The sequence below is a fragment of the Convolutriloba macropyga genome, chromosome 11 (genome assembly GCF_964194025.1).
Source record: "Convolutriloba macropyga chromosome 11, txConMacr16.3, whole genome shotgun sequence".
In the NCBI taxonomy this organism is placed as follows: Eukaryota; Metazoa; Xenacoelomorpha; order Acoela; family Convolutidae; genus Convolutriloba; species Convolutriloba macropyga.
Window position 1 is genome coordinate 13,301,372 of NC_134478.1, and position 72,017 is coordinate 13,373,388.

The following is a 72,017-nucleotide window of genomic DNA, read 5'->3' on the forward strand; positions in this document are numbered from 1 at the left end:
AATTTCTGTTAAAATTTACTTTTGGTTGTAATTCGTCCACGATAGAAAAATAAAGTAGTTCTGTTTTATCAGCATTCAGAGTGAGTTGATTTTCCTTCAAGTAACCGTCCGTCGTTAATAAAAATTTTTCAATTTTTGTTGCAATTGTTTCTCTTTGTTCAAATCGAAAAAAAACTAGTATCGTCTGCAAGCTGAACAAGCTCAAAGTCACCTTTGATTTTTTCTGAAAAATCGTTAACGTATAAAAGAGAAATTAGGGGTCCCAATACTGTGCCTTGCTGTACTCCATTGTTAACAAAAAAGTATTCTGAGACCTCGGTGCCTATTTCGACGCATTGTGATCTTTCTTCGAAAAAAGATTTTAATAAATTAACTGCAGGCCTAGAGATGTTGAAGCACTCTTCTTTTCTCAGAAATATTTTGGGAGAAATTGAATTGACTGCTTTTGCAAGGTCTAAGAAACTTGCTCCAATGTTTACCCATTATCATGGTTTTCTATTACTGTCTCAGTGAAAAACAGTATTGCATCTGTTGAAGATTTTTTGTTTTGGAATCCAAATTGCTCTTTATTCAACAGATTGTTTTTATTAATGTGATCCATGATTTGGAAAAAGAGAATTTGTTCAAAAAACTTAGGAAACATTGGTGTGACCGAAAATGGTCGATAGTTGCACACTTGTGTTGTTGATACTTTTTTGTGAATTGGTGTGACATATGCATGTTTTAGGATAGTTGGAAAGACACTGTTTTGAAAACATTCATTAAAATTAAATTGCAGATGATTACCAACTGCGTATTTCGCCAAATTTAAAGACCACGCATGGACAAAACCTGGACCCGGTGATTTACTGTTTTCTAAACTGTCAATAGTTTTGTAGATTTCTTTTAAAGCATTTTTAGGTATCTAGTTCGATATAGGGTGACGCTATTCGTGACAAAGTTTGTTTCAAAGAATATAACCTTTGCCAAGAGGAATTCGAGCATTTTTTTGAGAGCGCGGTTTCAATTTCAAGTTTTCTGCAATCAAATTTTCGAAGACTTAATGTTCCGTTTTCAATGTTGAAGTTTTTGATTGAAGAGTTGCTCTGTTTGAATGACCTGCTGTTTTAACTGCAAGTAGATAATTTTTGTCCGCATTGAGTGACATTTTAGTTCCTCTGTGCCAATTTTCAATCAACTGTATATCATGTTGAAAATTTTGTAGATCTGCCGTTTTTAGCGTATAGTTTTTGGCATAAAAAGGATAGACTTATTTAGTTAATGATGTTAGATAATTTTTGAATATGAGGAAAAACAAATAACAATGGGCCTAGTAATGAACCCTGAGGCACATCAATGCTGATTTATTTTGTTGAAGAACTTTACTTATTGATTTTATATTTTGTTTCTTAGAGCTCAGGTAGCTAAGAATAAGTTTCAAAAAGTTTGCTCCATCTCCAATTCTTTTGGAAATTATTTTGTGTTGAAGAAAACTATCATTTTTTTAAATCGGGATATAAGACGAAGTGTTCAATTTCTTTCGAACAATCAAAATCTAAGTTTAAGTGTTCTAGTAAGAGTAGCAGTTGGGGGATGTTGAATGATCTTTTTTTACGGAAACCATGTTGAGCGCCATTTAGATGTTTGTGAACGAAGTCATACACCTCATAAAAATGAGTTTTTCTAAATTTCAGATTTGCATCAAAATAGGCTAATTGTCCGGTTTTTTTCATCATCGCAGTTGTCTTCGTCCTTCAGAATTGAAACTACAGGAACCATGTTGAGCATAGTTCAGATGTTTTTGAACAATGTCATACAGCCCATCAAATATGAGTTTCTCCTAAATTTCAACTACGCAGCAAAGAAGGCCAATTGGCTGGTTATTCTCAACCGCGCACTTTTCATCACCTTTTAAAACTTGAGCTACCTCACTAATCTATACCAGTAAATGATTTTCACATTTTAAAAAATTTTTTCATTTCACTTTTTGAAAAAGTGTCGGGAGCTAAAATCGAAACCTCGATCCTGATAGGAGGAAAAACTTTAAAACGTTTAAGAGTTGTAAGGCGAAAAAGAAAACTAATTCACTAATTCCTGAAAGTTTTCATTCTAATTTTTCATCTCGGAAGCCATTGAGCTTGCCCTGCAGTGTCACTAATCCAGAGACATCTCTTTGGATATTGAAAGATCAACAGTTAAGCTCCTATCCAAATAGGCAGACACAAATGATTGTTTTAAAAGTAATGGTTGCTGGTGCTGTCAAAAATGTTTGACAATTGCAATTTCTCTAGCAGTTATCTTGGCAAATATCTGAATGAAACTTTTACTGCGGAGGAGATGAGCTCTGAAGAAACGGAAACCGCGAAAAAGGTACCCTGAGTGTCATACGAAAGTGGTTTGGAATAGCAAGGCCGTTGAAAGTGAAAAAAGTAAAAACTCGTATCCCATAAATTGTCGAGATTTAATTAAGCAGCAATTTACAAAATTGGGGGATGTAGTTTGGAAGCTTTTCAACGTAAAAATATACTAACTGTAAACAACTAGCAAACGAAAACTCTTTTGATAATTTGTGGACGACATTGTTTCCACAGCGAAAGACGACCTCATAAGTTTGCTTCAACTAGAAAACAATTTGCATAAAAACTTGGAGGTCACAATTGAAAAACGAATGAAATCCTTGATTATTTTTCCTCGATGTGGCTGCCTACAATGACGAACAGTGAAAAATCTCGGGTAAATGGTACCAAAAGTCAACAAAAACCAGAACAATTCACAATTTCTGTAGCAGCGTACCCATCCAGCATCAAAAAAAATTGTAGATGGTTTTATTTATAGGCTTCTTTTGATCTACAAGCTGGCAATACTTTGATGAAACCCTTAAAGTCAACAAAAATATATGTTGGAAAAAGCAATACTGGGAAAAGTAGTAGTCAGGCATTGTAAATCAGAGGATGGGAAAAATTTTAAGTGACTTCCAAAAGGCCGCAAAAATTACAGTAAAAAGCGAGTCGAAACTTTTACTTAACCAGAAAGAAATGCAAACACTTTTTCTATAACCTTAAGCCAATTAAGCATTAGACCAAAAGAAAAGCAGCAAAAAAACTGATATTAGAACGATCTACACATCAAAGAAACTCAACACCTGCCTTCCAACAATAAATTGATCAGCATCTAAAACCGCACGTGATTTACGAATTAAATTGTCAGTGGATGCATTTCCATCTCTGACGGGCAAAGTTGCAGACATATATCCACGCGGATGCCAGAGATTAAAAAATACTTGCTTGTAGGGCAGCACATAAGGAACACTGGCAGCAATACATATTGCAAATAGAGCCATTGCTGATTACGCACTGAGTACCAAAGCCACGAGCATGCATTAGACAATGAAAAACAAGAGCATGAATTCAAAATAACCATCTAAATGAAAACAAGATTTCGGAAAAGTCACAAGCGTTGGTAATGTCAATGTCGAGTAGCAATTTTTCAATTCAATTTTGTGCAATAGTTTCTATAAATCTTCTTTGTCACCCTGAGCTTGTTTATTTAGGTACGCATAAGATCTGAGAAACTATTGTTTTTGCGTACTAATTTTAAGTATCCTTGCAGCTGATCTGACGTGATTTACTGACGGAAATGATTCAAATTTTTATCAATTTGCGATCAAATTTTTGAGGTCATGTTCTTTCAATTACTAACAAAACGATGGTTCATAATGAAACCCAATCGTTGGATGTCGAAGAATAAGTGTCCAATCTGCTGAACAAAAACTCGTCGTGTTATGTTTTATTTAATAACAAAAATGGGGGTTTTTTATGATAGACAGCCATGAATTTTTCTCAATGGTAGTCTTTGTGGCAATTTTATTTGAGAGGTTGCTCGCTTTACACTTGTACAGGTGTATTTCACTATTCCCTTCTCGTTTTCAAACTCTTTTCTTTGCCTTTCAATATTAAATATCGTTTCATCCGTATTATTGATAAATTTGGAAAACAATGCTTTATGTAGTCATGTATGTGGGAGGAACCCGGAGTAGACAATATTTGGAACAACCCGGCCCACTGTTGGGGATGGGTAATTTTGATTTTACTTTTTTAAAACATGTTCTGCATAAATATCACCACCCAGCTTAAATGGATGAATTACAGCTTTAATTATGGACTGATAGATTATAACTTAATATGGATAGAGACAAAACGTTAAGCAGGGTTTTGTTATGGTGTGTTTGCCATGCACCAATTGATAGTTACTTTTGCTTTGAATGGCAGCTGATTTTAAAGCAATTGTCTAGATTTATCTTATTCCTTGCCACTCATAAATTTCATTTTTTTAACTGCTAAATATATTTTAACGTTTTTCTCATTGAGTTGATTCCGTGTTTTTGGGGATGTTCTCTGTTTTGCCCCCTCCCCCACCATCCTATGTAACCAGTCTGCTTTCACTGCACCCCTACCCCCCAAATTTAAAGACCACGTAAGGACAAATCATGGACCCTTTTTATCGTCTTTAAAAACTATAACTACCTCTCTAATCTATACCAGTAAATCTTTTTCACATTTTAATAAATTTGTTCATTTCACTATTTAAAAAGGAGTCGGGAGCTAATATCGAAACCTCGATTCTGATAGCAGGAAAAACTTTTAAACCATTAAAAAGTCTTAAGGCGAAAGAGCAAGTTGTCTCACTAATTCTTGAAAGTTTTGATTCTAATGTTCCCATCTCGGAAGCCATTGAGGTTGCCCTGCAGTGTCTCTAATCCAGAGACACCTCTCTGGACATTGAAAGAACAACACTTAAGCTCCCATTCAAATAGGCAGACACAAATGCTTGTTTTAAAGGTAATGGTGGCTGGTGCTGTCAAAAATGTATGACAATGGCGGTTTCTCTAGCAGTTATCTTGGCAAATATTTGAATGAAACTTTTCCTGCGGAGGAGATGAGCTCAGAAGAAACGGAAACCGCAAAAAAGGTGCCTTGAGTGTCATAAGAAAATGGTTTGGAATAGCAAGGCCGTTGAAAGTGAATAAAATCTAAAACGGGTATCCCATAAATTGTCGAGATTTAATGAAACAGCAATATACAAAATTGGGGGATGTGGTTTGGAAGCTTTTCAACGTAAAAATATACCTACTGTAAACAACTAGCAAAAAAAAACTATTTTGATAATTTGTTGATGACATTGTTTCCACAGCGAAAGCCGACCTCATAAGTTTGCTTCAACTAGGAAACAATTTGCATTAAAACTTGGAGGTCACAATTGAAAAAACGAATGAAAAAATCTATTATTTTCCCTCGTTGTGGTTGTCTACAATGACGAACAGTGAAAAGTCTCGGGCAAATCGTACCAAAAGTCAACAGAAACCAGAACGATTCAGAATTTCTGTAGCAGCGTACCCCTCCAGCATCAAAAAAGTTTGTAGATGGTTTTATTTATAGTCTTTTTTGATCTACAAGCTGGCAATACTTTGATGAAACCCTTAAAGTCAACAAAAACATGTGGTGGAAAAAACAAAACTGGGAAAAGTGGTAGTCAGGAATTGTAAATCAGAGGATTGGAAAAACTTTAAGTGACTTCGAAAAAGCCGCAATAATTACAGAAGAAAGCGAGCCGAAATTTTAGCTTAACCGTAAAGAGATGCCAACACATTTTGTATAACCTTAAGCCAATTAAGCATTAGACCAAAAGAAAAGCAGCAAAAAGAAATAATATTAGAACGATCTGCACAACAAAGAAACTCAAAACCTGCCTTCCAACAGTAAATTGATCAGCACCTAAAGTCGCACGTGATTTACGAAATAACTTGTCAGTGGATGCATTTCCATCTCTGACGGGCAAAGTTGCAGACATATAGCCACGCGGATGCCAGAGAATAAAAAAGGCTTGCTTATATGGCAGCATATAAGGGACTCTGGTAGCAATTTATATTGCACAGAAGAAGCCATTGCTGAAAACGCGCTGAGTACTGAAGCCACGAGCTTGCATTAAAATATTAGCTGACAATTGTCATGTTGCTTTATTCTAAAAGTACATTTTATCGAAATAAGAAAACTGATTTGCTCTAAAAACTTATCGGAACGGTAGAAAGTCATAGAAAAAATTTTAAACAAGAAAAAACAAGATCATAAACTCAAAATAACCATCTAAATGAAAACGAGAATTCGGAAAAGCCACAAGCGTTGGTAATGTCAATGTCGAGTAGCAATTTTTCAATTCAATTTTGTGCAATAGTTTCTTTAAATCTTCTTTGTCACCCTGAGCTTGTTTATTTAGGTAAGCACAAGATCTGAGAAACTATTGTTTTTGCGTACTAATTTTAAGTATCCTTGCAGCTGATCTGACGTGATTTACTGCCGGAAATGATTCAAATTTTTATCAATTTGCGATCAAATTTTTGAAGTCATGTTCTTTCAATTACTAACAAAACGATGGTGCACAATGAAACCCAATCGTTGGATGTCGAAGAATAAGTGTCCAATCTGCTGAACAAAAACTCGTCGTGATATGTCTTATCTAATAACAAAAATCGGGTTTTTTCATGATAGACAGCCATGAATTTTTCCCAATTGTATTGGTCGTGGTAATTTTTTTGGGAGGTTGCTCGCTTTACTTTTGAACAAGTGTTTTTTATTATTCCCTTCTTATTTCCAACCTCTTTTCTTTGCATTTCAATATTTAGTATTCATTCATCCGTATTATTGATAAGTTTGGAAAACAATGCTTCATGTAGTCTAGTTTGAAAACCAACTTGAAAGACAAGTTAAGAAACGAAAATTTCAACCTTACAATTGAACAAAATCAAAGTAAGTTTGAAGCAGTATATGTAGGTTTTTTTAATAGAAAACATGTCGATATGCATCTGCTACATCAAATCGAAAATGTACTTGTTCTCAGATGTAAATATTTTGTAGATACGATTGTAGATATGTAAAAATTCGTTTTAAATTTCCTTGAATAAATTTTAGTGGTTTGCATTTAATTTTCTGGCTTTTAATTTTAGCATTTTGTATTGTTCATTACCTGACGATGAACTCAGAGTTCGAAAACGTTCGTAAGAAAATTTTAAATTAACAATCCTTTTTTAAATCTTGATCAAATCTGTCAACTCAACAAGCTGAAGCCCAGGAAGGGGCAAGTTGAGTTTTCTATGTCATTTTATCTATATCAACATGGAACAATTACAGATTGAAGAATGGTGCATATTCTGGCGACAAGTTCGCTTTTCCATGCATTAAAGCCTAAAAACAGCAATCATCCAAAACTCTTACTCCAGTCGGTGACCGCCATTTTGGGTCTTTCATTCAACTCAAATTCCAGAAACGCCAAAAAGAACATAAAAAACGCCTGGGACAAGGGTCACCTGAAAGACCGCAGTGATTTCGTGATTTGGCACGACACCTTGAACAACTCCATCACCCCTCACAAACGAACAAACGACTACAGGCCGTGTGATGTAGAGGAATTGGTTGCCTATTTACAAGGTCATTCGGATAGAATCAAGGCGATAGTTTACTGTCAAAAGTATGGCGCAAAAAAAATTTTTAAACAGCTGTTAAAACCGGGAATTTTAGTGATCCAGTCAACAAAGAATTTGGTGTCAAGACGGAAGCAAAAGAACACCAACATCATCAGCAGATACTTCCAACTACATCAGGACCCCGACATTGAGCTTAAATCACTGGGGTTAGTATTGAAATATCAATCTAATCTACAGAAACTGCTGAAAATGAACAGGGGAAAAAGAAAACTGTCCAAAAATCAACGGGAGACAAAGAAAAGGAGAATGCTCAGTTGTAAGTGATAGCATCTTGGTGTTCGCTCAGCGGAGGTCTTTCACAAACCTTCAGCTTTGCTTAAACTGGCAAGATGTTGGTTGAGAAAAATTTTGCAAAACAGAGACTGTTGGAAACCATTTTTGGACTATGAAAACAATGTATGTAAATATGAAAGTAGTAGATGAGAATAAATTTTCTTAAAAATTGCCTTAGCACAGATATAATACCGAATTTTTTGAAATTTCGTGTTCCGAAAACAGATGTTTTTTCGGATCCAGCGGTGCATAGTTTTAAACTAAAATCGCTAAGGTCGGAAATTTCCACAGCAGCTGCCATGCATCATAAATGTGGTCAAAAGCGAGCTGCTAGTCAAAAAGTTCTCCTTAAGAATTCAGTTAACCACCTATTGCCCTCCGTAATTTTTGTTTTGCGCAACCGAGTTCGCAACCATGCGGTTAATCCTCAACGAAGACTGCAGGGAAAGCTTGCCAAACTTTCTGAAAGGCAAAACAAGCCGTTTAGAGCATCTAATGAGAAGATTGTAACGGTTCTAGATAATATCATTTTGCCGGGATTCGTCAGGAACTTGCTCGCTTTTGGTCCAAAGCGTCCAATAAGGGACAAGTTTAAAGAGTTGCATTTCTTGGCGGATATAGACAGTTTGATAAGAAATCTAAGTGAAAACAATGTACCAGCTGAAAAATTGTTTGAAGTTGAAGCGTCGGCAAAATGGTACTCAAAAAACATCAGAGAAACACCCTTAGATAGAGCATTAGCAAAAGTGTAAAAATATCTGCGTGACAACGCCCTGATTGCTGTTACTTTTGATAAAGGTGTAGGGTTTTGTGTTATGAAAAAGAGCACGTACGCAGAAAAACTGGAAAGTTTGAGATTGCGAACAGTTCAGAAAACTTGAAAAGAGTCGGGATAAAATCGTAATGAAAAATGAAGAAGAACTAAACAAAAAACTTTTGGATATGAGAAAAAGGGGAAGATGCCGGTTAAGGTTTACGAAGGTTTAAGGTCCACTGGAGCACAACCGGCAAGGTTGTATGGATTAGCTAAAGTACCCAAAAAAGAAAGCCCTCTGGGACCTGTTCTCTCTATCCCGGGAAGTTGCTGCCGTAAACTTAACAAGTTTCTAACACCATTTTTTCAAAAAATTGAAGGAGCAAACATAGAAACTAACACCAATGACGCACGAAAGACTCGGGAGCAAATAAAACTTGAAAAAGTTGAAAAAATCCTATCATTAGATGTAAAAAGTTTATACACCAACGTTCCCGTAAAGGAAGCCATTAACATTGCCCTGCGATCGCTTTATGCCAGGGACGATAAATCAGATATACCTAGAACAACAATGAAACGTCTGCTTGAATTAGCCGTCACCAACGTCCATTTCAAGTGCAATGAAAGTTGGTACTGTCAGAAAGACGGGTTGGCAATGGTTGCGTCCTTGGCGGTGATTTTGGCAAACCTTTGGATGATATCGTAGGAGCCACAACTGAAATTAAAGACACCTAAATGTAAAACCAACACACAATCTAGCACTTGTCGCAATTGCGAACACCGTGTGACAGCACGTTCCAGGGGTGTTGAGTGTGATGTTTTTAATAGATGGTTCCACGCAAAATGTCAGCAAATCACTAACACAGAATATGATACCATGGAAAACCAGTTCTGGATGTGCTCATTCTGTCGTGATAATGATCAGACTGACATTAACCATTTGTCCGAAACTGAAGTTTCTCTAAAATATCTTGACGATATTGTGAGAACATTTAGAGGTGACACAGAAGAGCTGTTAGATGCGGTCAATAACCCCCATCCAAATCTCCAATTTACATTAGAAAAACAGATGATAAAAACACCTTGCCATTTCTGGACATGTCAATTAACGTACAACCGGAGGGGAACATTTCTTGCACATGGTATCAAAAACCATCAGATATTGGAATAATTGTGAACTATCGTTGCTGTGCACCCCTACAATATAAGAAAAGCATAATACAGGGAACAATACACCGCCTGTTCCAAGCCACCAGCAATTGGGAAGCGTTCCATGAAGCATCAACAAAAAATGAATAAATTTGGGAACGTAATCAGTATTCTAGGCATTGGGTAGGGAATATCGTCAAGGATACAATTAAACAGCTGCGAAGGAAAGAACAAAGAAAAGGACGTAGATATAACGCGGGTGTATTTGGAAAACAACAGGAAAATACTGAGAAACAACAATTTGTATTACAAAACAGAGGCAACATCTCTAATGAATTTGTAAAGAAATTGAACAAAATTCATCCTGTACAGACGATTTTCACCACTCGGAAACTTAAGAGCTGTTTACCTAGCCTCAGGTCTAGCTTTGATAAAGATCTCAAATTCCACGTGGTTTATGAACTCATTTGTAATGGTTGCAAATCCGTCTATGTAGGGCAGACATGCCGACATATTACCATAAGGGTTGCAGAGCATGCCATGGCGGACTCACCGATGGGAGTACATGTAATCGAGTGCAACTGTGATAAAACAGCTTTCCAGTGGAAGATATTAGACCAATGCAGCAACCAATCTAAGTTAATGACACTAGAGGCTCTCTGTATAAGTACATTGAAACCAGCCATCAACACGCGCGACGAATACCGAACACGAGAATTGACACTGAAAGCTTAGTCTGGAGATGATAATCCAACTTGATAGACACGTTAAGAAATGAAAATTTCAACTTTACAATTGAACAAAACCAAAGTAAATTTAAAGCAATATATGTAGGTTTTTTAATAAAAAACATGGCGATATGCATCTGCTACATCAAATCGAAAATGTATTTAACTAAGATGTAAATATTTTGTATATACGATTGTAGATATGTAAAAATTCGTTTTAAATTTCCTTGAATGATTGATTTTAGTGATTTGCATTTTATTTTCTGGCTTTTCGTTTAAGTATTTTGTATTGTTTATAACCTGACGATGAACTCAGAGTTCGAAAACGTTCGTAAGAAAGTTTTAAATTGACAATCCTTTTTAAATCTTTATGTAGTCATGTATGTGGGAGGAACCCGGACTAGCCAATATTTGAAACAACCCGGACCACTGTTGGGGGGGGGGGGGGTGGTGATAGTTTTGATTTTACTTTTTTTACATGTTCTGCATGTTCTAATGGATAGAAACAAAACGTTAAGCACGAAGCCAGTGGTTTTGTTATGGTGTGTTTGCCATGCACCAATTGATAGTTACTTTTGCTTTGAATGGCAGCTGATTTTAAAGCAATTGTCTAGATTTATCTTATTCCTTGCCACTCATAAATTTCATTATTTTAACTGCTAAATATATTTTAACGTTTTTCTCATTGAGTTGATTCCTTGTTTTTGGGGATGTTCTCTGTTTTGCCCCCTCCACCACCAGTCCTATGTAACAAGTCTGCTTTAACTTCACCCCCCCCCCCCCCCAATATGTACTTTTTGTCCTTAGAGATCGGTATTTTAGTCATAATAAATTGCTGACACCGTTAGAAGATTGCATGGATTTTTTGTTAGCGGTTTTCAAAAAAATAGTGCCATTAAGCCAATTCTATCAAAGCTAAGCGCAGAAGTATTAAAACACGCATTATTGCATTATATCTCATTCCATTATAAGCACATTTGAATTAGTGTAAATGTGTTAATTTCATGACTTCTCTGCATCAGTAAATTTTAAATGATTCTTGTGAATAATTGTACATGTAATAGTATGAAATACAAACAATATGCTATAACATGGGCTGCAAATGTAACGGGTGTACAAATGGACGTGGGTGGTAAAAACAGAGGAAACGATCCGTTTTTGGTTTGTTGTACAATTCTAGGCTCTGTCTCATTCCAGGCAACTAGCTTACTCTTACTGGTCATTTAATCTATACCCATATTACCGCAAAGATACGATTTGGGGAAATATTAATTTGGGTACTAGCTATGTCTATTCCTTGCCACTCGTAGATTTTATCAAATTGACTTTGCTCAAGATTTTTAACCGTTTCTCATCGAGTTAAATGCGTGTTTTGGTTTGATGTACAATTCTCATTATAACCGCCCAGTTTAAACTTACTTTTTCATTTAACCTATACCTCCATTGCCGTAAATATAACATAGGGGGGATATTATTGTGGGGGCTATAATAAAAAAGACCCCAATTCTGTCTTGATGAAAATTTTGTGATCGTTTCCATTAGGGACGATTTCATTGGTCACTAAAACTTCGAGGCAGCGAGCTTCGTTGAAAGATTAAACTTAGACTTAATGTTTGTCTTCGGGCGACTAAAATGTTCTGACATATATTTAGTGCCCCCAAACTCCTCTCCCATCTGAGTTGGTGCCTGCTATTTGCAACCCACAGACGCACTAGCATATTTTACGGAATGATTTACTATGTAGTGGAACGTGCTTGTAACGGGGGGGGGGTATAAGCGGTAAAATCCGAATTTTTCTAGAATGAATTTGCTATCAATTCTTCCAGGCCCCGTTCTTTCAATTTGTAACTACGATGGTGCCTATTGAAAACCTATTGGTATCTTTGAGTAATTAGAGGTTTAGGCGAAAGATCGAATGGTTGAAATGCTAGTCAATTTATGTAGCACACCCCCCAATTAAAGAATTGTATTATACAGTCATCTCTGTTGGCTTGAAATTAGTACAAAACGTGATTGCTTGCTCGTGCAAATAATGCCGGTTTTCTATGTCACGGTTATCTGACGGCAATGAGGTCAATTAGTAATAGGACCACTCGCTTAATTGTTTGATCAGGTAGGTTATGATTCAATACACACTTACCGATTGCTGCAGCTATTTTGGTATAGTTGTATAAAAGTTACTTTCATTGCTCATTTAACTTGCCTGTTCGGTTACCTATTTGGAAATTGCGTTAGTACTTATGTGAGGTAGTTAGTTCATAGATCAATTTAAAAGCATTTAAGCACTCATAGTCAATGGTTCTGGTGCACTTAGTGGATGTAAACGAACCGATGTACTTTGATCGCTGGCAAAATTAATTCCCAAAAAATTGTTCAAAATCTTATTTTATATGTGGACTGTATTGGATTCTTTGAGATTTTTCTTAGTAAGCAGTTAGCATGGGAGCTTGTTTCTGACATATCTATTTTTTCCGTACGCATCCTATAATAATAATAATAATAATAATAATAATAAAACAGAATTTAGGAAAAAGTCCAAGGGTTTTACATTAACCCCAGTTTGTTTCGTTCAGTTTATTAGATAACAAAATTCAGTTTTTTCACGTTCATGCAGTTGTTGCACCCACACATAATTCGCCAAGAGCACGTGTTGTTTTCATCGTAACGCAGTCTGAAGTAGACAAAATACAGATCGAGAAGTTTGGCTTTGTGGTTTTCATGAAATAGGATATCGTATTGGAAGAACTCATTAAAGGTGTTCGCAGGGTGGCAGGCTCTGCTATCGATGAAGTTCTGCTATTTTTCTAAAATTGATGCGCATTTTTCAGATTTTGATTGTTCTAATCAACGGTGCTGAAACAAATCAACTCTGCCTTTGTTTTATTGGACTTCTTCGTATCTCGTCACGTTTTTCTCTCCTAGTACTCCTTAGATATTTCCAAAAGTCACAACAATTAAGATGTCTGAAGCATTCAACAAGGCTGCTGAAGAGGTCAAGAACCTCACATCGAAACCAACCGACCAGGAGTTGCTGGCTTTGTATGGTTTGTTCAAACAGGCTACCGTTGGAGACGTCAATACCTCTAGGCCCGGCATGCTTGACCTGAAAGGTTGGTTGATACCGCTTAATCATTTCATAATTTAAGAAAAGGTAAAACACCTACGTGCACATTCTAAAATGTCGAAAGTCTGTAATACCAGAAAATAAAATGCCAGAAGTTCCTATATACTTATCCAGAAGTTGAATTCTATAAATTATTGCCATTTTAAAACGTGCACGTTTCGTGTTTTTAGCAAGGTTGCGTGACTCTGCAGAAGTCAAAGAAATTTTGGCTCCATATCTCGAATCGCAACTCAGTGACTTAAAACAGAGTCACGTAACATATACTTATAATATTTTTATATAGAGACCTTTCGTTGGGTAAAATCAACAAAGAATACATCTGCATAACATAAAGTAACATAACACCTATGCTAGAGCATATATGCGTTGTAAAGAAGTATGCGGAGTTTTTTAAACACACAAGAATACGAAGTTCAATGATAAGACAAAAAAAAACGAAATACTGTCATATGTCATTCTCGCAAATGAATCTGTCTCTATAATTAAATGGTTATAATTTTTTTCTAATTCCGATTCAAAATCACTACACATATTTTGATTGCTATTTATCTATTTTGAGTATAATTATGATGCTTGTCACTTCTCTATCTTTCGCTTCTGATGCTTTAATTTTTGACTGCTGTCAGGATTTATAAATACATAGGAGTTGACTTGCTACGCACGAGTTAACCGACTGCCTTTTTTGGGGAGGGGCTTTCTTTTAACTGACCTCTTTATGAAATGAATCTTAGTAGTTGCTCTAACATTTTATGCAATTATACGATTTTGGTTGTTTAATATTTATAAAAGCTGAAATACAGAAACCCGACGATCAAACTGAATGGATCTTTTTTGAGAACTGCATCGTAGAAAAACTTAATGTGACTAGAAAATAGCCTACCAAATTCTTCGTAGAGTAATATGAAAGTTTTGCTTGGTCAGTTTTTGGCCACACGTTTTGACTTTTTCACACTTGATATAGCGTAATATGAATTTTCCTCATTCAGAAGCTAAGCAGCTAATTTAATTTCGACAGTTTACTACTATAGGGCAGTCAATCCAAAGTGCGCCAAAATGGCTTTGTTTTAAATTTTAACGAAATTTGAAGCAATTATTGCTATCAAACGGAGTTCGAAGCACTTATTGTAAACCTGTGTTTGTTTTCGTTTGACTGTTCTGGTGCCTTTGTTCTAGAACATTCTCGGACTTCTTCAGCGATTTTTCACGCTTGTTCTTAATTTTTGAGCAATATAAGTTGCTCTTTCTGAAATAATGTTGCAATAGAGAAGCGATTGTGAGCCAATAAGAGTCAAAGCCATTGTAGCCTAGTGATTGAGATGTTCGACTGTATCCTGGAGGTTGGTTGTTCGAACCCCTGTGGGGTCAGAGGATTTTCCACCCAAAAACAATAAGTTAACTCCCTCTAGTTAAGTTGCCTCCGCCTGTCGTTCGAGAGCACTTCATCCGACGTTAGTTGGTTTATATTTGTAGTTGTTTTTCGGGCAAACTTTTGCTTGACCGCATTTAAATTTGACTTTTTAAATTCTGTGTGATCTACATTGCGCCCTCATCGGAAATTTTATCCGATTGAACTCATTTGGCGGTAGTTCAATACAGTTAAATGAAAAGTTTGTTTTCTCGTGTTTTATAAGAGACAACAAAACTCACTCCTACCATAACAACAAACCTCAATAATTATAGTAGGAGTGGTAGAGGGGGGTTATAGGAAATTTTGTTCTATTATGTGCTTGTGTGTGTGTATGGGGGAGAGGCTGTAAAGGAAAAACTGTCTCAAAATGACGTTTTTGCCTTGAATAATATGAGCGGCTACTAACTACCGTGCACTAGAAATAAACTGCTCGTTCTCTACATGTTGATACCCATCGTTCTAAAGCAGAATTGATCAATCTTTCAAGAGAAAGAAGTCAATGTTAAAGTTGCGAAGAAATGTTCTTCAATGAAAAGAACTTAAAGGAAACCATTACTCGTATTCCTGTCGTGAAACAGGCCAACGCGACTGATGTAATTCTACAAACTTTGATAAATTGAAATGACAATTAACTTGATTACCGAATCATAAGTATGGTTATCAACAGTTTAATGAATCACATAGCAGCATTCCATCTCATGATACACACTTTTTTTGCTACAAACTTGTTCGAGAGCTATTAAAAAACATTTGACTTTACTTACTATATAGATGTTTTCTTGCAGTGCCCCTAACGTTCTTTATCTCTTTTCGATACGTTTCAGTGACGGCTGCCGTTTTTACGCTAAATAATGGGTACTCTTTCCTCCCTCGCCACCTGAAAAGACTTATTTTCATTATCCTATGTAGAAGGTTTCAGGTCCAAAGGCTGTAAGGCTTCTTAGGGTCTTTCCCATAATACCCCCCCCCCCCCTCCACGAAATAAGGAATTATATGCCCCATTATGGTATAATTACCTTGATTGGGGCTATAGGTTATATGATATGACCACTAAACTCTGGGGGGGGGGGGGGGGGTCGATTGTTATTGTTTGTTGCTTTGTTTAGGTAAGGCTAAATGGGACGCATGGAATGCACTGAAGGGTAAAAGCAAGGAAGATGCGGAGACAGAGTACATTGCGAAGGTCGAAGAGATGAAGGGCAAATACAGCTAAAATTAACGACCATTATCATGGTCATGTATGCAGTGAACAAAGCTCTGACGATTGCTTATTTTCCTGAACTGATTAATTGCCCCTGTGTAACAAATGTGAATATTAAACCAATAAGCGATGGTGAAATCAGTGTTGTTGATTTAATATCAGTGGTATTTTCTGAAATTCGTGAATCAGTGGTAAATTTTATGTAACAATCTTTTTGCTCGCAAGATTGTTCTAAATGAAGTGGGAATTAATTTCTAAATGAAGTGGGAATTAATATGAAGTGTAAAGATTTAAAAATATGACCGATTTTTGTTGAAAATTGAGCCTGTTTAGTGGATTGATTAAGTGTATATTTCATCAGCTGCTTATTTGAATGTGTATCCCAAGTATCTCTTTTACACAATTAAACAATTAAATGTTCATACCGCCTCTTTTTTAACAGCGTATAGAAAATCTAATTGTCTTTATTAATTGTTCGCAAACGAAGTTTGTAGCAATTATAGTCCTGTAGACTTTTGACTTTTCGTCCTCAAAAACGGGATAAACAGGTAGCGCCCAGCGGGCATTAACTGCTCTTAGAGCCTTTCAGCTCTGTTTCAGCTCAAACTGTTTTGGAGACTTATACTTATGGTGTGAAGGGCGGTTCTTAGAGGTTGAAGACACCCCCACTGTTGATCACCGCCCCCACTATTGCCCCCACCCCTCCTCCCACCGCGCTGTTGCCCCCACCTCACTGTTGCCCACCCCCTCCTTCCCCATCAGTCCACCGATGCACCCCCCACCCCCCTGGCTACGTTCAAACAACCGATCGCTAAAAAGCAATTTTATACTAATTATCACAATTTTTTTTCAATCTTTTTGAAAATTTTTGTCATATATTGAGTTCCTTTAGCCCTAGGTGTCAAGGAACCTACTGTAGGGTTTATAATAGGTTACGAAGTAGTTTAGTTTTTTTGACAAAACGTGCAAATTTTTTCAATCTTCACGTCTTTTCAGACGCAGAGGCCAGAAAACATCCTTACGGGTTTGATGATAAGTTACTGAAAAAATTTATTTGGCCATGGCATAGCTTTCAATTTTTTAATATGACAAATTTTAGCAATTTTTTTTTTATAAAACCTGCATTTTTTCGTTTTGTGAAGATTTTTGTCGGTTTTTAGGTTTTTCCGGCCTCAAGAGCCGAGGAACCTCCTCTAGGAATTGGCAATAGGTTACTGTATTTTTTCTAATTGTAAAGGAATGTTTTTCAAGATTTCAACATCACGAATTTTAGCATTTTTTTTGACAAAACTTGCAATTTTTTAAATTTTTTGACATATATAGTCATTGTTCAGATTTTTTGATCCTCAGGGGTTAGAAGACCTCCGTTATGGTCTGATAATAAGTTACTGGCAATTTTTTTTGCCATGGATTAAATTTCAACTTTAAATATCACAAATTTTAGCAACTTTGTTTTTTCAAATTTTTTGAAAAATTTGGTCATTTTTTAGGTTTCTCCTGCCTCAAGAGGGACTTAACCTTATTTAGGGTTTGATTATAGGTTACTGCATAGCTTCTAGATGTAATGGAATGTTTCAAGATTTTAATATAAGCAATTTTCAAAAATATTTGCAGTTTTTATAATCTTTTTCAATATTTATCATTTTTTCCGGTACCAGGGTCCTAGGGACCTCCTCCAAGTTTTGATGATGAAATTTCGCATAATTTCTCAAGTTAGTGGAGTGATTATCAACATTTTAAGGACTCCAGTTTTAGCATTTTTTCGATAAAATTTAAATTAATCTTTTCATGTTCCAACTTTCATGTTCCAATTAAAATTTTCGATAATACTTAAATTAAAATTTTCATGTTCCAACTTTTTGGAACTTATTGATTGTGAAACTGTTTAAAGCTTGAAATAGGGATACTAGATAATTTCTTAAGACAATGAAATGATTTTTAAGATTTTAATATCTTGAATTTTAGCAAGATTTTTTTAAACTTTGCTACTGTTTTCACAGTTTTTGATTATTTTTTTCTGAATTTAACTATCATTACTGGCCAACGCAGCTTTTCAAGTCTTGCAGATGGGTTAATTGACATAACTCCAGAGACAAAAACAGTTTTCATCATTTTCACTGTGAAATCTGGTAGCTTTTTATTTAAATTTTGCAATATACTGCAAATTTTTAAAATATCAGCTTTTTATTTGATTTATTTACTAACAAGGCTAGAAAATTAAAAGTTGCAGAGTCGAATCAAGCTAAAGCTAGCCTCACTAAACTGTGACTAGCTACTGACGAAGCCAACCACCCGCCGGTCGTTTGAGTGCGATTCGCCCGACGTAGCCGGTTATAGCCGCGAAACTGTAAGCTGAGTGAAGCTATATTGCGGTGCTCTTGGTTATTTATTCAGTCGTCTGACGCTCTTTTTCGTTTTACCTTTGTTCCAGAACATTCTTTGGCTTGACGTTTTAATTGATTTTTGTTTTCGAGCTTCATCTGCTTTTTGCAGGAGCTAAATTGCACATTTTCAGTATCTATGTCTGTTGCTAAAACAAAATTGATTTTAAGATAAGCGTTGATAAAGACATGAAAGCCTAGAGGTAAATGCCTCAGATTCCTACGCCTGGGATAGAGGTTCGATCCTCTGTGTTGTCAAAATTTTGAGTGTGCTGGCTATGTTGCGCACTGTTGAGTAAAAAATTTGAATGAAACTTATTATAGTAAATTATAGTCAGAAGGGAGGGGGTGCGAGTTGCCAAATTAGTGAATTGTGGCCGAGAGGTACAAACACTGGAAATCTTGAGCGGATTGCGTTTGAGCTACCTCATTTTTGGAGAATAATTCTTGTGCGCAAAATTTGAATTTTTTGCAGACAATAGAAGTTTTCAATTATTTTTTTGTTGCAGTTTGAGGAATCAAAAGTTTGAATCTCGTCCCCAATTTCCTCTCTAATTCAGCAGCAATTTGAACTTCCCTTCTCATTCATTGAGTAGTTTAAACATTGCGGTTACTGAAAAGGAAACACTACTCTAAAGATCTCCCGTTTGCTGCACACTTATCAAAAATTCACCAAAAAAGAACCTATTTGGACTCTTTTAATTATGGACTTGTAATTAAATCTGGTAAAATTGGGCTGGCCAAAATCATTGAGATAGGCCACTTGTTTATAACTGTCGACAATCTATTGTAGGTTGCTGATAGTCCGTCCGAAAAATACTTCCGAAAAATACTCTGTCCGACAACGCTGTCATGATCTTGAGAATTTTTTCAAGATCAACAAATTTGAATTGTTTTCCCTTTTTACTTAGATAAAAAAATTATGAGTTACATGCTATTTTCATTTTCATTTTGTGCTATCATCTCTTGGAAGTGTCAGCATTAGGAGAACACAAAAAACATAAAATTTTGTTCTTTTGTGTTCTTCTTTTCTTTTATTTCGCCTCAGTCTTCTTTCACTTCATTATTAATTGCTTTTAATAAATTTTTCAGAAATTTTTAAAGTGTCGTGATTATTTCTCTTGCTCGACTTTTCATCTAACTGTGCTGACTTGTTTTCCACAATAAGAGGAGAAACAATCCGGAGATAATTAAGTATCTGAGACCCCTTAGAGATTTATATTAGTCCCCTAAATGTTTAATTAAACGAACTCTTGATTTTGTGTGTTCAATTGCCTCTTTTTAGAACTGGAAGTTAAAATTGGTGGCGGTTTACATATAAAGCTTTGACAAAAAATCTGTCGATAGTAATTGCAAACTTCGTTTTCAAAATTTAAATCTTGCAAACTTAGCTCAAATAAACGCACTCGAAAGCACTTGATAACCCCAACCCCACCTGAAGCCACTTCTAATTTATCTGAAGCCCTCTATCCTTTCACTTAAAAGTAGTAAAACAGTCAAGTGTAAACATTATTTTGCAAAGTGGTCAAAAATCTTCGTTCACGTGTAAGAAGCAGCTTGTCTTATCTTAAAAATTTTGCAAAGGTCGTTTCTAATAAAACTGGTAGGAAATATTTGAACGTTTGCCAGCATTTTGAGCTGTTACTATCTTAAATTAAGTTTTGTGCAATTCCGGGCTATTTTCTCACTTAACATTTTTGGTCACTTAATTGTTTTAGACGCTAAGTAATTGTTGTCTATGATGTTTCGAAAGTTGCTATCATTTTCTTTGAGGTTTTTTCTTCTGATTGCTATCAACTTTCGTTTCTGTTTTTTGAAGAAAAAAATGTTTTTGAGATGGCTCTGTACCTTTTTATGTATTTTGAGTATTCTTCATGATTTTTCTGTTTGTTTTCGGGTTGGATTTGTGTGTTCAAATGTTTTCATCCAGCGCTGTTCCGTTGATTCTGTTAATAATAATGGTTTTTTTAGTATTTCATTGCGCAGTTTTCACCGAAAATGAGCATTTTTTAGCAACTTTATTTTCTCAGAAATTTTGCTATTTCTTGGACGCCTTTAAGTTGTATTTTGGTACGGCCGTTTTCATCAATTCTTCCTACTGATGTTTACCGGATTGCTTGCGGACCAGCTCACCTTTATGTGGAGAATAGTTAATGTAATTTTGGAATTTTAGCTGACAATTGAAATTGTCAATTATTTTTTTTTGTTGCAGATTTTCAGATAAAATCTGTCAAATCAAAAGTTCAATTTTCGTCCGCAATTTGCTCTCTAACTCATTTTCGGTAACTATGTCTGCTGCTAAACCAAAATTGATTAAGATAAGCGATGATAAGGGCATGAAAGCCTAACGGTATTTGCTTCAGATTCTTACGCTGGGATATGAGTTCGAACCTCTGCGCTGTCAAAATTTTGAATGTGCTGGCTATGTTGCGCATTGTTAAGTCAAATAATTGAATGCAAATTTGCGTAAATTGTAGTCTAAAGTGAGGGGGTGCGAGTTGCCAAATTAGTGAATTATAGCCTAGAGATACAAACACTGGGAATGTTGAGCGGATTGCGTGTGCGCTACCTCATTTTTGGAGAATAATTCATGTTTGCAAAACCTGAATTTTTTGCAGACGATTGAAGTTTTCAATTAATTTTTTTGTTGCAGTTTGACGAAGCAAAATTTCAAATTTTGTACCCAATTTTCTCTCTAACTCAGCAGCAATTTTCAAATTTCCTTCTCCACTATTGGTTGGTCTAAACATTGCGGTAACTGAAAAATAGTCAACACATTAAAAAGCTCCCATTTGCCGCACACTTATTTAAATTTTATAAAAAAAAGAACCTATTTGTACTCTTCTAATGCTGGAGGCGTAATTAAATCTGGTGAAATTTCGTGCGCCAAAATCAAAGATACAGGCCTCTTGATTATAACTGCCGACAGTCTATTGCAGGATAATACCTTCGACTGTCAGATAGCTCTGCTACGATCTTGAGAAATTTTTTCAAGCCCAACGAGTTTGAAATATTTTCACTCACTCTCCGAATAAATTTTGTGAATTATATGCTAGGAGCATTTTCATTGTGACTGTCGTAGATTTTGGTGGCTCACTATCAAAATTTATAGCATTTTTTGGATGTGTTTTTTGTGGCGTTCAAAATTTCTGCCTGATCATTTTTTTGCAAACAAATTGGTGCGAGCTTTTTACTCTTGGCCTCCGAAGCCAGCCTCTGTAAATTTATCTAGCTACAATGAAATACAATTCATCGTATGTCATCTCATTCGAGAAGAAATTGTCGAGGGTAGTCAGTTTTCATTTGCAAATCAAATAAATGAAACTTAGCATCTGTGCTGCTTTTTTATAAATCGATCAGTAATTATAGATTTATTTCAGACTTCTCTATTAACAGGACACAAAAACACGCATGCTTTAATTGAGTAGCTGCTTAAGATTAATCGCCGTTGAACCATTTTCAATGGCTGTTATAGTTTTTAATCATTAATTGGACTTTTTTTCTGCATTTTTGATGTTTTTTGACGCTTTGGACAAATATTCGGTTTTTTATTTTCAAATTGTTAGTCCGCGAATTTATTTTGCATAAAGTTGTTAGTTTCAGTGGTTTTAGGTACCTAATAACGTAATTGCATTCAATTTCATGTTTGCTGTTAAAGGAGATAGATCAATTGGGTAAACTTTTAGCCTGTTTTGAAGTTTTGTTTATTTTCCTTTCTTCGTAGAACTTTTTCAATTTTTAATTTAGTATGTTTTTTATAGAACCTGGTTTTGAGAGACATTTGATAATCCGAAAGACCCAATTTGATAGTCCTTATTACAATAATAATTTTTGCCCTTTTGTTTACAAGTGCATTTTTATGTTTTGCTGTGTTTTGTTTGTTTAATACCGTGTGTCGAGTGTGCGACCAACGATTGAATTTTGCAAAAATTTTGGAAAATGTTTTTTCTGGACGCTATCATCTTGGACGTCTCAAATTGAGGAGAATATTAAAAAAAACTGTTAACATTGTGTTCTTTTTTATTCTTCATTTCTTTCATTTTGCCCCAGTTATCTGGGACTTTATTATTAATCGCTTTTAATCAAAGTTTGTAGCAATTTTATGATAGTTGTGGTTTTTTTTCGCTTGTTCAACTTTTTTTGTCCAACTCTGATGACTTGTTGTACAGAATAAGAAGATAAAAACATGTAGAACTTTTAGAGATACCTAAGTCGCCTAGACCTTAGAGAGACTAATAGTAGTCACTTTAAGTGTATAATAAATCGAAACTGCTCATTTGAAAAAATCAAAATAATGGCGTGGGGGTAGTTTCGATTTTCGATGTGTGCCATTTTCTATGACATCTCTCTATCAACAAAACTGTTATCATTGAGAACAAGAGTCAAGACAAAAAAAATAATAATACCGCGAAAACCTAGAAAACTAACCGCTGCACTTTGTTTCACTAAAATTAAGATATTATTTAAAAAGTATTTAAGACCGTCAAAAATCAATTACATTTTGGAAGACCAACGACAGCAAAGATATAGAAGAGATAAACCATTGATCCCAAACAATATAAAGGTCGTTACCTGAACCCATAGAATTCACAATGGTGTTGTCACTAAGGAGACTTTTGACACTGCTACAAAATCAACAAAACCATGCAAAAAAAGCAAACTAAAGTACTTGGCGACGAAGCCACAAAAGTCGGAAGCTAAAAAAACATATAGATTCACTTATTCCTCGAAGGAAATACAAGTAATCAGATTTCGTTACCGAGACTCAATGTAACAAATTAAAAACAAGATCAAATAAAGCCAAAACTCCAATGTTCACAAAATTGACGAAAACACACTGTCAACACCATGAAACCAAAAAAAAACTGTTGCCTAAAAACGCAAAACTTTCACTTATGCCTCGATGCATAATTGTATTGTCCTCTCAGTAATGAAACCTAGTGATCAAAGCACAAAAACAACAAGCAATACAGTCAGAACTTTACATACTTTACAAAATTCTAGTGTCAAATAAAGCTAGTTAAAAAAATGAAATTTGTTTATTTATATTTTTTCCACTTCGCCAATAAAACCGTTCTTTTTTGAAATAAGGTGATAGAACAAAATAAGCTACAATAAACAAAGGTAGAACAAAAATTTAAACAATTATCTGCTTGAAACAAAGAGTCAATGTCGAAAAAAACAGTTGTTGACTGATTGATTCAAACAATAACATCTATGCATCATTTGAGCACAACTATCAAGTTTAAAAGCATCTGCAGAAAATCAAGTAATTGAGCCGAAAAATTGGTAAACGTTTTTAAATTTGTGTCTTGTATCCGAAATTTTATTGAAATAAAAAATTTTCTCTTCACTTTGAAAGCATTTTGAGTTCTGAAATTGCTCATCTGCGATCCCCCTTTAGTATTCTAACTTCAGCAAAATGACTGCTTCAACTTGATTTTTCTTTGACGCTAAAACTTGTGAAAAAAATTGGAAATCTTAAATAAAACGTGGCTTGTCAATGTCTTCTAAACCATTTCGAATGTAAATACCACAATGAGACTTGTAATAGCTTTGCTATTTGGGTCACACGATTGTTAACATCAAGAAATTGTCAGTGATGTTAACCTAATATGGTAAAAGTATATGAGGTAGGAAGAAAGTTACGCCAAAATTACGGTGAAGCGCAACACAGCCAAAATTTTACCCAAAAAATTGGACTAAGCAGTTCAGTAATCCTCCTTTTTTTAGGGTAATACTATTGTAAACATTGCTAACTTAATTTTGCAAAATTGACCGAGAATATATAGCAAAAAATACAAAGAATGTGGATAAAAAACGGAAACCAGGTGAAAGTTAACAATACTTTAAACCTCGATAACTCCTCGATGAGGACGATTAATTCCTTTTACAGATTAAACATTCTGTGCTCGAGCCTTTCGAATGATATCCTTCGTGTCTTTCCACGTCAAATGCATTTTTTATGTTTTGCTGTATTTTGTTTGTTTAATACCGTGTGTCGAGTGTGCAACCGACAATTGAATTTTGCAAATGTTCTGGAAAATATTTTTTCCGGACGCGATGATCTTGGACGTCTCAAATTGAAGAGAATATCTTGAAAAAACTGTTTATATAGTGTTCTTTTTTATTCTTCAATTCTTTTTTGTCCCTGTTGTCTGTGACCTCAATACTAATCTCTTTTAATCAAAGTTTGTAGCAATTTTAATATGGTTGTGGTTTTTTTCGCTTGTTCAACTTTTTTTTGTCTAATTCTGATGACTTGTTGTACACAATAAGATAAAAGCATGTAAAACTTTTAAAGATACCTAAGTGGATTAGACCACTTAGAGATTAATAGTAGTCCCTTTAAGTGTCTAATAAATCGAAACTGCTCATTTAAGTAAATCAAAATAATGTTTTGGGGGTAGTTTCGATTTTCGATGCGTGCCATTTTCTATGACCTCTCTTTATCAACAAAACTGTTATCATTGAGAACAAGAGTCAAGACAAAAGAAAATAATACCACGAAAACCTAGAACACTAACCGCTGCACTTTGTTTCACTAAAATTAAGATATTATTCAAAAAATTTTGAAGACCGTCAAAAATCAATTACATTTAGGAAGACCAACGACCGCAAAGATATAGAAGAGATAAACCATTGATCCCAAACAATATAAGGCCGTAACTTGAACCCATAGAATTCACAATGGTGTTGTCATTATGGAGATTTTTGATACTGCTACAAAATCAACAAAACCATGCAAAAAAGCAAAATAAAGTACTTGGCGACGAAGCCACAAAAGTAGGAAGCTAACAAAAACATATAGGTTCACTTATACCTCGAAGGAAATACAAGTAAGTACTTTTCGTTACCGAGACTCAATGTAACAAATGAAAAAGAACATCAAATAAAGCCACAACTCCAATGTTCACAAAATTGACGAAAACACACTGTCAACACCTTGAAACCAAAAAAAACTGTTGCCTAAAAACGCAAAACTTTCACTTATGCCTCCATGCATTTTTGTATTGTCCTCTCAGTAATGAAACCTAGTGATCAAAGCACAAAAACAACAAGCAATACAGTCAGAACTTTACAAACTTTACAAAATTCTAGTGTCAAATAAAGCTAGTTAAAAAAATGAAATTTGTTTATTCATATTTTTTCCACTTCGCCAATAAAACCGTTCTTTTTTGAAATAAGGTGATAGAACAAAATAAGCTACAATAAATAAAGGTAGAACAAAAATTTAAACAATTATCTGCTTGAAACAAAGAGTCAATGTCGAAAAAAACTGTTGTTGACTGATTGATTCAAACAATAACATCTATGCATCATTTGGGCACAACAATCAAGTTTAAAAGCATCTGCAGAAAATCAAGTTAAATGAGCCGAAAAATTGCTAAACGTTATTAAAATTCTGTCTTGTATCCGAAACTTTATTGAAACAAAAAATTCTCTCTTCACTTTGAAATCATTTTGAAACAACTTTGAGCTCTGAAATTGCTCATCTGCGATCCCCCTTTATTATCCTAACCACAGCAAAATGACTGCTTCAATTTGATTTTTCATTGACGTTAAAACTTGTGAAAAAATTTGGAGAACTTAAATAAAACTTGGCTTGTCAATATCTTCTAAACCATTTCGAATGTAAATACCACAATGAGACTTATAATAGCTTTGCTATTTGGGTCACACGGTTGGTAACATCAAGAAATTGTCAGTGATGTTAACATAATTGGGTAAAAGTATATGAAGTAGGAAGAAAGTTACGCTAAAATTACGGTGAAGCGCAAAACAGCCAAAACTTTACCCAAAAAACTGGACCTAGCAGTTCTGTATTCCGCCTTTATTTTTAAGGTAATACTATTGTAAACATTGTTAACATAATTTTGCAAAATTGAACAAGATTATATACCAAAAAATGCGAAGAATGTGAATAAAAAACTGAAATCAGTTGAATGTTAACAATACTTTAAACCTCGATAACTCCTCGATGAAGACGATTAATTCCTTTTATTGATTAAACATTCTGTGCACGGGCTTTTCGAATGATATCCTTCGTGTCTTTCCACGTCAAATCTCGATCGCCCAAATTTGACCCAAAGACGCAAATCGTTTTTAAAAAAGAGGATTGAGCATATAGTACCCCTACTCAGAGGGGTCGGAAGAAAATTGAAAGGTCATGTATGCCAAGTTCTTCAATTGGGCACCAATTATCTGTGGTAGCTACTTCCGGATTTTTTCTGTTTTTCTTACAAACTTCCAAAAATTGTAAAGCGAAATTCAGGGGCTAATTGAGCAATTTCTACAGTAAATTTTTACTACAAAAATGTGAGACTTACTAAAGAAAAGTGAAATTTAGATAAACATCCTGTAAATAGAAGTGAATAGAAGAATCCTGTGAAAAGAAATAGAAGTGAAATTTAGAAATGGAAGTGAAATTATCGTGAGCGCTAAGAACATCACTGAGCATATTCGGCGCTTCAATTTAAAAACGAAATTATTCGCTCAATCTTTTCTGAAAAATATATGAATCAAATCCATGTCAAAACAATATAATCAGAAATTATCTGCAAAAGTAATTTATATATTTACAACAGCTGCATTCACTGGTCAACAGGAAATGGATCATCTGTTTTTTTTTTCAAAACAGTTACTACATCCAAATTGCGTGCTTTTCATTTGTTATGTGAAACCAAAACATTTTCTGAGCTTTCTACCGATACAATTGAAGCATGAATTTTTAATGATGCAAAATTTTCAATTTGGAGCTGAGATATAAGCAGATCGAATTCATGGAAAAGATAAAAACTTGCTTATCATATCTAAAAGCGTTAGAAATTTTATAATTAGTTTTTTCGATTAGTTGAAATTCTTCAATTTTAAAATTTGCCTCAAAAATCTAGTAATCAAGTGTTATACATTAAATAGTTCATAATTGAACGTTTTCTTAAATAGTTTCCAACAATTTCCAGCTGTTTGCCTTTCAAATGATAGTGAAATTTAGCTTGAAAACTGTCGGTTTGAGTGTTTTTGGCCTGGCAGTATTAGTAGAGTTCTGCAGAGGTCAGGAATGCAGCCAAGCTCTCTCCACTGTGGGTGGAATTGACTTCCAGTGGAATATTTCCGCCACGTGTCCGCCTACTGGGACCTGCTTCACGTTAGTAAATTTCGACACAGCTTTTTATTATTTTCTGGGTTTGTTGCATATTATGGTAAGGATTGCGGTGAAAAAAAGTTGATTCGAAGGTAGGCATACGGCCCGCAACGATGGCATTAATTGAAGCCTGTATAAGTGTATTCAGAACGAAAAACAAAACACAGAAGGGCAAATTCGTTTTTTTTTCGTGTTAAACTAATTGTTTTTTTAACCCAGGGTTAACCAAAGTTTGTGCCCTCAACTTGATTTCAAATTTGATTTCACCAAATAGTTCTCAGTATTGAAGAAGAGATTAAAAAAGAGTGTTCTAAGACAGTATCTGCTCTTCGGCTTCTTAGATTTTTTTCAAAGAAATTTTGCTTTTCGGTTGAAACACATTGTTTCCAATGAAGCCGTGACAATGTTCAGCTTAACCATATATTTGAAATAAGAAAGTATATATTTTCGTGCTTCCTAAGCATGCTGTTTCCTGAGCATCGCACGCAACATCAAAAGCATATTACCCTTTATAAACATTTTTGGCTGAATGTACCAAAACTTAGTCCGGCATTTTCGTCGCTTTGGAGTTTCTGGAATAAGGATAGGGCAAAAATTATTCTAATTCTTGCCATAATTAAGCAAATTTGCAGTGTAAAGTTGTTTGAAGTGAATTGTTCCAGCCCTATGCGAAGGTGGTGAGGAACTTTATAACAGCCCGAATCATTTTCATCAGCAAAATCTGCTGCTCTTTCTGTTTTGTGGAGATTTACCCTAAATGCGCCTTACGTATCCCACGCCACTGCAAAAATGGTGTATTCCTTGCGTTGTCAAACACCCACCAGTTCAGTTATTGAATCCCTAAAAGAATGTGATGCCTAACAGCGCGAAAATTTTAGAATATCTGAGGAACTGTTCTTCCAGGCGAATCCTGGACTCAAGCAACCCTACCCATAACCGTATCAGGGTTGGTTGTATGCCAATGTCAAGACCGGTTTAAAGCATCATACGTTGGTTTTGTTGTGTCCTCTGAAGATATTTTTTCAAAAAAATCCGGTGAAAAATTAAAAAACTGTAAAGCTTTTCAAGGAGTTTATACCACTACAGCACAACCGGACATTCTAAACTTTTTGCAGCAGACGATCGAACAAGCTGTTGGTAACGAGAAGTTTCAAGGTCTCAAAGAGAATCTAGCTTCTGAAACAGAATAAGCCCGACTTCTCTCGTAGTCTGTTCGACATGCTGTAGCATGGTTGACTGCTCCCCCAGTCCAGCTCTTGGGCTTCGTATGGCACCATTTGAGTTGAGAGTTAATGCAAAATACAGGCTGGGTGTCCCTGTCTACGACGCCTAAAGGAAGTGCCCGTTCTGTAAAGCGGGAGTTCTTGACATCTATGGTGATCATGTCATTGCTTGTCACGGTCGAAGAGACGCAATTGCAAGATATAACCAGTTTCGAGATAATACAGTGTCCGCTTGCTCATCTGCGAACCTCTCACCAGTAGTGGAAAAAAAGAACCTCATTCCAGAAACTCAATCACGCCCCAGAGACAGCTTTGTCCCGGCATGGAAAGCGGGGAAACCTGCTGCATTTGATGTATCTGTTACTTCGTCGCTACAATCCAACCCTCTCACTAATGCGGCCACAAAGGCAGGATTCGAGCTTGATGCTGCAGATGAACGAAAATATTGCCTCCACGACGATTACTGCACAAAAAAGGGATTCGTATTGGTTCCTCTTGCAATCGAAATACTTGGCGGAATATCGGCAACCTTCAAGAAAACACTCAAGCGTTTGGCTGTGTTAGGTGAGAAGCGTTCGTTCTAAGCGCAGGAGTTGTCTGTAGTTTTCTCTAAACTCATACACTCCTTGTCAATCACCGCTATTCGGGGATCAGCAACAATTTTAATAGCACGAGCTCCCTAGTTCACTATTTTATGATTTAAATGCTCGCCCAATCAGAAGGAAGATTGCTTGGTCCACTGTAGGTATAATGACGATTTTTACTCGCCCAAACAGAGGGCAGATTGCTTGATCCATTGTAAGGATATTGACAGCTTTTTTATAGATTTTTCTCACCCAAAGAGCGGGGATTAAAAACTAAAGACTCAGGTAAAACGCAAGAGACCAATCAGAAACAGGCGATAGATATGCCCGTCGTGAAATAATAAATCGAAACGAAGTCCATTGTTTGTAATGTCAAAAATCCGACATCAATGGGCTGTCTTAGAAGTCATTAAAATCGTTTAAAAAAACTCAGGTGGTCCCTGCCGAAATGTTTGTTGTTTCTTTTCCGCTACGTGACCACAATTCTGATAACCAAGCTGATCTCAGCAATAAAAATCCTTTCATCTTCAAAAAAAATATCACAAGGGATTAAATCAATCGGAAAGAAGATTTTTTCAAACTTTTGATTTCTCGTAAAGGTAACGAAAATATTGGCTTTAAATTTGTCAAAAAAATTCCACCACTCTTGTTCACACACTTTCGAGTCGATCAAAAAGCTTCTAGATGTTGGTTTATAAAATAAGATTTCTATAGAGACTATCGCATCGGTTTGAGCTGAACTTTTTAGAAATATATTGAACAAGAAAAATTAACTTTCATGCAAATTAAATAGCCAAAAATCAGCTTTCACTTCTTTTTTTTATCAAAAACTTTAATGGGGTAAACACAATCAACATAAACGTACCACATTTTGTTGGAACGTTGTATATGAATAAAATTTCTCTAGATATATTCTTTTCACAAATTTTTTTGCTCACAGAACTGCTTTAAATTAGTTGTTTTTCAAGAGAAGACCTCAGAGGAAATTTTGCATACGTGATTCTGTTTTTTCGAGCTCAAACTGTTCTTATTTGGTTCTCTTTTTCAAAGAAAAAGAATCATAACGAATTACCAAATTTTTTTTAGATGGTAATCTGTATCGCAGCAAAAAAATGCCTGAAAAAAAATTGGAAAATTTTTCTTGATTTTGATTGTGTATCGGGGTATTCTGCAACTGCACTAAAAGAGACTTAAGCTTTTTTAGGTAGGCAAATCCTTGTAGAAGAAACGTGGGTAATTATTGATCATACAATGGAGCAAAAAAACTTGAAATTTTGAATTTTTTTACTAAATCAAAAATGATTTAATCAAATGAGACAGTCGATGAAAGTTTTTGGCCAAAATCTCTGAAAACAAATTAATATTTTGTTAAATGCAGGCGTAGATTAATGAAAGTGTGTGTTTTAATCATTTTCACTCCGTTTTTTCAATCCTCAAATTGACATCATAAGAGCTGTTGTAACAATTTGCACGTAAAGATAACAAAGATTCTTGGTAATGTGCGTTTGTACATAATGATCTGGCCATGCTTATCATCTTTTTTAACTTAATTGTCTATCAAATGCGGAAAAGAGTTTCAAAAACACACGCACTGCTCGAAACTAATTGGCTAATGAGCTAACAAAAATTGTTATAAACAAACCACTCAGTGATTTAAATAGGGCCGCATTGGATAGCTGATTTTACCTGCCTTTAATGAAATTGCGAGAAAAGACAAGCAAAGCAACAGAACAACAAAAACATTAAAGACGGAACTCAATATATTTTTTTAAAAATTCACTAACAAAGTGAAAGTATCGTCTGATAAAACATAAACGGAACAATTTAACTTGTACTTCACTTAAAGCAGAAGGGACCTGTCCATAATGAGACCTGGTATTAAGTCAACAAAAACAAAAATAAAGAGTAAAGAGGGGCAAAGTCGCAAAAGCAATCACTTTGCAACGAGAAATACTAGACAGATTATAATGTAACTCCATCGGATACATTGGGACTGATCATTTGAGATAAAAATTTCATTGCCTATGCTTTTACAAGCGCAAATTACAAAGTCAAAATAGCATCAAGTAAAAACTTGTAAAAATCTACATAGCATAGAAAACAACATCCGATAAAAGTTTATTTAGCACCAGAAAGGTACAAAGTACGTCTCTTTATTGAGAAAAGGCAACAAATCGACAAGAAAACAAAAGAGCAAAACATACTTTTTCAATTTGTCATTTGGTTTCAAAGTTAATAGAACCTTTAGCTGTCAGGTGAAATTCGTCCTATACCTCCATAGAAAACCCCCGTGGACCTGTCATTATCATAAAAATGTCATTCAACTACAAAAAAGCGATGAAGACATCTTCAAATCAAATTCCGTTGAAGTTTGGGTATAAATGTCCAAGCCACTAAAACCATCTTTTAACTGGTTTTTTAAAAGCCTTTTTTTACAAAGTAATAAGGATCATGTTCAATTTGGCCATTATAAGCTAATTTAAACTAAATACATTAACTTGTTACTTCATAAGAAGTCAATTGTACCTCACAATCAAGGAGATACAATCTTTAGAATACAAATTGACAACAAATACAGGCAGAACTCAAAAGCGACAAATACTTCCTTAAACCAAAACTCAGTTACACTATAGGATAAAATGTCGAAGCAGTTAAAAGCATCTCTTTACTCGTTTTTTAAACCAAAATATTTTAAAAAGTAAAAACAATCACAAACATTTTAGACAAAATATTTTAGACTAAATATTTTAATCGTTACTTCATAGGAATTAAGTTTTACCTCACATTGTAGAAGACTTAAAATTAAGACTAAGTTAAAGGTAGTAAAAAATGGGCAGGGTTCAAAAAATCGGTAAATTTTTTTCAAAAGCAACTTATTTCAAGCTCATTTTACAGTGAGCAATCAATTGGAACACTTAAAAACCACTGAGACCTTTCGGTATCCTGTATATGTGCTACGTCTAAAATAGAATGACATACGCAGGTGGAAATCAGCAGTTCAGTTATATTTTGCGAGAAAACAAATATATGTTTTTCACTAACATTCTATATGTTCAGTTGCATTTTTTCAAAGCCAAGGACTTTCTCTTAGGGTAATAATATGACTATACACCACAAAACAATTTCAGAAATGGTCAATTGTCCAAAAGTCAAAATATACTGTAGCCGCAAAATGTTCAAATAAAAGTTATAACCGTTAGAAGGATTAAATTTTCATTCTCTAGAAACAAGTTGCTACCTGTGTTTACGGATACTAAGCAACAATTCATCAGATTTAAAGATTTATTGGCAAAATTGAAAAGACCACTCATTTTCTTAAAACAATTATATTCAAAGACATGAGAGCCATTAGGTATCAACTAAATGCAATGTATAGATTCACGTATACTGTTTAAGGAAGCGAACTGGCTCTTTAAAAACTGATAATTGAGATTGCAAAAGAACCAGCAGTTCGGGGAGCATGAATTTAGTTCAAGTTCACGAAAACACTTTATTTTTACGTAAATACGAGCTGACAGTAATTGACTTGTCATAGGAAACTATTTCGGTATGTGATATTCTGGTCTGCGACTATTCTGTCTGGGCGTAAATTTCACGTAAATAAGAGACGTCAGTAATTGTTTTTTCATAGGAATCTATTCTGCTCTGCAATAAAAAAAATAGAAAGAAAAACAAAAAGAGCTCAATTTAGGTTTTTCAAAAGGAGATATAATCGCCCCAATATAATCCTAACAATTTTTGGATCTTTTCGGTTTGTGTACCCAGTCCGTTATGCACCTCCAATAACCAAGCACGTGTCACTACACGGTAAATCACTGTGTAAAAATATAGCACGTGAGTCTAATGGTGCAAATAATATGCACCCACTAAGCTGGGGACAAAGATCCCAATTTTATATTGCAAAAGTCACTATCAAACCGAAGCTAGCCACTAGCCTCGACAATGCTGCGCGTTCAATAATAGCAAGTGATTGTCCCATTTGTAACTGCAATTGAGAATTTGACAACAAAAACCTCAATATAACAAAAACGAATAATGCTTTTTAATAATGATTGTTATAAGATAGCGAAAACCGGCGAGAGTTCCTCTAAGAATTTTTTTGGAATATAAATGAGGAAAAGTCAATATAGACCTCATTTGAGTTTATCTAATAAGTTGTCAGCAGTTTTGAATGGTGTACATCCGGCAAATTTGAAAAAAAATGGACTATAGAATCATATATGGCGGCATTTTTGATTTAAATTGCCTAAATTCTGGAAAGTTCTGCTAATTTTCTGCTAAAATTGTCGCGTCAAATAAATCAGCAACCTCCTCTGTGTTTATAGGCAAAACCACAGTTTATAGGCAAAACAACACCTTTGTTAACAAGTTTTGCAAAATGACGAAAAATTGTCGAACTAAATTTGAAAAATCTTTTTAATCTTTTTATATTCTACGCTTGACAAGCTTTCTAACGATGCCACTCACACTCTCTACCTTGAGTATATCGATGGGCCCAAATTGACTAAACAGAATCAAATAAAAAACACAGTTGAGCATATACTTCCTCCTCCACTAAAGTGGGTCGCAACAATAAAAAGTGGCCGCGCAAATCTGCATGTTTATGTTTACAAAAGCAATTAAAAGGAACATAATTAAAACACAATCCTTACTCTTGCTAAATTGTTGTTAAGCTAGTTTGAAGATCAGAAGGCCAAAGCTTTCCCTCCATTGAAAAAATTTTAGAAACTTTATTTGAAAAAAGCACAATTTTCTTTCAGAATATTTTTTGGCACATTTCGTTGACATTTCGTATTTTAGCAGAATTGCCGAAATCAGCAACAATGCAACTTTCACCGTCCGAATTGCTGTTCTTCTTCGCTAATTTTGGCAACAAATTCTAGCGACAATAGCAATGCAAAAGTTTGCGACTAATCCACCAAAATCAAAGAAGGGTTAGATTAGAGTCGCCGACAAGATCAAAGGAATAGTGTGAACTACGGCTACATGACAATTTACCTAATTCCATTTTACCCCCAATGCCATTTTGCCCTACGCCATTTTACCCAACCTGACAATTTACCCCATGCCATTTTACCCAATATCATTTTACCGAATGCTTTTTGGTGTTTTCGTTCAGTTATCCGATTACAAATTAGCAGTCGCTATTACAAGGATGATTTAAAATATTTATGTGGACAATATCATCTCACATTTGGTTGTGATAGATTCATATCAAGTATCACGGGCCATTTATTTATATAGTCGCCTAATTAGTCGTTCTGGTAAATGTAGCAATAGGGTAAATTGAGTAAGTTGGCATTGGGTAAAATGGCATTGGCTAAAAAGGCATTGGGTAAAATGGCAGGTTGGGTAAAATGGCATTAATTGCATTGGGTAAAATGGAATGACCGTGAATTACACTTGTTGCTGGATATCGCACACTGTTAAATGCGAAAACTAGCCACCTAGATACCGAAATATTTTTCCCGCTTGCTTACTTTCTATGTAGAGATTCATCTAAGTTACCCATTTTATCTTTTAAAATTTTGATTGCTTGTCTAGCAAATGACGGGTTGGACAATTATGAGCCAACGCACATTACCAATCGGCCTTGAAAAAAACCTAAATAAATTTCTACAGGAGAAACTGAAACTTTAGAACTGATTCTAGCTCTCAATTTAAGGAGTCTAGTCAAATACCAAGCTTCTCCAATCACAACAACCAGAGGAAGCAGGTTCTGGCTACCTTACAAGACCAGAGTGTGTAAGATGGAACTTCAGCTCGAGTATGACACAACTGGCCTGTCACAGCCGATTCCAATTGAAGCCGAAATCACGAGACAGTTGTTCAAAAAGGGTCCATTTCAAGGATGGCGCGTCCAGGATTTTGCAGAGGTCAGTTTTCAATACATAATTTTAGAACCCAGGGTTTTCCTGTTTTTGTCTTGGACTTTGAGTAGTACCAAAAAATGGGGGGGGGGGTTTCAGTTTTATAAACATCAAATAATACAACATTTTGAGTTCAAATTGGTTCAAATAACGCGTTATTCCCGGGTCGAGGAATTGTCAAACAATAATGAAAGAAATTTTCACCGCAAAGCGCCCGCATCTTTTAACGATGAAAGTGGTGAAAGCGGTGAGTTTTTGTAAGATTTGAGGTGAATTTAGCGGTGAATTTTTGTACGATTTGCGATTTTTAGCGGTAAATTTTTTTTACCGCATTCGCCTGGTAGCGGTTTAAAAAATTCACCGCTCACAGTCGAATGCGGTGAAAAAAATTCACCGCTAAGGAATGCAAATCTTGAAAAAATTCACCGCAAATCTTACATTCTCGCTAAAAGATACGGGCGCTGTGCGTTGAATTTTTTTTCACCGCTATTCACCGCATTTCTTACATTAATATTAGGGCAAAGTGATCAGAGGGCAAAGTCGCACTTTAGTCTGATCATAGGTTGCATGAAAAGCGTTTTTGAACAAAATATAGCTAACGTATTGTCGGAAAAGTCTCAAAGTCAAGTTAGCTATCACGAAAAAGTTATTAAAAGAATTTACGTTTTGTTCGCAAATCGAGCTCTGTTATGTTATGAAGAACTTATAGTTTTGTATTTGTAGACAAGAAAATCTTCAAGAATTAGTCAAAATTTTATCTATTTTTACACAAAACTTGAGTTAGTAATCAACTTTTAAAGGTTTACCACTATTAATAATCACAAAGCCCGTCAAAAAGGCAATAAAATGAGATATCATTAACCCCTCAATTTGGCCTGGTCATTGGAATTATTGAAAATGACAAGTTAAGAGTTTGAACGCCTTAACCTCAGTTTTTACATAGTTTCATTAGAAAGTTGAGCTGCTAGAAAAAACTGCTGCCTTAGCAGTTACTTTTTCTAAAATTTGCGTGTCCTAGCGTTGATTTTTTTCATCGATTTCACCGCATTCACCGCTATTCTTACATCTTTTTTGCAATGTTTTCTGACGTTACTATTATTGGTAAATTTAGCGGTGAATTTTTGTAAGATTTGCGATTCTTAGCGGTGAATTTTTTTTCACTGCATTCACCGATATTCTTACTCTTTTTTCGCAATGTTTACTGCCGTTACTATTATTGGTAAATTTAGCGGTGAATTTTTGTAAGATTTGCATTTTTTAGCGGTGAATTTTTTTTCACCGCATTCAACGCTAAATGTTGCAATTCTTACATCTTTTCACCGCAAATCTTACGTTTTTAGCGGTTTTTAGCGTTGACACCTCGACCCGGGTTACACCATTAGCTTTTTTAACGTCGAGCAGATGGTTTGTCCAGTTTTCATACTGGTTTCTCACGACATTCTAATTTTCCCAAAAGCTGTCTGTTTGCGTAATCGCTGCTTCAAAATCGTGCATAAACTTTAATTAAGATTGATTGTAAATTTTACATCTTAACTGTAAGCCGGCTCTTTCAGTGTCTTCCACTCCTTTTCTCTAACAAATTGCCAACATCGTGTTGAAAAACAAGGTCCTGAAAACGCATTTTTTCTTTGTAACTATTCAAAATTTCCAAATAACGTGTCAGACAGCGTTTAGCTTGTTTGGAAAACTAACAAGCAATTTCCATCTATCTGATCGTATCGCACCCCAAAACATGAATACTTGTCCGACCTCAAATTTTTGGGTTTTTTTAAGAAATATCTTTCCATTTCTTCGAAAAACTCGAACAAGTCCGTCGCTGGAAATGCGCACTCTAGTTTAACCAATCTTAATTCTGTTTTAACTCAACCTTCCTGTTCTTATTTCTGTCAAATTTGGAGTCAAAAAGTTCATTTAAGAAAATTTTGAATAAAAAGAACTTAAACGAAAGCCGAATTGATAGAATTCAATACAGTTGTAAGTTTCCTCCATAGACTTTCTTGATATTCGTTTTTCAAATTGAAATCCTCCCAAAGATATAGCTTCGTGTGTTCCTTTTGGATTAAAATTTTTGAACTTAATACAAGATTCCAGATGATAGGTTGGATGATAATGATGTTTTTGACTGTTTCTAAAGAAATTTTGTTTTTGTTTCTTTCTATTAAGTATTTCTGTGCTAGGGTGATTTCTTACGCATTAGATCTAATTAAACTCTACGTTAACGAAAACAAAAACAATTTTTAATTAACTGAGAAATTCAGAGTTAAAATCTGGGGTTGAAAAATAATCCCGTTTTGTAAGCATTTTCGTCTGTTTTCCTGAATTTAAGTATCTGATAATAACAGTTTGTGAATCAAACGCCTAATTTACTAGAGTTAAATTATTTAGTGCTTGCTAGGAAATCAAAGAAGAAAACCTATTTTGAAAGATTTTGATATTAATGAACAGAATTTGAGCGACCAATCTATTGACAAATGCAGGGACGAGAAATGAGCTTCAATTTTTGTGCTAAATGTAAAAAGATTTAAAAATTTTCGACATCTTTGAAGTAAATGTGAAAATTTTTAATGGCAGGAATCAATTTGGTCATTCGACAACTCAAACCTGGCGTCGGGTGGTGCCTCAAACATATACACAATAGACTTAAGCGAAGAATACGAAATGACAGCACTCCATTTCGACTACGTAACTCGACTGAACGGGAACTCAGAACAGTTCGAAATAACCGAAACTCACTTAATCGACTATTTCAAACAATTCATTCCTGACAAAGAAGGCTATGTGTTGTGGAGCTTCCGAATCAAAAATCTGAAAGTTTACAAAAAGAATATTCCGATTGTGTTTTCACCAGAGATCAAATTTTACGACGACTCAAAACTCGAAAGTGACCTGATGTTGGGAAGATTTGCGAAACTTAGATGCGAGATTTACACATATTTTGCTTCTCCTGATAATGTGAATGATAACGTGCGAATAGATTTTGAAGGAGCGGTCATAGAGAAGGAATCAGAAAATCGCAAATTGGAATCGGCAGGGAATGTTTGGACTTATAAGATGCGTAAGGATTTGATCATCAACGCATTGCAGTATTCAGGAAATTATATGTTTCATAGCTCCCCGGGCCGAGGAATTTGGCCAAAATTATGTAAGATCAGCGGCAACTAGCGTTGACAAGTCGGAAAATTCACCGCAATTTTCTTACATAATTTTGCGTTGAATGCGTTGAATTTTTGTCTTAAAATTCAACGCATTCAACGCAAAATTATGTAAGAAAATTGCGGTGAATTTTCCGACTTGTCAACGCTAGTTGCCGCTGATCTTACATATTTAGCGTTGAATTTAGCGTAGATCTTACACATTTAGCGTTGAATTTAGCGTAGATCTTACATATTTAGCGTTGAATTTAGCGTAGATCTTACATATTTAGCGTTGAATTTAGCGTAGATCTTACACATTTAGCGTTGAATTTAGCGTAGATCTTACATATTTAGCGTTGAATTTAGCGTAGATCTTACATATTTAGCGTTGAATTTAGCGTAGATCTTACACATTTAGCGTTGAATTTAGCGTAGATCTTACATATTTAGCGTTGAATTTAGCGTAGATCTTACATATTTAGCGTTGAATTTAGCGTAGATCTTACACATTTAGCGTTGAATTTAGCGTAGATCTTACATATTTAGCGTTGAATTTAGCGTAGATCTTACAAATTTAGCGTTGAATTTAGCGTAGATCTTACATATTTAGCGTTGAATTTAGCGTAGATCTTACACATTTAGCGTTGAATTTAGCGTAGATCTTACATATTTAGCGTTGAATTTAGCGTAGATCTTACATATTTAGCGTTGAATTTAGCGTAGATCTTACATATTTAGCGTTGAATTTAGCGTAGATCTTACATATTTAGCGTTGAATTTAGCGTAGATCTTACATATTTAGCGTTGAATTTAGCGTAGATCTTTCTGTAAAATTCAACGCTAAATATGTAAGATCTACGCCAAAATTCAACGCAAAATTATGTAAGATTAGCGTTGAATGCGTTGAATTTATGTAAGATCTACGCTAAATTCAACGCTAAATATGTAAGATCTACGCTAAAATTCAACGCTAAATATGTAAGATCTACGCCAAAATTCAACGCAAAATTATGTAAGATTAGCGTTGAATGCGTTGAATTTATGTAAGATCTACGCTAAAATTCAACGCTAAATATGTAAGATCTACGCCAAAATTCAACGCAAAATTATGTAAGATAAGCGTTGAATGCGTTGAATTTATGTAAGATCTACGCTAAATTCAACGCTAAATATGTAAGATCTACGCTAAAATTCAACGCTAAATATGTAAGATCTACGCCAAAATTCAACGCAAAATTATGTAAGATTAGCGTTGAATGCGTTGAATTTATGTAAGATCTACGCTAAAATTCAACGCTAAATATGTAAGATCTACGCCAAAATTCAACGCAAAATTATGTAAGATAAGCGTTGAATGCGTTGAATTTATGTAAGATCTACGCTAAATTCAACGCTAAATATGTAAGATCTACGCTAAAATTCAACGCTAAATATGTAAGATCTACGCCAAAATTCAACGCAAAATTATGTAAGATTAGCGTTGAATGCGTTGAATTTATGTAAGATCTACGCTTAAGCGTAGATCTTACATAAATTCTACGCATTCAACGCCAATCTTACATAATTTTGCGTTTTTTAGCGTTGACACCTCGGCCCGGGTCTTGTTTGAAGAATCTAAGCTCTGTCATTATTGTATCATTGTTATCATCTAAATAGCTCACTCACACGCATCTCTCGCACACACAAAGACGCAAGACACACTCCCACGCAGACAGACAAACACAGACACGGACATAGGCACAAACACGCGGACACAAACAGACGAAGAAAGACACAAACTGGCAAAACACAGACATAAACAGACGGACAAAGACACCGATACACACAGACACACACAACCACATACATACTCGCATACATGCCCACACACACAAGCACATGCACATATGCACACAAAAGCACTCACACTGACACACACACGAACGCTCAGACACACACCCACCCACCACTCCACCCACCCACCCACCCACCCACCCACACACACATACACACACACACACACACACACACACACACACACACACGCACACACACACACACACACACACACACACACACGCACAAAAGCACACACACACACGCACACACAAAAGCACACACAGGCGCACGCACACGTGCCCGAACGCAAACTTACACAAACACACACAGATTTGCACACGCACACACGTACGCACCCTAGTCGAGACCTGGAATTTATGAAAGACCTATTAACTCCAGGTATGGGGGGGGGGGGGGGTAAATATTGATTTAAATTACACGGTCGAGGACCCTAGTTAAATTCGAGCTGATTCTTACCATAAGTCCAGCCTAATTTTTTTATATGCAAAAATGAGGCAAACTAAATCTGGGCTTGATCTCGTAACCTTCTCCAATTGTACCCCATGCTTAACCAATTGCGCTACATGTCCTTAACTTTGAGGGAAATTGAAAACAAGTCATTATAACGGTCGCGAGCGTAATTCCAGGACATGTTTTATTGTCCAGCCAAATTCCAGAACACCTTTATTGTCCAGCCAAAATCTAGGACGTATGTTTTAGTTCCAGCCAAATTCTAGGACGTATGTTTTAGTTCCAGCCAAAGTCCAGGACATCACATTAGGTCCAGACAAATTCTTTTCATACCCAATATCTGTCGAGGACACTCTTTTTATACCTTAAATCTGTCGAGGACGGTCTTTTAATATTTCCAGGTCTCGACTAGGGCACACACACACAAACACTCACACACACACACACGCACACACAGATACACACACTCACAGGCACACAAAGACACAAATGAACACAGAGAGACACGCACGCACGCCAAATGGGTATCTACTCTCAATGCGCTACCTTACCGCCTAATCTATTTTTGTTCCGACCCCACTTGTGGGAGGGAGGAACTATATACTCAAATGGGTTTTTTTTTGTTCCGTGAATTTTGGCCGACCGATATATTCATCGTAGAGAAATGTGCGTGGTATCATTAAAAAGCTCGTCCAGCGTAGAATTCGAAATTAAAAAGATTTTTTGAATTCCGTTTTTTTTGAGGAGATATCGAGGTTTAAAATTTCATGTGAACACTGGATATTTGGTTCACTTTTGTTCACTTTTACCGTAATTTTCGTTCGAATTAACGTTTTTTCTACGAAAAATTTAATTCAAAACCAGATTTCACTTCAAAAAGTAAATCAATTGTAGGTTTTTAATAGACGAAAGGAGATAATAAAGACTATTTCTAGTCTTAGAGAGGGAATTTTAATATATAAAGAAAATTCGAATTAGAGTTGGGAGCTCTTTTTTTTTTAGAAAATTTTGCAATTTTTTTGTTTTTTCAAGTCACCTAGAGACTACTAGACACTTTTAATATCACAGTTCCGTTAATGACAAACTTCTTTTACGATCAAATGAAGCCGAGTGAACAAAAAATTTGTTTCGAAGGGATCGCTCATGTTTTTTTTGGACTCGTATCTCAACTTTCGTAATTTCAAATGAAATTTTGATTTATTTTTTGAGGTTTTACTAAAGTTTTATAATCCTATGGCATAAACTTGTTGACTAAAGGTGCACTAGATTTGCTAATGAGCATTAAGTGAATCTATCTAGTGCTGTGAGTGGACAGCTAATGGCTGTTAAGACTTTGAAAATAAATTTTCGAAAGTTTTTTAAAATTAGTAAATCATAAACTTTTTTTTGTGAACTGTAAGTTCGTCTCAGTAAAAACAGGATTGAACTCCTTCAGACCACTGCAACATAAATTAATCTCATTGGCGGCTTTATCAAATAACTATTGGTTATACGTCTTCAATGCCACAAGATTTCAAATTTTTTTAAAAATTTTTTGGACATTTCGTTTTATTGGTTCATTTTGAAATCTTATCACGTCATCCTAATATTGACGGCTACATCTTCCTTTAGTGAAGGCGTCCAAAAAATCACAGATAAAACTTTCTGAGAAAAAAAAATGGATTAAATGGCTTCAACACTTTCTTCTCCCATTTTTCTAAAGAAATTTTGGTTTTTGCCTGTATTTGTTGTTTTTTCATAGTCATAAGACATATTGTGATGTCTTATTGATTACATAGGCATCATAAACATCCTTGTATTCACATCGTGGCATAGCTGAGCGTATTCATTGAATTCCTATGAAAGCTTTTGAGTTTAATGGCTGTTAAGACATTAAAAATATTTTTTTTATTTTTTTTGAACATAAATCAATCTTAAGCTTATTTTCGTGGATTGTAAGTCAGTCTCAGTAATGACAGAACCGCTTTTTTTCTATATTAGCAACAATTTATCTAGTTAGCGGTTTTGTCTTCTAACTATTGGTTTTTTTTACTTCGGTGCACGAGTTTTCATAATTTTTATAATTTTTGGATTTTTTTAGTAATTTTGGTTCCTTTTGAAATCGTATTACATTATCCTAATATTGATAGCTCCCATTGGCTTAGTGAAGACATTCAATGGATCGCTGAAAAAGTTTTCAGAGAAAAAAGCTTATGGTTTAAATAGCTTTGACACTTTCTTCTCTCAATTTTCTACCGAACTTTTGGATTTTGCCTGTTTTTGTTGTTGTTTTCATAGTCAATGACTTGTTGTAATGTCTTATTGATAAATTTTGAATGACAAACATCCTAGTCGTCACATCATCTAGGCATAATTTAGCGTATTAAATGCCTTCTGTTGAAAGCTGTAGAATTTTTTGCCTTTGATACTATGGGTTTTCTCAAAAATTTCGTGGTTTTGATGTTTTTTTCTTTGCTATACGACTTATTGTGATGAGTTATTGATGTCACATGAATGAAAGCTATGATTGCTTTTTCATCGAGGCAGAATTTAGTGTGTTTAATTAACTTAATATGTAGCATTTTTTTTAAAATTCAAACATCTATTTTTGTTATCTCTTCATTTGGTTGACAATTAAGTCAAAAATGTAGATGAGCTCGGGTCGGAACATCATGTGCGAACGCACATTAACGAGCCGCCTTGTCTCTTCTACCGCCTAATCTGTTTGCTCTTCTGCGCAACTAAAGCGAGTCTCTGCCTTCAGTTTGCAGTTCAAGCCGGTCTCTTCCCCAATTACACTATCCAAGTTCATCTATATCCTCAGTGGGATACCCAAGTAGTTCTCTAAATTCAGTGCGCAAACAAAGTCTTTCTCCACCCTCTGTGCGTGACGCAAGAGGCAATCTGCTCTCATCGCCAGGCCCAAGAAAGCGCCTATCCTCATTACGCATTCCACGTAGCCCCTACCATCAGTGCGCAGCCGAATTGGGTCTCCTATGCCTTCAGTGCATAACCCATGTTCTATACCCTCGACCTATGTTTGTTCTAGCCCATATGGGGTCTTTATTCTCGTTGCGCAGTTCTGGTTGATGTCTGATTTCACTGTGCCATACAAGCAGGTCTCGATCTTCACTGTACAAACCCAGTGGTCCTCTATATATTCATTTTTAAAAAAAAACTTGATCTGTTTCTGTCTTCGGCGCTAAACTCAAGCTGATTTTCGTTCCGGTGGCTCGACCCAAGTAAGTCTAACCTAAGTGAGCAGTCCAAGTTAGTGTTTAACCTCAGTGTGCAACCCAAATTTGTCTACTCGGTGGCGTGGAAAGTCTGGTCTAAAGAATATTATTATTCCTTGTTTAAAACTTTTAGTCTGGGTATCCGACACCCCCCCCCCCCCCCAGTGACCGACCCACTTCTTTTACCATCCTATCCATTAATACATTGTATAGGATTCCTAATTGATTTCAAGCTCTTTTCAAATCAGCCCTGAGGAGCTATGAAACATGTCTCTCTACTCAGACATCGGTAAATACACGTGTACGTTTGAAGAAAGCGACGAGAAAACTATTAGCGCGTCCAGAACCATCACCTACTCTCGCAGTGACCCTGGGGCTATTTTGCCTCAGATGTTTCTGGAAAGGGAGGGCAAATTCGTATCAGCCAAGAGATTTTGGGCGGCTGCGGGAGTGAGCGACACTGAAAGTATCATCTCATCAGCTGACACGCTCTGTGCTATTACAGGTGAGAAAATAATTTTTAGAACTATTTCAAGAACTGGCCTCCTTCGGTAGACTTTGGCCCTGCATAATTTATTCTATTATAATGATTTATAAACCTTTATATATAAAATATATTTAATAAAGGTGTGAATTGATTATGGCTTCACCCCGGTTTCAATTTCTTATATAATGCGATACATATAGCAAAGAAGATATGTAGGGACTGGGCAAAAGTTTTGACGTTTTTTGGACCTATTTTGGACGTTTTTTCGGCCATTTTTGACGTTTTTTTTTCGGCTAATTTTGACGTATTTTAGACGTACCAAGTCTTGGCCAAGACTTGCATTTAGACTAACAAGTATAAAAAGTGACATGATCATAGCTCTGAATCAGTACTGATAAAAAAGACTTGCAATTTGACGTGCCCAGTACTGATGTTGACTTGCCGTTCAGTCCGGGTACCGAGAGTTGTAGGTTTTGGCTTGAAAAGTTTGCTGGGTAAAATGTTCTTGGGGTGAAATATATAGTGTTAAAATACAGAGGGGGTGGGGGTGATGTTAATTCTTGGCAAGTCTTCATGTCCAATTTTTAGGAGGCAAGGCTATGTCTGAGATGGAAGTTACCCAACTCGTTCAGAACTACAATCTTGACCGGAAACATCAAAACTCGACCAGAATTCTGGAAACGGTTCTTCTGGAAGTGGAAGACAAACACGTGTTGTATGTGACCTCTCCGACCTCCTTCGGCTGTGTGACCTCTTCGGATTTGACCTTTGGGTCACGTGACTGTGGGGTGGATGGTCCTTCGGCAGTGTTGTGTTCGTTTGAATATGGAAGGTTCTACTCACTTGTGGGTCCTAACGAATGTTTGTATGAAGACGTACGCAATGGAATTGAAAAACAGTTTTCAGGTAAGCTGTATTTAAAATATCTACACAACCCCCCCCCCAAAAAAAAATGAAACATCTTTAGTCATTTTCTGCCATTAATAATTTTATTTATTTTTTCATTTTCATATTTGTGAAAAATGCGTTTTGTATGTTACATTTTTTAAAATCAGTTTTCAGCGTTGCAAATGCAAATTGCATCTTGCTTTGTTCAGAAATGTGTTCATGTTTTTGTATTTGTTGCAGTGAAAATAGTCGGCAGCAAAGTGTGGGACTTGAAGTGCATTGGACATAATGCTAACTCAGCCGATCCAGCTGCTGTCACTCATTCTTCCTACTACAGGTGATTCTAAAAGTCATTTTGTTTAGGCCAACCCTAATTCAGAAAACCGAACAAAAACGACCAAAGCTTCGGAAATTACGAAATCTTCGGTCTCTAAGAAAACTTCAAAAGGTTTGATTTCGTCATTATCGTGTATTTTCAACTTAAGAAATATGTTTGGTATGTCGGATGATGGAGCAAAAACAATCTGTATGTTAGTTTCTAAAAAACTTTTTATAGTGGTTTGAATTGTAAGAAATCCTCAATTTTTGCGTGTGATGTCTTTTCCGGTCATGTTTTCATATATATTAGGGCGAACGTTACGATAGCGCTTTCATTCCAGAAAATTCAGTTCCAATTATACCAAAACTTTTTTTCAGAAGATGGTGCAAACTTATAGAAAATTGCTTGATAACTCATTGACTATTTTGAAATTTCTTAAAATTAGTTTTCGACTTTAGCAGACATGCTTGTTGTTTATGAATATAGAACCAGTTCATTTGCTCAGAATCACTGCGTTTTGCTATCATCCTAGGAAAATGAATGTTTCAAGACGTTTTATTGTAAGTTTTTAGGTTTTGAAACCTAACATATTGACGGTTTCTACTTTAAGTTCAAATAACCATTTTCTTCTACCTCTGAAAACCTAACATAGCAATGCTAGCAAGCGTTCGTTAGAGACTGCAAATACCAACGAAACTAGCAAAAAACCTAAAGATAGATGATTTCCTTGTTATTATCTAGCAAAACCCGAACAAAGTGTTTCCTGTTTCCAAATCAACCATTTCTGGATTAGGAAAAAAAATCCAGCAGAGATTTTGCAATAATTAAATTTTTGGAAGTGCTCTTCTACAGCGATCATATTCTGCGCTTATTTGATGAAAACCGTTTAGTGACAGCCGGAGTTACCGTTGAGTTTTTTGCCTTTTCTGATCGAAGGCATTTTTCGAATCATATTTACTCAATTTTGTTGGCTAGTTGACTTTATTTGCCTGAAGGAAAGTGTTTCTAAAGGTAGCAGATTCGGTCTTGAATTAGGTCACCAGTTGACAAAAGTTTATTGAGCTGATGATGTAAAGTTTCCGAGAATTGAGTGTAGTAATCCAGCTTGTGGTATGTCAAGCTAACAAAGTTGATACATCTGCAGAACTTAGGTGCAGCAGTGAAATGCCTGGACGCTGTTTCGTAGGAAGTAGGTTCGAGTCTTCTAAGATCTAAATTTTTCGCTGTATATGGTTTTGGCTAATAGCACAGTTGGTTTGTTACAGCACCAAACTCACAACAACCAGCAGACAACTGTTTCATTTCGAAGAGTAGCACTTAATCGTCTTTTTTGGAAACCTCAAAGAAGTTTAATTGAGATAGGAAAATGCTGAAATATATAAGTTTCGATATATTTTATATATTGTGATTTCAATTTCGTAGTCAGTAACCAATCAAGGCCATCTGAAACAGAAAAATTTGATACATTTCTCCTTAGTGAAAATTTTGAACTTGAATCACTTTAAAGTCAAAAGTGTCAAAAGTCTCTTCCGCAAAAATTTTTATTAATGTTGGGCCCCCGGAATTAATCCAGTAACATCAAAAACAAAATACTTTTTAATCTCAGCTATAACTCTCTAGCCTTTCTGCTTCTTCTTTCTGCTTTCTCTTTCTTGTAAGTTTTGATTCAGTTGACCTAGTCTGATCAATTCTAAGAGAATATTAGCACTAACTCGAAGCTATTTTTCACGTTATATTGAATATATTCTGGCTTTTATTAATTTAGGATTAGGTCTATGCCGACTTCACAAGAAGCTGCGTGCAAATTTATGTGAAAAACAACTATGCTTGGTAATATTTGACATGGGGGAAATAAGATTATATTTGAGAGGTTTCATTTGTACTAGAGGTTGTACGAGAGGTTTCATTCAAACCACGGCAAGTTCGAAAACGACTGCAGACAACTGTAAGATTTATTTTACTCACTTATCGTTCGTACCAACCTCCAGAGACAAGTTAATGCAGTCATTATCAGGCTAGGGTTCCCAACCCATTCAACACTTAATTGGCTTCATCAGTCACACCTAATAAGCTCTTGTGATCAAGGCAGACCGCCATGGCCTGGAGTTAGCATGTTGACCTGATTGGCAATTCATTTTGCAGTCAATCAATGCTTTTAATATTTGTTTTACCCTTATTGCATGTTAGTTTGCAAAATTTATATACATCTTGCTCTCTGTATACAGTTTATTATCCTAAAAATCTTGATAAATTTTTGGGCAAAAGAGATGGGAACTTAATATGCCTAAGCTTATGTGTGATTAGGCACATTTTTGTACCTTCAATAGTGAAATTTGAATACATTCCTACTGTGGTTGTTTCAAGCGTTCGGTCGGGTGAGACAATTGAGATCTCATACGATGATGTATCTCAAATCCCATTCGGGTCTCAAATCACTTGCGGCGCTGGACCCCACGACACAACTGCAGACCCTGACCCAAGTCAACCTACAGCATTGATCCAAATAGCCCCTCGTGAACAGGTGAATATTTCACACGAGGTGCAGCAGACTTCGGTCATCTCAGATGTCCGTTCGGACGAACAGGGCGAACTGAGAGGGGTGGGCAACTACAACTCAGCTGGGTTTTTCTTCTGCAAGTCGTGGGGGTACCCATTTCCAGAGGTCAAGTGGCAAAAAGGTAAAAAAAAAATACTGTCAAAAGCTCAGAAGTTAGAAATATTAAATTTGTTCAATAAAGAGAAACGTTTTCAAAAAAAATGAAGTCGAAATTGAAGTTGAAGTACAACTTCTGCTACTTTTTTTTAAAAAATTAAGGGCTGCGTTGCCCGTAAAGTAGCAGTAATCATTTAAATCAAAACAGGATCAAAGAAACTATTTTTCATGCATTTATCAGTCCATCTATTTGTTGCGACCAATTATTGTGTCACTACTACATTACAGCAATACCTAAAAAAACAATTGTCCGGTTAAAAACTATCACATTTTCTCACAACTTTTTAACAGGTCCGTTGCAAGGCTAAGATCCAATTTTGAGAGAAACCAATAAAACCCATAAACTGATATTGTTATTATTTTTAATGAAACCAAGAGTTTCATAACCTAACCAAGTTAAAAACTTCTCTCAAGTGTCTAAAAATTGCCCATCCACATTTGTCAAATATTAACGAAATAAAAATTTGTTAAATTTTGACAATTAAATTGGTTTATTAAATACAGTAGCAGCACTATTTCAGTCATTGACAACAACGGTACAGAAACTTTGTCGGACATTGACGTTGAAAATGACATCTACATCAAAATGTCAACAGAATACGACCCAACATTCGGAGACAGCTCTTGCGAAACTTTCAACCGAGTTACAAGTCTTTACTTCATAAACATAAAACCTGAACATTCTGCAACTTATGTGTGCGTTGCTAAGGACACAGTTTCGGGCCAGGAAAAGTTTTCAAAGAAAGTTACCTTTTTCGGACTAGAAGCTGAATTTCAGTCTGAAATTACCTATTCAATAAATGCTCGGAGTTATGTTGGTCGCGTAACTGTCACCGGACCCCCGATGCCAGAGTTTAGTTTGCGATGTGAAAAAGCGATTGCCTGGAAAACGTACGAAGCAAAAACTATAGACCCCGCAACCTTTTTGTACGAATCGGAATTTATGGTCTATGGGGCAGAACTCGGAGGTAATTGCTCTTTAGGCGTTTTTAACGGGTTCGGTGTTCGTAAAACCCAATTAAGCTCGTTTACAGAGTCGCTGAGTGAAATTTCGGCCAATTTTGATCGGGCAACTTTAACGCTCGAATGTTCGTTGTACGCATTTCCGATAATAATTACAAATTTGGTTCCAAGTTGTACCGAAATGACATTGACCAAGGATAACACACTTCCAGACGTTAGAGCGAATTCCGGAGTTCTCGGAGCTGTTTTCCGGAAATCGGAGGGAATTCCGAATTCGTTCAGTAGCTGCGCTTGTTCTTACACTTCCTTAAACGGTTCTGTTGTTATGACGTCAACTATTGAAGTGCTGCCTTCGTCATTTGATCGGACGGTGGTTAGACTTCGACCGGCGCTGAAGGTAAAGAAGATGTGTTTTCCACATTTTTATCGAGCTAGGGCAAATTTACCACTCCCCCTCTTTAGCATGTTACGAGTTGCAATATAGCAATGCCTGCAGAATTGTTTAAGGCTCTAAGAAATAAACCCCCGCATAATTTTTGGACAGGACATGAACCCCCGCGGAAATAAACCAGCATTTTAAATTTGAGTTTTGGTCGTGATGATTTGATCGGTTGTGATAGTTTCATATCAAGTCACGCGGGCCGCTTAGGCATGGCCATGGCCCGCGATGCATGGCCAAACGCGCTAAATGCGCAGCTCGTTAAATGTCAAGTGGGGGTTTATTTTCGTGGGGGTTTATTTCCTATCTAAAATTAAGTGGGGGGTTTTCCCGTTGGGTTTTTTTTAAACCGAAACCGTGCAAAAACAGCACATAACTGTGTGGGCATCATGTTATGAGCCGAGATACTACATACAATAAATGTGCGAGTTAGCTGTTATTGTAGCTTGTGACTAGATAGGCGAGAAAAGATTTATTTCCTTGATCTCTCATGATCACAGGGATCTTTCCATCTTTTTCTAATTCGAGAAGAAATGATGAGAAAAGGGGGAAAATTATTTAGTACAACAATCAGCGTCGCAAATTCACCTGGCTTCTCTTTGTCAAGAGTTCATTTCAAAATCTCTATTGAACCTAGTTTTTGAAGAGTATTACCCAGGCCTAGACCTCGACTTATGAAAATACTTTAAAAGTCTAGTAGGGGGGGGCCAATATTGACTATAATTACACGGTCGAGGTTCCTAGTAAAAGTCGAGCTAATATCTTTTCATGGGTGGAGCTAAAGTCTTTTCATAACGAAGAAAGTCCAGCTAAGGTCTTTTCATGGGTCCAGCATTAGTCTTTTAATAACCAGCAAAGTCGAGTTAAGGTCTTTTCATGGGTCCACCATTAGTCTTTTCATAAGTCTGTTTTTTTAAATATTCAAGTTTTTTATTTGTTTCCTGCTTCTGTACATACAGAAGCAGAACCGGAGCAAGACTAAATAGTTTTGCACCAGAGCAGTCCAACTTAAGAATCAGTTGGAAATCTGCCAAAAGCCTTAAGAATTTTGTCAATTCTTAAGTTAAAGAGTTTTTTCAGATCGAGTATATTACCACATTACTTGATTCAATGAAACCAGCTAGCTTAAGAATATTGGTCCTAGTCCCATTAGCCATGAAAAAATTTCGGCGCTATTCAGTTTGTTTTCCTTACCAAAATTATTAGCTATTTTTTTTCAAAAATAATGCAGGTTTTTGAGGTATTTATGGTTCTTTTGAATCGTAAAAGGTGCATGATCACATATGCTGACTACGTTATATGCAATATTGCACGCAAAACGTTAATGGCAGAAAAACAGACTTATGAAAAGTCTAATGATGGACCCATGAAAAGACTAATGATGGACCCATGAAAAGACTAATGATGGACCCATGAAAAGACTTTAACTCGACTTTGTTTGCAAACATTGTGTCGAGCTTCAGTCCAGCACAAACTTTGGGTCAAGCCAAAGTCTTTTGTAAAATTTAGGGTCCAGCTAAAGTCTTTTGCAAAAAATCTGAGTCGAGCTAAAGTCCAGAATGCCTTAAAGTCCAGCTAAAGTCTTTTCATAGCTCAAATGAGTGCAGTATGGTCTTTTCACAGCACATTTTTGTCGAGCATTGTCTTTTCATGAGTCGAGGTCTAGACCTGGGTATTATTATTATTATTATTGTGTTTTATGGCATTGGGTATTTTGGCGCTTTGGGAAATTGGGAATTTGATAAAATTTCACCTAGCCGCATATTACACAGCAAAATTTTGAGGAGTGTTTCATCTCAAATTTCAAACCAAGAATCTAAATCTATCATCAGATCTATCTTGTCCACCTGTGAACTCAACTTTAAATAGCCTATTCAGTTTGTACTCTTGTTTTTGAGAATTTTTTTGAACTTGGTAGGAAACTGCGTTTTTCGGCATGCAGCCAAAGTTAATAAAACCACCCTAGTGATCAGCGGATTCAGCATGCTTGCAAAAAGTATAGATTCCCTTGCAAGACTGCTTGCAAGATTCTTTCAAGATTATAATTCTTGGATCACTGGGGCAATACTCTGTGTTCAAAGCGAGCACGAGGTGGGGCTAGAATCGGGGAGGAGGATCTTTTTACTATCAGCTAGGTTCCGCTTCCCTTAAAATTTTCACTTTTTTCATTCTATGAACTTCATTTTATTCTCCTTCAATTTCTCTTCGTTTAGGTTTTGGAAGACGCTATTAACTCGATGCCTCAAATTTACGAAGATGTCACTGCTGAAATGATGGCAGTTGCGATTGACAGGGTTCGGCTTAACTCCTATTTCGGCCGACTGACCACTTCAGAAATTGTAGAGGTATCTAAAACTTTAACATATGCTTCACGAGTTCAAACTGTTTATCACCACACAGCTGGTTATTCTGTCATTCAGAAACGAATAGCAAAAGTCAGAAATGCCGGTTTCTTATTGGCTAACGAGATGACACGAATTGACGTTTCTTCACGATTTAGTTTTGAAGAAAAACGATTTATTCATCAAGCAATTTTGGACTTTTCGAGTCATATTGCTCGACAATACAGAACTGGCGACCGGATTTACGAAAATTTAGGGCCGATTGCGATTCACGCGATCAATTTGAATTTAAACGATTTTGAAAACATCTTGGTAAGTGAAGAAACAGAAAACGGACTAACTAAAGGGATTATAAATGCAGTTTTTATCAAGAACACAACATTGCAAGAAATTTTATCGGTTGATACCCAGAGTTCGACACTGGTTGTGTTATTTACCGATTCAATTTATTACCCAAAAGGAATGTTTCCTTTTTCGCTGTTAAACCAGCCGATACGAATAGTTTCGCATTAGCAATGTCATTACGTAGTAAAAGCGCATTCCGTTGTTTTTGAGCTTGTTTGGCATTTTGTGAAACCAGTGGCAATAGATCATCGCCAACTTTCAATTTAAATTACTTTTATTTACAATCGATGAAAAGTGGTGTTGCCATAAGCGTGGATATGCGCAAAAAAAGCATTAAATTTGTTACTAATTTTCACATGTAAACGCAACCACTGTCCACTATTTTGAACAAATAATTAGCCTAAATTTTCAGTGCTCGAATTTTGTTAGTAATAACTTGAGAGCCAACTCAGACTTCATGCTTCTTGTGAAATTGATCATCATTAGGCGCTTTCTTTCTTTTCGCTCTAATTGATACAATCAAAGTTATTAGATACTGCGCCGTCGAAAACAGTTACGCTTGGAGAATGGCGAAGAGACGTATGGACACGATTGAAAAAAGATCTTGTTACTGTGGCCCACGCTTGCCCAAAAACCGGCACTACAAGTGACAAACACGAGTAAATTTACCCGTAAAAATGCACTGTTGCTATTTAATGGCTCAAGGAATTACGAAGACATGAATCCATTTTTCCCTTTAAAATAATTTCTTAATTTTTAGAGCAACGTAGGGGGAGCAATTCAATAGTTTTGATCTTTTAGCTACTCTTCTGCTGAAAAAGACCCTTAGGTAATTGTTATTCCACAATCTTCGGCAATTCTTGTCATAATTCATAAAAAGTAAGCTAATTCACTGTTAAATATTCTTGATACAAGAATTCTGATTAAAAGATGTTTCTGGCTCTGTGCTCAATTTAATAATTATTAGCTAAAACAATATTTCAGGCATCTCTCTCCAGATTACTTTAAAAACATACTGAAATATTTGAAATAATTAGGAAGATATTTGCGCCTCTCCTTCCTCTCAAACGTCAAATAGAAATTTTTTGCAAGAGAATACTTTTTCCGTCAGTTCTGGTTTCCTATTGCCAGGCCAGAACTGTACTTTCTCCAAGCAAAATAGGGCGTTAGTTTGAGTATATTTTTTGATTTAATTTGAAAAAAAAATGTAAAGTGAAATCAAAAGTTCGATCAATTTTTAAGAAAAACTTTAAACTTTGCTTCATTTCTTCCTGTTGCCGCACTAACGGTCTTCATGTATTTTGGTGGTTTAGAGCGTGACGAAACTGTTATAAAATTTAGTTAGCTTTTTATGAATTCTTGATGAAAACAGTCATATATATTTTTTGAGATTCCGTTTCATTTTCAAATGGTGGTTTTGCTTAGGAAACTTTTGAATTCGTTGTTTCGTTTCTTTTTTTGATTTTTATTGCGATGCTCTGATGTGAACAAATTTACGTTGTATCTCTGGAATTTTCGGTTAGGTTTTTGCAATTGTTGTTTACAAAACTGACTAGCTTTTTATTTATGTAAAAAAAATTACAGTCAAACAGAGAATAAAAACGAGAGTAAGTAAATGCTTTCTAACTATCAATTTGCGTCTCAGCTAAACAGCAAAACTATGAATTTTTTGTTAATTCTTTGAAACCGTGGCAAGAAAATCAAACTGAATAAAATTATCCTTCCATAAAAATTTTAACTTATTTGTGAATTTTTTTGATAGAAACGTGTGGTAAATGGTTGGATAACACATGTTCAAGTTATGTACATGTTGATTGACTGTTTTTTTTGCAGTTTCCCTGGCCTGTCAATTTATTAACAGTTTTCCTGTTAAATTTGCGACAGAATCTATTGTTTTACAATTCCGGCAATGCAAGTTGTCTGGAAAAGGTGCCTGCCTATTTGCACATTTGTGAAACAAGTTAGATTTTGCTGAGAAAACAGTAAATTTTGATTTTTGGAAAAAGTGAAACATTAAGTTTCTTATTGATTTCTGGAAAATGCCTGACAAAATTTCCCCACTTAATTGATTCTTTCGACAGGTTTCTGGATCATAGTTTTAAAGTATTTTGGCATTACTCGCGTCATCATTTTTTCAAATTTCCTATTGAGAAAGGAAACATTTCATTTAAAAGATCCACAGCAAACGAAACCGGACTCTCATCGGACCGTCCGAAAAGACCAATACGAACAATACCACGAGGCACAGTCTATAAACAGCGGGTTATTACAAGTTTATCTAGAAGTTGACCAGTTTTACAAAAGCATTCCAGTCGAGTTCAAACTGAACCAACGCGACAGCGAAAAGGACACGAAACGCGACGAAAACGAGGGCGAATTTTACGAAATGCATGTTAAGTCAATTTGCGTTTTTTATCAACCCCCAAATGGTGAAAACTCGCTAGGAATTTGGTCAGAAGAGGGTTGCGAAGTCGTGAACGAATTGTCAAACCCGAGTCAGACTTTTTGTCGCTGCAGTCATACGACTATGTTTGCGATTAACAGTTTAGTAAACGAAAATAAAATGGACGCTTTTGTTCCGAGCGAATATCGAATTATTTCATACATAGGTAGCAACGTTGCTTTAGTTATTAACATCGTCAATTTTATGTTTCAGTTAAACGTTGATCGAGTTATGACAAATGAACAAAATAAAGTGCATTATTTACTGGTTCAAACCGTTATTTTTTTCCAACTTGTTTACTTAGTAGGCGTCGAACGGAAGGACGTTCCAATTTTATGCAAATTAACAGCTTTTATTTTACAAAATTGTATGTTGATGGCATTTTGCTGGAATTTCTGCGTCGGCTTATATCTCCTGAATCGGGTTAAAAAGTTTATAGTCGGCAAAGTTTTGCTTCGATTTATGATTTTTAATATAATTTCTTGGGGTTACCCGGCTGTTATATCGGTTTTGTTTTATCTCCTTTTTGAGGATCGTTATGGAAAAGGAACGGGGTGCTATATTGCTATGGGTAATTTCTGGCCCGTTTTTTACGCCCCCAGGGTCCCAATTTTCATAGGCAATATTTCTTGTCTGGTAACTGTTGTTCTAAAATTGCGAAAACTGAAAAACATGAGAAAATGTTTGCGGAAACAAATAATGTATACTGTTAAAGGCGAATTAGTGGTAATACCCACAATTCAAATGACCTTTTTATTTTGTGCACAAGGAATGCAAAGTCGGGAATTAATTTTCCAAATTGGGAATGGGCTAACTTTGGTGGTTTTATCCGTTGTTCTCTTATTCTACACGACCCTTTTGAACCCAGAATTCTGGGAAGCGAGAGCTAAAATCAGACAGCGTGATTCCCAAATTAAAAAATTCAACACGATTAGCAAATTGGAGAGAAAAATTGAACAAAAAATGGAAATGTTACGGAATCGAAACTTGCTTAAAAAGTATAAAACCCAAGAAAATGAAAGCGAAATACCCAGGGCAGAAGCTAAAAGCGGTGAAAAAAACGTCACTGAAACTAGCTTAGCCGGAACTACATTATATGGAACCAGTAGCTTGGCCGAAGTGAGTTTAGCCGAAACAGTTTTAGCCGAAAACGAACTTCAAATTGAAGGTCAAAATGAAAACTCGGAAAGGATCGAAAGTGGTAAACCAACAATCGCGCGAGTTCAAAGAGCCGAAAAAGATTTAGCCGAATCGGACGGCAATAGTTCAGATGACAGCGAGACAGTTTCGGTTATTCTTGACAGCATTCTATTGAGTCCAAGTCCGAGAAGTGATTAATAACTGATTAATGATTCCTTAATGACAAGTTGATTTAAATTTCTATATGAGATTTGAATACAAAACTTTGAAGCTCACTGTAAACCCAGCCCCGCCTACCCGCCCATCGCCTACAACCTCCCTGCGGCCCATTATCTTAAAAGTTTAATGTTAATATCGATAATTTCCTGTTTTTTCGCCGGTCAATTAACATTATAATTAATGATCCAAATAATTATCATAAATATCATTAATGTTAAGAATTAAACATGATTAATTCCTGTTCTATTTTACGGAATAGTGCACAAATTCGAATTTTTTTGCTTTAGTAGATAATCTTGTTTTTGAAATTTATCATCTGGAACGGAATAGTTTTTTTTTTTGGGGGGGGGGGGGGGGGGGGGGGAGGAGGGAGGGGAGGATAATCGGGAATCGTGGTTATTGGGCAAACGTGCGAGCAAAATTGCTTGAAATTTTCCTTCATAATAATTTTTATATTTTGAATCTGAAAATAGTTTTGAATGATTTTATTTTTCGAGCGTGTGTAGTATACGTAAAAGATCATTTATTGGTTTGATGTTTATTTATAAAACTGGCTTGTATGTTTAAAATATTCACTTTTTAAATTTTCCCATCGATTTCCTGAAACTTTTTCAAAGCTGAGGGCTTCTTAAAATTGATAAAGGTGTTCACATTTCGGATAGGAAGCTGCACAAATTTGCCCGCTGTGCATTAGACTGGGCGAAAAAGTGAGAAAATTATTGAGATCTCTAATTAACAGTTGAGGGGTAGGGCTTCGATTTGAACAGGAAGCATGGGAAATACTGGGCGAAGAAATTCATCTCAAATCTGATTGGCTGATGTGGAGTGGGCTTGACCAATAGGAATCGAAGAATGGTTATGATCAGTTAGGGTAGGCTATAATTGAGGTAATTGGGTATTGAAAGTTATCTTAACTTGGAATTAATAGTCCACACCTCTCCTAGACAATTAATTTCATTTCAGTGGACATTTAAAAATACTAACTTATTTACTTGAGCAGAAAAATTTTAAACAAAATTTCAAGACTTCCCTAAAAAATTTTAAAGTTTTCTTCAAGAAATCTCAAAAAAAATTTAACTTTGACGATACATTTCTTCTAGTTCTCATTATAATTAGCGTTTTCAATGGCTCAAACTGGTCATTTTCCAGCATTTCAAAACGGTGGGAATTCCTGGCAACTTTCGGGGAATATGGTTGAAAAACGGGGTCAAACGATAGCCCAAGATTGTCCAAATCTGATATCAAACGAATTCGATCACGTGCGACACCATAGCAATAGCAACTCCCCTACTGACCATTTAAGGAACGCTGCCAACCTTTATGGGCATTCTTTAAACATTGGCTCCGATCGTGTGAAACAAATTCCCCAATTTGCATCCCAAAATAACAACTCTACAAGTTCGCAATTGCCCGTAAATTTTTCCCAAAATTACTCGCCAGGTAGCAACAGCACGACAAGCCCAGGGAGCTACTTAAACACAGGTGCAAGTCAAATCACAAGCGCGGCGCCGCAAGAAGTTACAGCCGTGCAACCCACGATAGCAAGTTCGCAACTGGGTTTGGGACCCGCAGGCGTGGGTTCGAGTCTGGGTGGGACTTTCGACGCAATAATTCCTGCTGCCATTGGAATAAACGGGAGAAATCAGCATTTTCATCCGTACTCTTTTCCCACTTTTTCACCGTCAAACTGCAGTGCAACTTTCAGGTGAGACAAATTTTACTCCATCAGAGCAATGTGTTTGATATGAAAAGTAAAATACTCAAATTTTTAAGGATCAGAACAGCTGCTTTTTCTCCATATTTCACTATACAATTCTCCCCTTTTAGTCAATTTCTGAGAAAGTCAAGTGCCAAAAAATCAATAAATGATTTGATTAATGTTTGCTCAACTCCAGCCATACTTCAGTTTTGGGAAAAATAGACTGTAATAGTTCTCTTCGAAAAAGCTGCATCAATTTATAATATCTGAAAAACTCAAGTTTGAATAAAATTTATCAGCTAAAGATTTTCAACCAAGATTGCTTCCAACTACTTTCAAAACAATCAAGTATATCATCAACAAAAATTTGTTCAAGAAATGACTTTAATTTGGAATAGTGCAATTTTTTCTCAAAAAATTTTATCTGCGTTTCAATCAATTATAATGCATCAGTTAGTTATTAAACAGTAATTCGGTCCTTTAAATACTTTGATTTCTGCATGTCAAGTTTGATCGCTTTTACTCATCATAAACAAAAAAAGACACAATTGTCCACTTTTTCACATATTTTTGGGATATTATAATAGAACACTGATTTGTTGAAAAAAGAAATAATGTCTGATTTTAGCACTTTTTCATCACGTCTATGAAATCACTTTCCGTTTTGATCAATCATTGGGAAAATAACGCCACTTTGGTGTCTGTGAAAACCCTAGTCGAGGCGCAAAGTTCATCTTGCAAGATTGTTGTAATTAGACAACCCACGTTGAAAAAAGCTGAAATAGAAAAATTCTAGCCAAAACAACCGGAAGTTTTTTTATTCAGTGATAGAATTCCTCTATTAATCTTTCTCTACCTTACTGGCAAAAAGATTCGATAGTTTTTTATGCTAAAAATTTTTATAAAGAAAAGATATTTTTTGTGTTAGAAATGTTTCTCAAATTGACACATTGATTCAACATTTTGTTGATACAGCGTAGCATTCTAGCTTTATTTTCATTTTCTCATAAATGGCCTTGGCCTACTATTCTGGGGACAGTCTTCTGTGGTAGCCAGTAAGCGCTTTTAGATAATTTATAGCAAAGTTTCTATTTTTATGCGGTCAAGTAGTTGGGCCGGTTGATCTAAGCTTATCTATAAATTTACATTCATATTCTACTGATTATTTCAATATTTTTTGTAACAATACCTTTCGCCTAGATTCCGTTTTGACCTCCTTCTGATAAACCCAACAACACACCCCACGGGGAGAGTAATTAGATCTACATTTATAACTTTTATAACTATTCAATAACCCAGCTGTTTTTCTCACCTTTTAATGTCTAATTAACCACTCCTAGTTATGTAGAACACTAGTTTATAATTGTTAGATAAGTATCATAACTATCACTTTTAATCAATGAAAACAGGACATTAAAAACACTCTTATTGATTGTATATTCAGGCTATGAACTATTCTTTGTAAATTTTACCTGTCAATATATCGGAAATATAACTCGCTATGTAGCCACAAAGATATTTTCAATATTACTCAATTTGCCCCCCCCCCCCCCCCCGATCTCACATATGTAACAACTGGTACATTTCATAATGATTTTCTACTTTAAGCGGCTCAAATGTCGAAAATTTCTAATGTGAATCAAAACACCGAACGTGTTCCGATGAGTTTCTCATAGCATTGATTGTCAAATGAAGTAATTAAAAAATTCATAAAAAACAATTGAAATTAAAAATGTATCCAATTATCGATAACACAGTCCACAAAAGCTCCTAACAATGTGATTACACTTGCGCTGAAAACAGCTGAAATTTCAAAATCTGGCTTAATCAGCGCATTTATGAGACAATTTCCAGCGCATTCAGCTTATTTGACAAGTGTCTCCTCGTATTAATTCAAAAAGCTAAAATAAAGATAACGCGATTTTTCCAATTTTAGTGAGCTGTCGATAATCCGACCAACACAAACACACAACCCAGAAATAGGCGACGTCCTCTTATCCCTCAAACAAACAACCCTCCACCCACACCCACACCCAACAACCCCTTCTGGTGCAAACATACCCCCCAACTTAGCCCAACATGTGAACGAATACCAAACACCGAATCAGAACAACAACCTATTGTGTAATAGCAGTCCATCAACAACTTTGACTAATAGCGTGTCTTCAAGTTCAAACTCAACTTCATCGTTGGCGACCCGCAATTTTTCAGCTCAAGCTCTGATCAGAAGTCCGGATTTCAATCAAGTTTCAAGTTCGAGTTTAGTTCAAAATCATAATTTTGAACCCCCAAACTTACAATATTCATTCCCCACGCCATCTATCAACCCTTTCGACAAGACTCCGCGACTATTACCAGCTTTAACCCCCCAAAACCAAATAGCCGGATCACAGAATTCGTACATTTCGTCCTATAGCACTCGAGATTTGTACAAGTACCCTTATACGTACGATTCATTGCTCAAAAATCAAAGTTATTACAACCAGTTAAGTAATAACTCGACGGTTAATTTCGGGGAACAAACAATTTCACCCAATGGATATCTGGCGTTGCCAAGTTATGGAACTGCGACAGCTGGAAATTTGTCAAATTTGGAAACCCTAACTTTCCATAGTGATGCGAACCGCAACTTGTTTTTAAACAACGATCGGTTGACACCGAAGCCGAACGTTTGTCACATTTGTGGGAAAACATACGCCCGTCCTAGCACTTTAAAAACCCATCTAAGAACCCATAGCGGCGAACGACCCTTTAAATGCAGTGATTGTCCTAAGTCTTTCTCACAAGCCGCGAATTTGACCGCCCATTTACGAACACATAACGGCGAAAAACCGTTTAAATGCGAATTATGCGACCGGAGGTTTAGCCAAAGTTCTTCGGTAACAACACACATGCGAACCCACACCGGGGCAAGACCCTACCGCTGTCGTATGTGTAATAAGTCGTTTTCGGATAGTTCGACTTTAACGAAACATGTTCGTATTCACAGTGGGGAAAAACCCTACTCGTGTCAAATTTGCTTTCTCCGCTTTTCACAATCTGGAAATTTGAACAGACATATGAGAGTACATCAGAACGCGCAACAGAACTCTGATTAATTATTAATTATTTTAAAAATAAAACTGCATCTATTCTCTCAGCCTCCCTCAACCCCGCCCCCCACCACTTACAGATTTTTATCCCTTATATAGAAAGAATCTGTTAAAAATAGCAGGCATTATATGCCCGCTAATCGGGGGGGGGGGGGTATGTTGCAGATTAAATCAACAAAACTAAAAATGGGTTAATCCATTTTTAAAAAATGAGTTTTTCACAACGTAATTGTGAACTGATAACCGATCTATTCAACCAAGGATCTTGTTTTCGCTAATAACCCCCCACCCCTTTATTTTCGGATAAATCTTTTAAACATTTAATGCGCTCATCGCCTTAAATTTATGAATTTTTAAACGCGGGCGGGGGAAAAATAATGTTCAGGCAAGGCTGAAGAGATCTAAACTTCTCATTAAGTAAAAGTTAAAACTTTTAAAGTTAAAATCTAAACTTCTCATTAAGTAAAAGTTAAAAGTTAATCACTTATCATCTGTTTAAAATTGTTTTAGATCTTTACAAAAATATTTATTCTATTTCCTCATTATAGTTTCTATGAATTGAATCAATATATAGCAATCTTTTCAGCTCGAAAGTTGAATCTTTTGTCCGTTAAAACCGTAAATTCGTCCAAATTTCAGCCCTGATTTTTAGAAAAATATGAATAATTAAAAGATTTCATGAGGATTAAAAGGAACTCAATTGATAACAGCCAGAACGCGGTGTGAATTACAAATCTGATCAGGTCTTAACAAATTCAAGGAAAAGATAGACAACGTAAAATTATCTAAATCTTTCTGTAGAAAATAAGGGATTAATTTGATTGCTCACTAATTATTCCCAACTTACACTTACAACACGTGAAGAAAATCTTAGGCAATTTCACATTTCTTTATAAAGGTAATTTTGCTCACATTTTAGACAAATATTAATGTCATTTTCGATTAGGAAATTTAGTCGAATTTTGCCCGCTTTCATTGGTTTTTTTAAATTTGACGATTTTTTTGACAAATTTAAGTTATTTTTTTGAAAAAAGAAAATAAAAGAATTTAGCTAAGATTTCTCCACATTTCCTTTCCAACAGTTTTGTCGACAAATACAGAAATTTCAATTTCAAAAGCGGAATTTTGTTGAATTTCCCCCTTTATAAAAATTTTGACTTAATTCCCTTTTCCTAAGCACGCTAACTATCGATTTCCAAATGAACAAAAGGTAGGAATGATAGCTCATTTTCCTTTCCCAGCCTTTTGAGCTATAGTTGTCAAAAGACAATAGCAGGTTCTGAAAATAATTAAAACAGGAGTGAAGTGTTAATTACATGTATTGAATCAAAGTTTTGACAAATCAGATCACTTTCATTATTCTCTGAATGGACCCAAAATAATGATTTCGGGGTAAAATTTCCTCACAACGATAATCGCTTTCTCAAGTTTTAATGCCTACTGCACAATACAAAATGACTATGAATAAGTATACTTCTTCAAAAATATATGTTCATATTTTGTGACTAATTATGCTGAATTATTTGAAGAACAATGTAAGAAGCTTGATAAGAACAGGATGTTTTGTTTGAACAACAAAAACAACATCATAATAGCAAGATCCTAATTTTCGTTCAGACCCTCTTCAGCGGAAATATGTTTAACGGTTTTTTTTTGTTCAGACGGTTTCAGCCCATCAATATATTTGTCGATTTATAGAATTTGGTCTTTTTCAAAGAATGGACGAAGTTTGAAGTTTAGAGGACATCGACTGATTTTTTTCTACTTTTGTTTGCTTTCTCAATGCTTTTCATTGAAATATTGAGTCATTTTGCTAATAAGTTCAAATTGTTAACCGTAAATATTGTCAATTTTAATTATGATGCTCACTGCTCTGGTGAATATTGAAGCTGATTTTCACTAGTTATGTTCAATTTTTCACTAGTTATGTTCAATTTTTTGAACTTGTTTGCCCAAACATTTTGTTTGGCTAAATTTAAATACAATACGCTTAGCCACAATAATGTTTCATTGTTTTCACAATGAGTTAGTGTTGTTAAAGCTTTTGTTTCGAGATCTTACAAAATCGGTTGCCATTCCTGTAACTATCCTCTTTTTTTTTAAACAAAAGGGGCTTCAAGTTAATTTTAGCAAAAACTTAAAAATTTTCCAGAATACTGGCCTAGAACCTGCTTCCTAGATAATCTTCCTAGATTAATACGAAGTCTAGATGGATCTCTATTATTTGAATGATTTGGAACAGATTCGGCATTATTTTACTGATTGAGGTCGTCAACAATCTATATACGTTCGATTCTTTATTTTTTTGGAAAAATTAGGAGATCATTATTGATCTCGTCATTGTTCCTACCCCTCTTGCTGGGGGGGGGGGGGGGGGGGGACAATATACTCAAATGGTTTTTTTCAGTCAATTTCGACCGATAGATATTTTCACAGCAGAGAGTTCTGAGTGGTGTCATTAAAAAGCCTGTCCAGCGTAGAATATTGAATCAAAAAGATAATTTTGAATTTTGTTTTCTAGAACCAATTATCGGTGTTTAAATTTTTGTGAATATTGAGACTGATCTGCGTTATTTTTATTCACATTTTCCGGACGTTTTGCCTAAAATTTTGGTCAATTCTGCTAAAGTAAGTTAAGCTTTTTGAAAATAGTGTTGTTGATTTGATTTTCAAAGACACAAAAAAGTCTTGACTTTTTTATTTAATTTTACTGGCTAAAATTTGGGCTAAATATTTCAAAATTTAGCCTTTTTCATCAAAAATTGCACGAAATAAGCGTCTTTTGTCCAATTTGACTAAATTTCCCGGAAGTACACATCGAAAAACAACTAACACAATTTTTGCAATCTCCAAAGAGGGCTAGTTCTACTTCCACTTCCATTGAGAGTGCTCTGGAATTAACGTTTTGCCCTTTTTGCTAACTTTTCTTGATGATTATCAAAAACGCAGCATTTATATTTGATTTTTTTAAACTAACAAATTAGCTAAATCTATAATATTCGAAACAACTAAGTGTGCTTAATGGACGAAAAACAATAGCAAGTTTAATTTTGGTCCAATCTTCGACTGTTACAATCCGAAAATAAATCCGACCGTAATCATTCGATCAATCATTTTTTTAAATGATCTTTTTAATGTTAATTAAAGAACAGAAAAATTCAAATCAAAGCTCACTGGTCATAGGCCTTCTAAGCAGTTACAAATCATTTTATCTGGTTTTTTACTTGAAACCTTGTGGTCGTTTTGACTTTTAAAACTCTTTAATTTTTATATTAGCATTGGCTTTTTGAACTTTGCCATTATTTTTCTCATAAAGTGGGAAAGTTATAGCTCGCTGTCAACAAAGAAAGAATTCTTCTTTCGGCTGAAAAAAAATTAATCTTAAGTGTGGTTTTACGCGTTAAGTTATGGTTTTCTGGCTTTGATACTACCAGATTTAGATAATGTTTTTAAGCATTTGACTTTCACGCCCTTTTCTCGTTTTTTCAGAGTTTTACATTACTGACAGTTCACGTAACACTTCACCGGCGTTCATTATACGGCAAAATTGAACAAATCAAAATCTTTAAAGGTACAGATTATGGATTTTACGGCTTTGGCACCACTTTCTCCAAAAGTTTAATTGAGTTTCTTTTACTTTTGTGTTTAACTGTCGCTTTCACCTTGTCTTTTAGTCGTATGAAATTTCCTTGAAAAAGACAGATCTCATTGATTTTTTGCAGATTTTTGCTAGCCTATTTTCTGATTTGAAAAGATAGCTGATGGCTTTCAAGACTCTAAAATTATTTTAGACAATTTTAAACTTCGCTTTTTTGTTCTTTTTTCTGTATTTGTTACCTAGTCTTGTTATTTACAGGTAATATCTGGCATTATTGGCGTCAAGAGCAAGAGCAAGTGTACAAAATCTAAAAATTTTACAAGATTTGTTATGAATTTATTGGCTTCGACACGGTTTTTAAGAGAAAAAAACAAGTATAATTTGATTTTTTTTTCTATATTTGATGTTCTTTGTAAACGGAAGACATATTCAGATTAAATTCAGGTCTCCAGCGCGTTTTTTTCGGATGAATAAACGGACCTATTTAATTTTTTCATTTTGTAGCTAATGGCTCGCGTGACTTTGAGAATAATTGTTTTCGAAAAATACAAGAATGTCATAATTTTAACCCCTTTTCTTTTTTGTCAACTTTTTACCTAGTCTCATTAATGCGAGGTCACACAATACAAAAAATTATTGGTAATCGAGGAGGGCGCAATCGAATAATTTTTGAGGGGCAAAGTATGTCTTTACGGATTCGACAGCATTTTCTCTCAAGTTCCAGTTGAATTTTTGTTTGTTGTTCTTTTTGTATGTTTGTTGTTTTTGTGCATGTTGCTATCTACAATTCAAGGGGTTTCGAAATTGTTAATGCTGTTTTTTCTTTTAGATCCGTTCAAATTTTCCCAATCTTAAATGTGAATGAAAATACAAATTTGAGAATGGATTTTAATCACTCTAGAACACTAGCAAAGGGACAACAAAATGAGTAGTTCCAACGCTTAACTTTTTCAAACTCCTGTCGATCTGAAGAGTCTTTTGGATTCTAATGAGTTTTTCTATGTGCGACAATTTAACTTCTAATGTTTCCGCTTTTCTCTTGCTTTGCTCTCAGATTCTCCCAATTTTATTTGTATTCTAATTGTGTCTGTATTGCCTTTGTTGAAACAGATCAATTGGCCAATATTTGTTTTGAAGACCTTGACATCTTTTTTTATATAAAAAGTCTGTGTGCAGTTGAGTTTTGCGCGTTTTTTTTGTTTTTTGTTTGATCATTTAGCTTCATAATCGACAGGTTAGTTGAAATTTTTCAAGAAGGTACGTTCGCCTAAGAGAGCCTATTTAATGTTTTCAGTTAATGGTTTACGGATTTTAAGTTTACTTTTCGTATTCTTATCTTTTAGTCCCGAGTCACAATACTGACAGTTCGCACTGATTTACTGAAGAAAATTGTGTCAACATATGCAATGATTTCATTAACAGTTTTAGTTGTTTTTATTTATGTTTTAGGTAAACTTAAATTTTTAATTTTTGTCCCTTTCTTCTTTTGTCGACTTTTAAGACAGCCTCAATAATGACAAGCTGCTTTATCGTGAATTAGAATTGTATCTCTGCTCGCCTCAGCTTTCTTCTAAACGGTTTTTTTTACCTTGAAATTTTTTATTATAATTAATGTTGTAAATTTTTATAATTGAAGTTGTGAACTTTAACTTTCAATTATTGTTTCCAGGTTATTCCTTAAGATATTAACTGAGAGATCTTTTTATTTTAGAACATCTTAGTGACTTTTCCAATCCAATCGAGCATTCATTTTTTGTTATTCATAAGACGTGATTTTTTGTAATTTTGTAGCTGTGTAGCCTAGTGCAGTTAGAAAACAATAATCGCTATTTGACAAAATTAAACGGTGCGTTTGTTTTTCTTGCTTTTTCCTTAATTGTTGTCTCAGTATAACAAGTTTCACGTTGAAAAACAAGACCTCATAAGCAATATTAAAATTTTTTACAATTGTTTTCAGTTTATAGCTAACGTCAGGTAATGCAATACCATGTTTTTTTTATTTTGAACTATCCTATTTTTTTTTCATATGCCTTCATAATTTCAGTCAATTTACTGGTTGTTGCAGCTGAAGAGCAATATTAGTTCCTTTTCATCAAAGAATGCTCTGAAGTTGTTGTTAATATTTTAATATATAGTCATGCCAATCATTTTCAAAACACTTCCGAATTTTGCAATTGTTCATTTCTGTCCCTTTCGTGTTTTTGCCGCTTTTTTGGACTAATGGTGTATCTGTTTTGTGAACGTTTATTGTGCATTTCATCAACCCGCTGTGATTGGTTTTCGTTAATTCTAACATCAGTATTTTCTCGAAAATAGTTTTCTCAAATTTTTCCGCTTTTTTGTTTGATTTTTCAATATGTAGTTTCAAAATCACATGACTTACTGTTTGGCAACATTGTGCGTTCTCATACAATTAATTTTTTCTGCTTGAGAAATTGTATTGGCTTTAAGACGTGTTTTCTTCAATCAAATGTTTTGCCCGGTTCAATTATTTGACACGCTATTAAAACGAAGATAAGTATCGTTGAGAATCCATCAAATATCGTTTGGAATTATTTACTCTGCTTTGTTGAAATGTTCTCTACCTATAATATTTTTCTTGCATTATCATCCCTGTTTTAATATTTGCGAAAAACCTGGCCTTGAAAATTTCTAAAAAGTTGACTGACGCTGTGATTGCGTTTCCGCAGTCACTGCAAAGAAAAAATTAATCAACTATTAACCTACCAAAAAAGGAAAGATTCCATATTAATCACAATCAATCTCAAAACAGAGTTACAACTGATTTTAGTCACTTTAAACTCTTAAGAATCTCTGGAAATTCTGCGTACTAGTTACAATTGAAATAATGCATTTAATTTTATCGTACCAAAACGCGCACACTATGAATCTTAACTCTTTTGAATCTTTTTTCATCATTTTTTTTTAAAAGCAGGTACGAAAACATCTTTTAAGAAATTTCAAAAAAATGCGCACTGCGATTACTGACGTTCTTTTTACTATTGGAAACGCAACGCGGACCTGTCACTAAAAAGACTGCTCCCTGCTCAACTTGAATCGCAAGACAATTGAGGGTCAATTACGAGACAAGGCAAAGGTCCGATGAAATTTCCTGGAAAAAGACAGATCTCATTGATTTTTTGCAGGTTTTTGCTAGCCTATTTCCTGATTTGAAAAGATAGCTGATGGCTTTCAAGACTCTAAAATTATTTTAGACAATTTTACACTTCGCTTTTTTGTTCTTCTTTCTGTATTTGTTACCTAGTCTCGTTATTTACAGGTAATATCTGACATTACTGGCGTCAAGAACACAAGAACAAGAGCAAGTGTACAAAATCTAAAAATTTTACAAGATTTGTTATGAATTTATTGGCTTCGACACGGTTTTTAAGAGAAAAAAACATGTATATTTTGATTTTTTTCTATATTTGACGTTCTTTGTAAACGGAAGACATATTCAGATTAAATTCAGGTCTCCAGCGCGTTTTTTTCGGATGAATAAACGGACCTATTTAATTTTTTCATTTTGTAGCTAATGGCTCGCGTGACTTTGAGAATAATTGTTTTCGAAAAATACAAGTATGTCATAATTTTAACCCCTTTTCTTTTTTTGTCAACTTTTTATCTAGTCTCATTAATGCGAGGTCACATAATACAAAAAATTATTGGTAATCGAGGAGGGCGCAATCGAACAATTTTTGAGGGGCAAAGTATGTCTTTACGGATTCGACAGCATTTTCTCTCAAGTTCCAGTTGAATTTTTGTTTGTTGTTCTTTTTGTATGTTTGTTGTTTTTGTGCATGTTACTATCTACAATTCAAGGGGTTTCAAATTTGTTAATGCTCTTTTTTCTGTAAGATCAGTTCAAATTTCCCCAATCTTAAATGTGAATGAAAATACAAATTTGAGAATGGATTTTAATCACTCTAGAACACTAGCAAAGGGACAAAATGAGTAGTTCCAACGCTTAACTTTTTCAAACTCCTGTCGATCTGAAGAGTCTTTCGGATTCTAATGAGTTTTTCTATGTGCGACAATTTAACTTCTAATGTTTCCGCTTTTCTCTAGCTTTGCTCTCAGATTCTCCCAATTTTATTTGTATTCTAATTGTGCCTGTATTGCCTTTGTTGAAACAGATCAATGGGCCAATATTCGTTTTGAATACCTTGACATCTTTTTTTATATAAAAAGTCTTTGTGTGCAGTTGAGTTTTGCGCGTTTTTTTTTGTTTTTTGTTTGATCATTTAGCTTCATAATCGACAGGTTAGCTGAAATTTTTCAAGAAGGTACGTTCGCCTAAGAGAGCCTATTTAATGTTTTCAGTTAATGGTTTACGGATTTTAAGTTTACTTTTCGTATTCTTATCTTTTAGTCCCGAGTCACAATACTGACAGTTCGCACTGATTTACTGAAGAAAATTGTGTCAACATATGCAATGATTTCATTAACAGTTTTAGTTGTTTTTATTTATGTTTTAGGTAAACTTAAATTTTTAATTTTTGTCCCTTTCTTCTTTTGTCGACTTTTAAGACAGCCTCAATAATGACAAGCTGCTTTATCGTGAATTAGAATTGTATCTCTGCTCGCCTCAGCTTTCTTCTAAACGGTTTTTTTTACCTTGAAATTTTTTATTATAATTAATGTTGTAAATTTTTATAATTGAAGTTGTGAACTTTAACTTTCAATTATTGTTTCCAGGTTATTCCTTAAGATATTAACTGAGAGATCTTTTTATTTTAGAACATCTTAGTGACTTTTCCAATCCAATCGAGCATTCATTTTTTGTTATTCATAAGACGTGATTTTTTGTAATTTTGTAGCTGTGTAGCCTAGTGCAGTTAGAAAACAATAATCGCTATTTGACAAAATTAAACGGTGCGTTTGTTTTTCTTGCTTTTTCCTTAATTGTTGTCTCAGTAAAACAAGTTTCACGTTGAAAAACAAGACCTCATAAGCAATATTAAAATTTTTTACAATTGTTTTCAGTTTATAGCTAACGTCAGGTAATGCAATACCATGTTTTTTTATTTTGAACTATTCTATTTTTTTTTTCATATGCCTTCATAATTTCAGTCAATTTACTGGTTGTTGGAGCTGAAGAGCAATATTAGCTCCTTTTCATCAAGGAATGCTCTGAAGTTGTTAATATTTTAATATATAGTCATGCCAATCATTTTCAAAACACTTCCGAATTTTGCACTTGTTCATTTCTGTCCTTTTCGTTGTTTTGCCGCTTTTTTGGACTAATGATGTATCTGTTTTGTGAACGTTTATTGTGCATTTCATCAACACGCTGTGATTGGTATTCGTTAATTCTAACATCAGTATTTTCTCGAAGATAGTTTTCTCAAATTTTTCCGCTTTTTTGTTTGATTTTTCAATATGTAGTTTCAAAATCACATGACTTACTGTTTGGCAACATTGTGCGTTCTCATACAATTAATTTTTTCTGCTTGAGAAATTGTATTGGCTTCTCGTTGAGAATCCATCTTAAGTATCGTTGAGAATCCATCAAATATCGTTGGGAATTATTTACTCTGCTTTGTTGAAATGTTCTCTACCTATAATATTTTTCTTGCATTTTCATCCCTGTTTTAATATTTGCGAAAAGCCTGGCCTTGAAAATTTCTAAAAAGTTGACTGACGCTGTGATTGCGTTTCCGCAGTCACTGCAAAGAAAAAATTAATCAACTATTAACCTACCAAAAAAGGAAAGATTCCATATTAATCACAATCAATCTCAAAACAGAGTTACAACTGATTTTAGTCACTTTAAACTCTTAAGAATCTCTGGAAATTCTGCGTACTAGTTACAATTGAAATAATGCATTTAATTTTATCGTACCAAAACGCGCACACTATGAATCTTAACTCTTTTGAATCTTTTTTCATCATTTTTTTTAAAAGCAGGTACGAAAACATCTTTTAAGAAATTTCAAAAAAATGCGCACTGCGATTACTGACGTTCTTTTTACTATTGGAAACGCAACGCGGACCTGTCACTAAAAAGACTGCTCCCTGCTCAACTTGAATCGCAAGACAATTGAGGGTCAATTACGAGACAAGGCAAAGGTCCGAGAAAGCAAAAACGGATTTAACTGATAACTTAAACAACAGTTTACACGGCAGCTTACACAGAATTTTGAAGAAATAAGTTGACTTTTTTATGAAACGAAAATATTGGTAAATAAAACATATTTAGCATAATAATTACAATTGTTTACCGATAGTTAGTAGTCATACGTAACATAACTTGCTTGACTAGTTTAATTTTTCAAAAGCTTTCGTAGTGTTCGCTACGCACATCCACCTTTTCAATAAACTTTGCTCCTGTTCCCTTTGCTTAATGTAGCCGGAGGGATTTTTGAACGGATTCACTGGTTTGATGTTTCTTGAGGTTTCCTTCCATTTTTAAAGAGTTGATAAAAGCCTAATATTGATATTAAAACCACGATTAGCACAACTGAGAACTGGATACTGCCCCCCTGCGAAGCTCCTACTTGAGTAGGATCTGTGACAAAAATGATAACCGCTGTCCCAAATGTGAATCAGCACCACATGACGTGAACCACATTTTTAACTGCAGTAAGAACACCACGGACCTGAAAGTGATCGAGCTGTGGGCAAAATCAGTCGTGGTAGCCAAATGGCAGGTCCTAATACCATCAGTCCTACACGACAAAACTGCACAGAATAATCCGCCTTCCTTGCCCCTTCCCCCAATATTGACGATGCCCCTCCTGGCCCCCATAACCCGGGGACCGCATGTCATTCACCATGGCGTAGATGCAGAAAGGTCGCCGCACCACAAGCAAGTTGCGGGGAGGCAGTCACACACTACTACCAATATATCTGTTTCTATTACAATGCAAATGCAACTACGGTATTGAACGCCGGTATACCGCCAAAATTATCTGCGAATTGCAGCTCTTTGCGACAGCTACAACTTGTTATTATTTATCATGTATTAAAAACGCAATTAAACCCCCACCCCTGTGCCTTTTAATTGTTTAATCATTAACGCATACCTCGGCCTGCGCGGATCTTGCTGAGGTGACCTGAGATTAATTGAGTTGACTTGAGTTGGGCTATATTGTTCAGGGGAACATAGTGGGTTACAAAGTGCTGACCTCCGTTCGCTAAGTATTATTACCCAGGTTAAGACGCTGGACGGGAATCGATATGTCCAGATTGTCCCCGAAGAAAACAGCCGATGAACAGAATTTCTTGCGTTCATGTTCAGACTTTTTTGCGTTCACCAGACTTTCGTGTGTTCATCTGCCCTTTGCGCGCTCACCAGAACTTATACCTACAACAGATTTTGTGCGTTCATGACCTG

At 35.3% G+C, this 72,017-nt stretch overlaps 3 protein-coding genes across 3 annotated transcripts; all 3 read left to right on the top strand.

Moving 5' to 3' along the window:
• The first annotated feature begins 12,584 nt into the window (after positions 1-12,584).
• LOC142349249 (acyl-CoA-binding protein-like) lies at positions 12,585-16,578 on the top strand. Its single transcript, XM_075400685.1, has 3 exons — positions 12,585-12,647; positions 13,246-13,527; positions 16,056-16,578. Exons 2-3 carry the CDS (start codon positions 13,377-13,379, stop codon positions 16,160-16,162), a joined length of 258 nt encoding a protein of 85 aa, XP_075256800.1. The 5' UTR covers positions 12,585-12,647; positions 13,246-13,376; the 3' UTR covers positions 16,163-16,578.
• A 10,784-nt stretch (positions 16,579-27,362) lies between these two features.
• On the top strand, positions 27,363-57,586 carry LOC142349922 (uncharacterized). Its single transcript, XM_075401777.1, has 10 exons — positions 27,363-27,679; positions 35,149-35,359; positions 37,925-38,408; positions 44,275-44,496; positions 45,067-45,384; positions 45,607-45,703; positions 48,050-48,363; positions 48,920-49,758; positions 52,014-52,145; positions 57,439-57,586. Exons 1-10 carry the CDS (start codon positions 27,510-27,512, stop codon positions 57,505-57,507), a joined length of 2,856 nt encoding a protein of 951 aa, XP_075257892.1. The 5' UTR covers positions 27,363-27,509; the 3' UTR covers positions 57,508-57,586.
• LOC142349262 (adhesion G-protein coupled receptor D1-like) lies at positions 54,622-56,388 on the top strand. The gene has a single exon (XM_075400705.1). The coding sequence runs from the start codon at positions 54,874-54,876 to the stop codon at positions 56,266-56,268; it is 1,395 nt and encodes a 464-aa protein (XP_075256820.1). The 5' UTR covers positions 54,622-54,873; the 3' UTR covers positions 56,269-56,388.
• Positions 57,587-72,017: the final 14,431 nt, after the last annotated feature.

Excerpts from the sequence above, each read along its gene's own strand:
- LOC142349249 (XM_075400685.1), top strand. The coding sequence starts at position 13,377 with ATGTCTGAAGCATTCAACAAGGCTGCTGAAGAGGTCAAGAACCTCACA. Across the intron at positions 13,528-16,055 it reads CGGCATGCTTGACCTGAAAG|GTAAGGCTAAATGGGACGCA; the intron begins GTTGGTTGATAC and ends TGCTTTGTTTAG.
- LOC142349922 (XM_075401777.1), top strand. The coding sequence starts at position 27,510 with ATGATAGTGAAATTTAGCTTGAAAACTGTCGGTTTGAGTGTTTTTGGC. Across the intron at positions 45,704-48,049 it reads ACTCATTCTTCCTACTACAG|CGTTCGGTCGGGTGAGACAA; the intron begins GTGATTCTAAAA and ends GGTTGTTTCAAG. Across the intron at positions 48,364-48,919 it reads AGAGGTCAAGTGGCAAAAAG|TCATTGACAACAACGGTACA; the intron begins GTAAAAAAAAAA and ends GCACTATTTCAG.
- LOC142349262 (XM_075400705.1), top strand. The coding sequence starts at position 54,874 with ATGCATGTTAAGTCAATTTGCGTTTTTTATCAACCCCCAAATGGTGAA.